Source organism: Cydia strobilella, chromosome 8 (genome assembly GCF_947568885.1).
Source record: "Cydia strobilella chromosome 8, ilCydStro3.1, whole genome shotgun sequence".
Classification (NCBI taxonomy): Eukaryota; Metazoa; Arthropoda; class Insecta; order Lepidoptera; family Tortricidae; genus Cydia; species Cydia strobilella.
In genome coordinates, this window is record NC_086048.1 from 10,253,435 (window position 1) to 10,325,523 (window position 72,089).

Sequence of the window (72,089 nt, forward strand, 5' to 3'; positions counted from 1 at the left end):
TTGGCTGCTTCGCGTGAAAAATCTTTTGAATAATAATATGCACGAGTATTACGATATTTTAAGTCAAATGTTGATGTATTATGAAGTTAGTAAGCATGTTTTTACAATTTTTTTCAAGCTAAACACCGTTAAGAAAGATCAAATATTTACATTAGGCACTGTTAATAACCTCCACAGCTTTAGGTTAGAAATGCTTAGTATTATTATAAAAAAATATCGTTGGGGCAAAACGGTGGGGTAGATGAGTACGACGAGGACGAGGATGCGCATACGCGTGAGTATTGTAAGCGCGACTAAAATATGTGCTCTTTTTGTCCTGTGCGATTTTCCATTATACCCCGAGCTATGGGACAAGATGGAATTTTAATGTTCTGTATGGTTTTTCCTAATTAAAACTAAATGATAATAATTTTTTCCTTTTTTTTATTGTGGGACGTACCACATTATTACAATCTATAAATTGTATATACAGATGTGAATCACAATGAAAAAATCAACGATGATCAACTCTCGTCAACGTAGGACTCGAACCCACATCCTTGGATTGCCGGTCCAATGCGTTACCAATTGCGCAAGCTGACCATCCGTCAATCAACGCGAATTTAATCATTGCAACTGTGACGACGTCACTAGCGACATCTGCATATTAAGGTTCACAACCTTGACCACCTCTGAGGACATGCGTTAGCGCATGACTTACCTCCCGACCACACAACATGGTTGTATTAAGCCGGCGCGAGAGATGGCCTTGTTATCAACTTAAATGTTAATAAATTTTTCGTTTTTTTTTATTGTGGGACGTACCACATTATTACAATCTAAAATTGTATATACAGATGTGAATCACAATGAAAAAATCAATGCGTTACCAATTGCGCAATTGGTAACGCATTGGACCGGCAATCCAAGGATGTGGGTTCGAGTCCCACGTTGACCAGAGTTGATCATCGTTGATTTTTTCATTGTGATTCACATCTCTATATACAACTAAATGATTTAGATAGTCGAACAAGTTGATTATATACAGTTAACTTACTGATGTTGCGATACATGTAAAAGGTATTTCATTAAACAATTTAATTTTCCTTATATGTAAGTTTTTTCCTCAGGTATCCCGTCTTGACCCGGTCTCCCCTACTATTACCGTAGGACCGGGGACCCCTAAGCCCGTCGTCAGCAAATATTTTTGGACTGTCTGCATCCAGTAGGGCTAAGATGGTTGGCTCTTTATCATTTGTCACCATGCCTGTCACGTTCTAACAAATATGTAAGTGCGAAAGTGACGCATGGCATGACAGGTGATAAAAATGTGACCATGATACCCCTGCAGGTGGTTGGTGGGCGGCCTCTGCCTCTTTTGCCTTCTGCTATGACCAAAACCTCTCGAGTAATGTACTTAAAAATATATAAATGAAAATTAAATGTACAAAACAATCTGTGAATTAAAAACTAATAAGGGTTAAAAAAAAACACTTAGTTTTATACAGGGTGGCTAAAAAAATAAGTGCATAACGGTTGCCAGGGAGGTTTTGGTATTATACTGAGCAATTTTTACTATGGGACCAACCACGAAATCGCGAAAAAAAATTACCCTCCCATAGAAAATGGACCATAGACCATACAAAATGTATGAAACAGCCAAATCTTTTTTCGCGATTTCCCGATTGTACCCATTATAAAAGTTGCTCAGTATAATCCCAAAACCTCCCTGGCAACGGGAATAAACTTATTTTTTAGCCACCGTGTATATAGGATTTTTATTAAATAAATCATAAATAATAATAGGTTTAGAAATTAAAACTATATGAAATAATGGTAAACTTATAGTACTATGAATAAAACAAAACCTAGTTTCAGAATTTTACAATCCAAATCTTTAAAAATAGTGCAAGCAGACATTAACAGTCGAAAATGACATTGCTAACATTAAACTCATTAGGGTGCCAGTGTTTCGTAAAACAGACGAACTAATGAAAAAACTTTGGGAGTTAAGCTAACCGCCAATTACATAGCTCTGTAGCTTTGTATATCCAAAAGTTTGTAGCCGTTGTGATATTGGATGATCGCAGGAGCTTTCATTTAGTCAGAGAAAGTTAGCTAATGTTTCTCTTTGGGGAGTTCACAACTTTTTCAGAATTGTTAACTTTATTGAAAAATCTTTATTAGGGTGAAAGTTTGTTATTAGTATTTTGAAAAGTATTTGGAATGCTCCAATTATGTAAAGTGTATTCTAGGCATAAAAAGAAAATATTTATTGTAAAAAAATCAAATAAAATAAAAATCATCATCTTCCTCGCGTAATCCCGGCATTTTGCCACGGCTCACGGGAACCTGGGGTCCGCTTGGCAATTAATCCTAAGAATTGGCATAGGCCCTAGTTTTTACGAAAGCGACTGCCATCTGACCTTTCAACCCAGGGGGTAAACTAGGCCTTATTGGGATTAGTCCGGTTTCCTCACAATGTTTTCCTTCACCGAAAAGCGACTTGTAAATATCAAATGATATTTCGTACATAAGTTCCGAAAAACTCATTGGTACGAGCCGGGGTTTGAACCCGCGACCTCCAGATTGCAAGTCGCACGCTCTTACCGTTAGGACACCAGCGCTTTTTTTTAAATAATATATAAAAGAAAATACAAAAACCAAAATGTTTATTGTTGAGTAATCACTTGATCAAAAAAACATGATTAGTTTTTAGGGTTCCGTACCCAAAGGGTAAAAACGGGACCCTATTACTAAGACTTCGCTGTCCGTCAGTCCGTCTGTCTGTCTGTCCGTCTGTCCGTCTATCCGTCTGTCCTTCTGTCTGTCACCAGGCTGTATCTCATGAACCGTAATAGCTAGACAGTTGAAATTTTCACAAATGATGTATTTTTGTTGCCGCTATAACAACAAAATAAATACTAAAAAGTACGGAACCCTCGGTGCGCGAGTCCGACTCGCACTTGGCCGGTTTTTTTTAAATGTTTAGTTTAGAATATTGGTTTAACAAACATTATATTTTAGACAATTTTCCTGTATATTCCTAATTGGCCGAAAAAAAGGTAAAGTTTACTAAGTAAGAGTACTTTAGGCAAATGTCTAAAAGAACAGTTTGTAGTATAAATGTATTGTCATTGTGATTACACTAAACAGCATGATGAAATTATTTATTGTGGGAGGTTTTTAAAAAAGGGCTTGATTTATTTTGTTATGCAACAGTGTCCATTGCAGTCCGTCCATTAACTCGATTGCAGAGGTGGACACAAAGTAGTTTCTGATAAGGGTCTACGACAAAAGTGTTAGTGATTTAATTACTTACTGAACTTTTTTATGGGGCACTAAAATAAACAAAATGTTGCGACAAATGTTTTCCGGCATTTATTGGTTTCGTCTTTTTAGGTTACCCGTACCTCAAAAGTAAAAACTGGCCAAGTGTGAGTCGGACTCGAGTTCCACAGGTTCCGTACATTACACAATTTTAACCATGTATTTTTTTATGTAAAAACCCGTAGGGTTGGAACAAACTAAGTAATTAAGTCCGACTCACGCTTGACTGCACATTTCTAATATTAATAGGTTTTCAGTATTCAATATTAGGTTAGCACTTGTCCGGTTTTTCTTTTAGTTTTCCATATGAATTTTATTCTAACATTGTATTTGCTTGTAACTTAAAACGGAAATGCATTTTATCAATGCAAAGAAATAAAATATTCTTCTGGGCCTTTTTATAAGTTTTCGAAACCATAAATCGTCCATACGTTAATATGGGTATTCAATAAGAAACCGACTGCTGCTGCGAACAGATGCCGATGGTCGTAAAATGATCCGATACTAAAACACTTTAGGACAGTTTCCCTAATTCAATCCGGATAGTGATACCTATTATTTTTACAGACTTATTTCAGTTCACGATTACTCAAGAAAAACCCTCCGCCGCCGCCGCCGCCGTAGCGAGGTGGCCTAGGGGTTCATGGCGTTAGCCGCGATAGCTAAAGACGCTGCTTCGAATCCGGCCTTCACCACGGGAGGGCTTCGTCACTTTTTCTTTAATATACCTATATGACATCTATTACAGTTTATAAAAAAAAAACGATATTAAATTTAAGAAAACAATTTTTACGGCCTTTGTGCGGTGCTGCGGTGCTATTACATTATACATAGTACTCTTACTCTTATGGGTACCTGGGTACCTTACTTTAAACTATAAATATTGTCGCGTATATTATTTAAAGGAACATCGAAAATAAATTGTGTCCACTAAAACCAAAGAGTTTCAAAAGAGAAAGTAAAAGAAAAGAGTTGAGTAAACTCGCTAAGCATTTCTCGAGGTTTAGTTAACTAATACTAATCCCATATACTAAATAAATTTCTATGAATTACAGAGCTGTCTCTGAACACTTATTTGATTAAGTACACCACACAGTTAAAAGAAGTTTGTACAATTACAGCTGAGAGTAAACGTCACCGACCGTTCCATCAAATAAGGCTAAATTAAAATCCCAACCGCATCCAACGTAAATAAAAATAAGTATTTTTGTCCTAAAAATTAAATCCTTTGTGATACGGATTTAGACGATAAAGGAAATTGCTTACTGAAATTTAAATCAAGATTCTTAGGTCCGGCATGAAATTTAATTTCACTTCATTACGCGAATATAAAGGATTTGGAGCATTTATTGATGTGAACAGAGATAAGAAATGACTACGTTCTTCCTCTTATGCGCGCCGATTGCAAATATTTATTTGATATATGTATAGAGATTGCGAACATCTTTGTAATAAGAGTTTTGAATGATTCACGGTTTAAAATCATGCATGGCAAAGTGTATTTTAAAGATATAAAGTATTTTATATTTGTATTTTGTATTTTAATATTTAAGGACATCTTGCTTTCTTTTACATTATGTTTAAATCATGGCCATGTGTATTTAAAAAAAATAAAGAATTTTGTATTTGTATTTTTATATTAGAAGGACATTTCAGACTTTCTTTTTCACATAATAATGAAAGCGCGACGATATTTAACTACAAAATCAATCTGTAATAATATTTCCATAACGGCTGAACAAAAAGATACCGAATATTTATCTTCCGTCATATGCTGATGAAATTATCCTCTATAGAACACTCATAATCGTATTAAGCTCACATACCATAAACGACACGCGGCACAAAGGGCGAACTAGATAAGAGGCACTTTGCTCGGATTTAAGCGTTATCGGCAGAATTTTATGGTTCATAAATAGTTAAAGAAGTTCTTCCGAGACCCCCGACCAAAAGTTGCACGCAGTTTTTTCCCCCATACTCCCCATAGATATAAAATGGTGCTACAATCCATTGGAACATCGATCAATCACCCCAGTCTGTAACAGGGTATTATGTCGCAATAGCTCTTTGAGGTAAACCTTTTGTAAATAAGTTTTACCTATCATCAGTCATCAGTAGTTTCTTCCTTCAGCAAGAATAATCTGCCCATGTCATAAAGCATTACTCTTAATATGAAGTTTCATTCAACGTTTTTCAGTACATTCGTTAAGTAATATGTATAGTAGAAAACTGCAGAACCATTGATATTACTAATCAATGATAATATAAAAACTTATTTTGTGAATGTATTACTTATTCATATTTGGTTCCCCGAGTAGGTAATATGAAAACTACAATAATCAAGAATTTCAAAAGTAAGAATAGGTTCATATAACGCCGAGAGAACATGCGCATCAACGAAACAATTTTCTGGTCCACTTCGTAGTGTCCGTACTAACACGGACTTAATAAGACTAAATAAATCTTTACTAGGTATAAGTCAATGAAAATAATATGTTGTTCATCATTTAGCGTTGACAAGTTTTGACGACATAGTTTTATGCAAAACTAATTCTTCATTCAGAATTTGGCGAACTAAATTGAAAAGAGATTGACAGATAAAATGATACCAGAAATAACAAATAAAAAAAAGTCACGAGTATATGTCGATAAAATGATATCGATAAGTAAAATATTGCAATTACTACCCATGTGATAATTATAAAGGGGTCACAAACGATTTCGATTAATGAATGTCTCAAGAAAAGTGGTTGATTCGATTGTAAAATTGTGACGTTACCGAAGAATTTAGGAGGATTAGGAGGTGCGGACGCGAAAATGCCAAATCTCAATGTTAGCAACCAGGTTTGGGGGCAAGTTGTTTATTTCGAGAGTTGGGTTGTCGCCATAAATCTAAAATTGGTGATTTTATTTTGTACTTGTGGCCGGTAGATGAGATTGACGCATATTTAATTTCTGACCAAATTGTCCAGTTTGGGGACTGGTCTTTACAATCGAAGCAATAGGGATCACCGAGACGATTTAATTTTTGCTTTCACAACACACAATGTAATTGAGAAAGTAATCAGATTGTGCGAAAAATTGCTCGTCTGGGCTGGCCTTATTTGTATTTTGAGCCAAAACATTTGTTTATTACAATATATTCATCCAATATCCTTGTCTTATAAAATTGCACAATTTTCAAATACCAACGAACATTTGTAAAATAACAAAATTGAATTGACCGCGCAACATTTGTAGCGCCCCTAGCAGTAAATTCTCGCGCTATTCAAACTTTTTTGAAAACATCGATATGAACAGCACTAGCCAAACTGTGGTATCATTTATGCATATTGATTTGTCAATTTAGTTCGCCTTATTCTGGAGGCAACAATAGTCAATAGTAGATTGTTAACCAAGGGTTGAAAGGCACCCATTTCTGTCGAGGTAGTTTAGCCAATAGTCCGAGACGGAAATGGTGCCTTTCACCAGAGTTAAACACTACTTTTTATATCGAATGCGAGGAAACCAAACAAGACAAGGCAATTTTGCAAAATCAGTAATTAAGGTACTCATACTCATACTCATTTATTTATAATAATATTTCATATTACACGTCATAATTGGATTTACATAATATATTCAATTCATTCAAATAATCATTAATTAAATTAAAGTAAAATAATACAATATAAAAATAATCAACACATTTCAAATTTCCAATAATTAATAAAACCTAATATAACCTAATAATAGTACCTAATAGACCTTTTTTCCATGATTGTTTTCCTTAGGACTTACTTGTAATGCTACTTTCTCGCACTAGTGCGTAAAAGAGCACTTTTATATGTCGATAGTTTAAAAGGCCATATGTACTGTAAAACGTTGTACGATACACGTTCAAATAGGTAATTCGCAACTCGTATCGATTTAAAACACTCCCTGCGGTCGTGTTTTAATTTATCGCCACTCGTTTCGAATTTCCTCTTTTCCGCACTTGTATCGTAAATAACTATCAACAAACTGCAGTAATTTTAAAATTATTTGTTCATTATAGTATGAAAATCAGCGGGATTGCCGATCTTACTTTTAAATTTTTTACTCATTCAGCCAACATAATAAAAGTATATAGAATTTAAATATTAAATAATAATTTAATGAATAAAATAAGCAATTTCTATCTTTTATTTTATTTTCATGAATATAGTGCTTAATAACTTTAAAACCCCATTTAATATCGTACAAACGTTTAACTGTGGCTGTATAAGATTTTGCCTTTGCTCATTTACGCCAGTGAAAGGTTGAAAAAAAAATATTTTTGGTGCATTCCTTTTGGTTCCCGCCTTATGAAATCGATTAAACACAATTCGACAAAAGAAATCAAGAATATTTTATTTTAACAATTTATTTCCATAAATCATCATTCATCATCATCATTCAATTTGAATCATTTTTGGTTAAAAAAAAAAAGATTCAATGCGGGATTAGTAAAATTAGAACAATTACCAGGCGGGGAAATAAAGACACTATTTTTCCATTTTGTTTCCACCCAGTTGCTCGTGGGACCGGGGACGCAGAGGTGTACACCACTTTTCTGCACTAGAGCAGAAACGTATCATTTTCTGCGCACTTTTTTAAACAACAACGACCCACTCTTTCAGAGCATGAGATATGAAAAATACCTTTAATGTTTCTTTATAATTAATCGTCAACAACGATTGTTTCTGTACTTATTATTGGTTTAGATGTTGATAGGACCGATCTAGTATTATTTGAATTTAAGAAACTTGCTCAGCGGCCAGTCGGTTCAAGCAATTATCGTTAGCTGAAAGAAAATGGCGTTACTCGGAGATCTCATCAGTAAAGAATAGGCAGATTAGATCTCGTTTGTTCACTCCAGCCCAGCCTCGTAATCTTAATTAGCCTATTAAACTGGTTCTTTCATGGACTTGAACTGGAACGTGATTTTTAATGATCAAATTTTATTCAAACGTTTTATTTTAATTTAAGACCGGCAGATGAAATAAATTATGCAATTACCTGAAGTTTTTCTTAACAATTCACTGTGCCATCAATTTACAGACAATATCGTATGAGAACAGCTAGTAGAGAATTTAACCAAGTTGACAAGTATGGTTGCATAATTGCATAGACACAATTATCAGGCAGCTCGATATAATAATAAATTAGTTTATTAAAGACCACATAGGGCCTAGTTGGACTGTTCAACACATAATTACATTACAAAACAAAATATCAGTAAGTACAGCGAGTTATATCAGAATCAGAATCAGAATAGCCATTTATTAAATTGACACATACATTGTTTCATTATTTACATTCATTGCTTATTATTTATTTAGCGAATTAATTCAAATTTGAAATGGCCTCTCCTTCAGGTCAGGGAAAAGAAGGAGGCGTGGTAATAAACTCCATGGGTTACCAGCCCTGCTAGGAGTTTTAGAAACTTACAATTATAGTTATTATTATTTTTATATTTTATTCAGATAAACGCATTATTATTACTACTCTAAAAACAAATTAAATTATTTTCTATGAATATATTTTAACGTATATGACATTTATTTCAGTTTATAGCATTATTATTATTATTATTGTTATAAATATATAAATTAGCTCGTTCCATGCTTCTCGATCCCGGGCCACGCGCCGCCAGAGCGGAAAGCGCGCGCGTAGTTCGTCGTCCCAGCGCGCGCGCGGATGGCCCTGTCCGCGATCACCATCTCTTGGTCTCCAGCGAGTTATAAATGTTTGCTATACTTACATGACAGATTTTTTTACCATTCCTACCTACCCGTAGCCGTATGTAACTTACAACGCGGTTGCAAATGTGACATCACCGCTAGGGGTTGCAATCCGGATATCCGGATAACCGGATAATACGAATACCAACTATGTCAAAATTTTCATTACTAATTTTAAGATAATTATTTAAATACGTTTGTAGTTATAATGTAAACGATGTTGTCTTTTCGTTATTTTTATTAGAATTCATATTTAAGTTACAAATTGTTAAATACAATTTTTCTCCTTGATTTTCAACTGCTCCTTGTTTTATATTTGGGGATATTCATTATACAGATCTGTCTAGCTAGTCTAGTTCCATGCTCCGAGTGTACTCGTATCATGTTCCTGTCACACGCCTTGCGCTACTATTAAAGCCTGTCCACGAAAAAAAGTGGTCGTGGATGATCTGGCATATCTTTTTACCGAATGTACATTTTTAAGATTGTTTTTATTTTAATAATCTGTATACATATACCTATATTATACTATACAATAAAAATAAAATCGTATTTTAATGTATAGGTTTGTGTAAGCTTTCGCCAAATAAAGTCCATCATACCTTTCATTGCTTGTACAACGATTTTTGACAATCTTCACTCGCTTCCCGCTACAAGTCACAACTGCATTTGTATTTTTACAAGCTGTTTTCGGCAGATTACAATGTCATCTTACCAAAAAAATACTTCTTGAAACTCATTTCTATTTGTGGTAGTCAGGAAGACTTTCTACTACAAGCACTGAAAGTAGTTTTTATATGGGAGGCATTCTTTGTCAAAAAGTCAAATTCACCAAAGATAAAGAACCGCAGAACTATCTCAATCTGAATACAATTAGAAAAAATACTTGTGAAAAGAGGACGTCATAACATAAGGTATAATTTGGATTATCTAATAAAAAATAAACAATATATTTTGCAGGAAAACTTGGAAAAGACTGCCAGAAGACGCTGTACAAGAAAACATTGGTACCATGGGATATAATTGCTAAAATTCATAGAAAATCTAACGATATAAGCATGTTTGTATTCTTTATATGTAGTTTTATATCCACAAATTACGTACAAAATGCGCTGCTTGAAAATTCACATTCATATAAAAGATTTACACTATTATGCATAACCACTTTTTATCGTGGACCCGAACAGAACTAAAATTGTTCAAAATTTCCGGCAAGAGCAGAATTCAGAGAGGAGAGTTTTGGTTAATATTGGATATTGGGCTACCGAACGAGATCATGTGGTTAACAAATATGATTACACAGTTTTAGCATTTCGTATTTGAATAAGTCTGGAATGAAAGCCACAATTGACTTTAAAAGCAATATAATATCTCAACAAGAAGAGACTGTCTCGACAGTTAAAAGATATATCCGGTTCTAGTAGTATCATCGAAGCCACGGTCGAAACGCATATGTCAATAATTGATGAAGAAACTGAATAGTATTAAAATTCACGGTCGTAAAATTTACATGAAATAAAGCTACATATCGTAATCATCTGAAGTTACTAAAGAAAAAAAAAGCAGCGCAGCAGGCTACCAATATTTAACGCAGGGTTAAAGTATCTCCATAACTCATAAATTGGTACAAAGCAAGTTTCTGTCACCCGTTCAAAAAACTATTTAGTCCAGCAATTAAAGGTTACTTAAAACATTGCCGAGAGTTTTTATATTTTCACATAATCAGGCCTATGGAACTCTCCGCGCGGGCTCGGATTTATTCCTACGAATCGTCTCCCGTTCACGGTAGAAATTGTAGAAAAGCAAACCAGTTGGTTGCCACACGCGCTCACGCACGCACGTAACCGCGCGCCGCACTGGCATCTTTTACGATAGGTAGTTACAATTACAAGCTACGTAGGTACTATTGAATTTCTTTAATTAAACATGTAAATAGTGTTTATTACAACAAATTTATAGTTAGATAGTAATATCTACCTATTTGAAATAGGTAGCAAACTTTTAAGTTCTTTTGGTAAATGTTTATTTTAAAGACAGTTCTTAAATTTACAAAAGTACCTACTCATTTATGTTCTGGTTATCTTATAATTAATTATCTATATTCATGGGTTCTCTATAATTTTATGTTTATATTGTAACATTAATCTTATCTGGTTTAAAATTACACGAAGTTTAAAAACTAATTATTGCTAGGTTCATTGCGCGGTTTATAAAACGGCGTAAATACTGCGGTTACTGCAGGGAGATATGACCTTTTAAGATGAGTATTTCGCAAACACTAACGCATAAACGGAATATTATAATTATTGGAACTTAACTTGCTTATATGTAGCTATGTTACGCTATGCTGTAGGTATACCTTATGGCAAGTTCTAATGTTAGTTAATTTGATCAATCGATTTAGAGGACCGGTCTTCACACGAATAAAAATTTATACTTGTACCTACGTAGGTAGGTATCTTCTATCTATAGAATCTATAGTCGCTAAACCCTAATACCTACTGTCGCAATAACAGATCACTTAGAAAAGGAAAAAAATCACACATAAAAGTGAAATAGTTGTAAATGAATGATTAAAATACATAATTTAAGATTTAGATTCCATTTTATTTCACTCCGCTGTTTAAGTAGGTAGGTATTTATCATTTCTAAGCGTCGGCAACCTTAGCGTTGTGCCGGTGCGCGCGGCGCGGGGAGAGGCGCGCTGAAGGTCACCCCATTGTATTTTTGTGTAGGTATCAAAACGGTAGGTATTTGCGTTTTCTTTGAGAGATAAGTATCTGTTCGTAAGAACTATTATATAATCTGTGACATAATTTAATTTTGCCGAAGGATCACATAATGGCAACTCAACACAACAATTCGTATAAGTAATTTTTCAACCTAACGGTTACACGTAAGTTTTGGAGTTCACCTTAAAAGGATACTTTTTACCGAAAATATTTTATAGAAATTCGTCTATGCAGTCAAATGTACAGGAGGTATAGTAACACTACTAATGTTGGTAGAAAATATGTTCCATTTATAACAACACTATGTAATACATAAGAGCTTTACTTAGGAATGTTCAGATTTTACTTAGAAAACCGTGCTTGTTTCGAAAAATAAGCGGGCCAAGTTTGAGGAAAAACATTCGGTGAAAAGTTTTCTGCCAAGTGAAATTCCTAGTTCCGCTTCCGACAATAAAACTTCGGCAAAAAGATAGAACGCACAAAAAACCGTAATAATTATTTACGTAGCCTTTTGAAGGCGAAAACTCAGTTAGAATCAAAGAGGATATAATAAGATAGAGCGGTACTGTCATAGTTGATTTTCTTACTACTGTAAATTCACTGCCATCTATCGACGTGCTTTAAAACTAAAAATGAAGATTTATAAAAATACGTTAAAATGTATTTAAATATGGATAAATGATTTTTTTATTTGCATTAATTATTTTTATATGATTTTGACCCATGTTCTTTCACTGTTATGCGTTAAAATTATAAATAACAAACGAAACCGTCAACGCCCTCTATACGAGTGTAGGCCAAAGCTAGGGGCGTATTCTGATCGAGAATCAAATTTTCGTGATTTTCGAGGCACGTTTTTTCCTTAGACTGTATCCATCTATTACGGAGTTATATCTATCTTTGGTTAGAACGATTTATTTAGAAACTCAAATCAACGTAAAAATGATTATTTTCGATAGCCGTGAAAAAAGAGCCTATCGGCTCATTTGTACTCAGTTACTGATCATTCCTTTTTATTTTTATAAACTACGCGTAAGATTTATGAAGAAAAAAAGAGAAATTTCGATTTTTATTCGTTTTATCAGAAACTTTTTTACTACCTATCCGGATAATATCTGGATAATAAAAATGTATTCGAAATACTTTTAATACAAAAACTGGGCGGATATTGCAAGCCCTAATCACCGCCCCGCTCCGCGACCGCTCCGTAACTATGCCGTAACGCTTCCACGTCAATGCGACGGAGCCTTTAGTAACAGTCAACAAGTTTATTAAGAGGGGACGCTTCTTATCTGTTTACGCAAGACTTTGAATAAAGACTTAGGCAAACTAATACGCAGAAATGATTACTTACAAATCGTTCAATATGACGGATATGGCAAAAAAACGTAACTGAAACTAGTAACGTTATTATTATTACGTTAGGTACTTACTAATATTTAGTCAACCCACGACCTCCAATTTGCGAGGCGCAAATAAGTCGCAATGAGCTGCACAGCGTAAAACTTTTATTTTCTGCGTATAAAATACAGACTGCAGTAATTCTTCATTGATAAAAAGCTACAAACTAGCACCGCCATAATGTGCTACAAGTGAGGTAAACGCTTGTAAAAACAGTTCCCCGACACGTAGACAAATTAGGTGACCTACTTGGGTGATTCCTACATTCTACATTATTAACTGTAAATCTGCCAGGAACGTTGCTTGTCTTAATTATTTCGGGTTACATTAGGGCCTTTTGTTTGTATCTAAGTTGATTTAAATAAAGCTGCCTTACTTCCCGAGGCGGATTACAGTATCAAGTGAGAAGAAACGCTATCGCTTTTACGCTTTATTAACGCGTTTGGGAATATTAAAATTAAAATGTACACATATTCGAAATTCGTTCATCAGTAGAATGGAACATAAATAAACACCTGTTATCGGATTTCATGAGCATACTGATTAGTGATTAGGATTATATGGCGAAAGCAATATTTTTTGAATCCTAAATCCTAAGCCATATAATATATAAAATGAGTAGGGACTATAATAAATTAGAACATACCTAAGTACCTACATATTTCTATATTCTAATTAAGAGTTGAAAATATTTTAGACAATGAGGGCTACCGCGTTTAATTTCGCCGCTAGGGGCGCTAGTGTAAATGGAGGTCTTTCAAAATGTCAAATGCATAGAAGTTTTGAAGGTTTCAAGCTTTTTTATAGGGAATTAATTTTCACTACTTATTCATAATTCTGGTAAATCTTTGTCCATCTTTTATTAATCATGGTAAACAATAGATATATTTAGCTCAATAAATGTTAGTGGTTTAAAAAAATAAATGCAAAATTAAACAGGTTGAAACGAATTAACGATCTTTAAAAACTATTCTATTTTATTATTTAATATTTTAAAGGTATTCCTTTGTGTATATTAGAACGTATTGATTTTATAAAAATAAGCAGAATAAGAGTTTTGAGATCTGTTTTTCTGGACCTACATCTACAGTGGCGCCAACTGGTGAGCTATGCCTAAATAATGTGCGTCAATATTCCTATGGATTTTAACCAGTTATTTCCGATGGTCAGGTTCAGAGAACCCTTGGTGTTGATCATTTAAAATGGACGTTACTGGAACTCTGCATGTAAGTAGGTACCTATATGCAGAGTTACAGTAACGTCCATTTTACATGAGTTTTATTGTATTTATTAACAATGAATCATTTATTTTATAATGTATTTTCAGAAAGTACGAGTATATAGCTAAAATGGCAAGATCGGTACACTTATTTTTAGTTGCCACGTAAAATTTTTATGTCATTGGTTCAACTAAGCGATTAAAAACGGGACCCTATTACTAAGACTCCGCTGTCCGTCTGTCCGTCTGTCTGTCTGTCACCAGGCTGTATCTCATGAACCGTGATAGTTAGACAGTTGAAATTTTCACAGATGATGTATATCTGTTGCCGCTATAAGTAACAACAAATACTAAGGCCGACTCGCACTTGGCCGGTTTTTTTTTTTAATTATGTGGTTGATTTTGTTGTGATTTCACCTAGTAGTTGATCGTAAACAGGGGTCGCTCTACAATAATTTAATTATTGACAACTGATAGCAAAGGGCTTAGCCTAAAGGCCTGTGCACACCGAATGCATGTGCGTAGACGTGCACGTGCGCGTCGTAATATACAGGGGGTCTACCGCGAAAACAGAAATTCGCAAATTGCGGGGATCTTCTTTACTTTTACTCTCGTTAAGACGTAATTAGAGTGACAGAGAAAAATGCCCGCAAATCCCGCAATTGACGAACTTCGATTTTCGCGGTTATAGCTCAGATCCGCGTGCAGTGCAGTCGGCAGTTTCAAACAACAGGTAAGTTAGAGTGATACCATGCTAGCTCAGCAGCAATTTGGATAGCACAAACTGTGCAAGTGTTATTTTAAACGTCATAATTTAAATTGAATTCTGACGTTTAAAATAACACTTCCACAAATGCACAGTTTATGCTATCAAAATCGCTGCCGAGTTAGCTAGGTCTAAGTATGTACTATGTACCTACAATTGTAACTTATAGCTTCATAAAATAGGGCCATAACATGTGAAACGAAATAAAACAATAACAATACGAATCTGATAGCGATTGTATTTACGTATTAACGTTTCCGGGGGTAAGTGATTAGCTTCAAAAGGCGGAATTACTTGCAAATTCTTGCCGGTAGATTGTAATTGTATTAGACGACTGCTCAGTGCCATTCCCTACATTCGACGTACAAAACCTTGTCAAATATTGGGTTAAGTGAACTTTAAGATACAAGTACATACAAACAAACTTTTCTTTTTCTTGTTACGTCTTTTGAGTGGTTTATTTCCGCATTGCTGAGATTGTGTAAATCAAGTTTTTTTTTTTAACCATAACCCTAATGCACTAATAACGTTATTTAGCGCCACTTGCACCATCCCTCTAACCCGGGGTTAACCGGTTAAACCGTTAACCTAGTGTCAAATTGTACCGGTAACCATGATAACTCCAGGTCGGTTAATCCCGGGTTAGTGGGATGGTGCAAGTGCCGCTTAGAAGTTTAATGATTAAGGGGCTTGGATTGGAAGTTCTTTAAGAGCCAACAGGAGTGGTCATTTCTCCATACAAACGTACTCGACTGTTTCCTCCGTGGTTTTTGAAGCTAGAGCAATGATTTTTTCAACACAGATTAATATTGTCAATATCTGTGTCGGTGTGTTTTGCTTTTTTTGATATTTTTGTTTTTTAAGGCGCTAGAGCCCTTCACACATGGCCAAAAATGGCCTCACTGACTATGCCGCAATGAGAGGCGTGGTATTCAAAACTGGTATCAATTAGCCAAAAAATCGAAACAGTCCGACACAGACAATTTCATAATCATTTAGATTTCCAAATTTGGTTACGATTGGTTAAGTTTTGGAGGAGGAAACAGTCGAGTACAAAACCTCGATTTTTGAGATTTTTACGCAGGATTTTTCGCCTAAGCTGCAGTTGTTCTTATCGCACTAATTTTAGGGGCGGGGTCAAGTTTCTAAATACGTACACAGACAGAATAGTGATGGGCAATAGTCGACATTAAATGTCGATAATCTAGTGATGTGATAAGATCGATAAACCTTTTCAAAGTCGCGATTTGCCTCTTAGTAGGCGAAGTAAGTAAAGTGAGTATGCACTTTGGCCTCAGGGGATATCGTTTAACACTATTTATTATTCCTTGGTTCATACAAAGCTGAGCTGACGCACTAGCTACGAGATTAAGTCCTGGTAACCCGCGAAAAAGGGAGGGGAAAAGTCGGCTTCTGCGGTCCAGTTTGCCTCTATTTCTACATATCTGTTGCTATGAGATCAAATTTGGTATAATTATTGTGTAAATTAGGGACGAATAATTTATTTTAGAAATAATAGTTTCACATTTTCATACACAAATCTGAATATATGAACGAAACATTAAAATCATATATAATTTTTGGTCACTGATTTGCTCTTTAGAAGCAAATTGTGGTGATTTGCACTAAAAATTAATTACACAATTTAGTCCATTTATTCGTTATTTAGAAAAGTATCAGTTCTAAGTACGTATTCATACATTTGATTGTAAAAAGAATTAGTAATACTTTGGTTAACATATTGTTTTATATTTTACAATTTTCACTATTATTCTAAAATTTATTTTAAATAAAGTATTACTTTTATTAAATCGTTTATGACGTGATCTTATTAAGTATGTATATGAAAAGGGCTCCACGAGGCGAAATACTTTTTACGACAATTATTTTTTTTTTTTTTTTATTTACAACAAAGACGAAAGTTCGAGAAAAATGTGGTTACTTAATAATTGCCTAACTTGTTGAAAAAATAACTTTACATACTATCAACTTATAACCGTAGTATATTCCATGATATGTTTTAAATGCACCATATTTTTTTCTAATTTTTAAAAGAATATTTAATACCTTTAAAATAATATCTGTCTGTCTGTCTGACTGTCTGTCAATCTATCTGTCAGTCTGTCACCACGTCACCAGGCTGTATCTCATGAACCGTGATAGCTAGACAGTTGCAATTTTTACAGAAATACTAAAAACAGAATAAAATAAATATTTAAGTGGGGCTCCCCAAACAACAAACGTGATTTTTTGCTGTTTTTTGCGTAATGGTACGTTTGCGTTTTTTGTTAATAGCTTTTGAACTTTTTTTATGTGGGAATGCTTCGAATGCATTTTTCTAGACATCATTCCGAATCTAATGAGGTATCATACGTATTTTTAGGAGTTAGTATCTCTATTAGTGGCAGCCGTACAAGCCCAATTTCAAAGAAAAACCGCAAATGGATGTACAAGTTAGCCGTTTGGCACACGCATACTGAGGTCAAAACAAAATTTTTGACCCGCAGTTCCTAAAAAAATCCCTTAGGAAGGGTGTGCTACAACATTTTTTTTTTGTATGGAAAAAAACATTTTTTTTCAAAAACCTATCGTGTGTGGTATCATACGAAAGGGCTTTTTGAGGCGATTCTAAAAGTATACCAAATCATTACATTTTTGCCATTTTTTTTTGTAAATTAAAACAAATAGAATTTTCAAAACATACCAAGTTTGGGGTCAAGTTAAAGGGTTAAAGAGGTATTTCCCGTTGGATATATGGATATTACGTATCCTTGTATGATTAATATGTACCGTATCTGCAGTACAGTTCCATAAGTCTCGTAAAATAGGTATTGAAGTAGAACGGCCGGTCCGGGCCGTAGCAACTACGCTCGCATTCCATTGCTAATTGTTCTGTTTATAAGTTATTGATATACCCGACAAAAAAAAAAACAAAAAAAAGTGTTTTTTGTTTAATTTAGTTTAATTTGTATACTTTTAGTTTAAGTCATATATGTTAATACCTACAGTATTAAGTTATTTGTTATAGGTTAAGTGTGCGCTCACCGATAAAATGTATTTTGCGTGAAAAAACAATTAATTCTCGTGTAAGTGAATATTATGTATTCTTATGAGAAAATAAAGATCTTTAAACCTAACTGTGTCACTTTGTATTTAAAAAAAAACTAAATAAAATTATTTTTAAAATTCCTTTTTTTGGGTTAGATATGAGGAAATCACGTATCATTTTTGGTATATTGTACAAAAAAAAATCAGCCATATCGTATCTGGAGGAGCCCAAACTTGGTATGTTTTGAAAATTCTTTTTGTTTCAATTTAAGAAAAATGGCTAAAATGTAATGATGTGATATATTTTCAGAATCGCTTCAAAAAGCCCTTTCGTATGATAGATAAGAGAAGAATACGATAGGTTTAAAAAAAAAGTTTTTTTATACAAAAAAAAAAAGATTTTTTATACAAAAAAAAGTTTCAGCACTTCCCTCCCAAGGGATTTTTTTTTAGGAACTGCGGGTCGATAATTTTGTTTTGACCTCTAGTATACGTGTACCAAACGGCTAACCTGTACATCGATTTGCGGTTTTTTAATGCGAACAGCTTACACTATATTTTTAACCACATTGAACGTTTTGTAGACTAGACTATTGTCCCAAATTGGGGTTTCTTATTCATTCCGACCAGGATTAGGAGCTCTTCAAACATACCTATTTTAATCAAAATCTGACTCATAAATAAAAAACGGACCATTAATAAAACTGTATAATTACATCAACGTAAGAAATATCTCATGTCACATGTTTCTTTGTTATGATAATTTTATCTAACCTGAGGCTTTCTTTTTTTCTAATCAACGAAGCCGGAGAGCGACAAATTTGTTTTTCATCACACTTGCTCGAAAAGATCTTATTTCATGCAGGTGTACTGAAGGGAAAACAAAAGGCCTATATTGTTCCCGCGGGAGTTATAGCTTTCTTTTTTTAATTAGATATGTCACTAATTCATACGAAGTACGAACCAAGTAAGTTATAAGTAAAATACTTTGTTTAAAGTATAAGGGTGTGTAAGGGAGTTTTACTTCTAAAATACTGACAATTATAATTTAGTATTTTTGTTTATAATATTTAATTGGATTAATTTAATAGCCGTTTAAAATATTTTTACACAAAATTTTAAATCGTGGCTGAATGCCGAAGGTCTGTGCCTTAGATGCCTAACCTGTCAAGAAATGACAATATGGCGGACGAATATTTGAAATGTCACCGTATTTTATAATTATTTCCCTGAAAATTTAGTTTTTCATCACAAGTGTAACGAAAACCATTGTGTGTAACTCCGGGGGTAAGAATATTGTAAACTCCTCCTTTACAAAATCTCACTTACCCCCCTCGTTGCACAATGTAGGTACTAATAGCACAGCGTGTCGAAAGTTGATACTTTCCGCACGGAAACGAGAAAAGAAATGATTGTTTTTTTACTCTCCTGTAAAAGTCAAAATGTTATTTGGATTGCAGGTTGTAGAAGGATATTGAATTCAGCTACCTAAAATCAAGAAGTTAAATCACAATAACAGGAAATAAGTAAACGCTCAGTGGTGGTAGCGAGCTAAGCTAACAGAAAAAGTTTGTAAGAACTAGCTATAGCCCATGATATGCCTATATAGCGGGCCGCGACCGCGACGCGACTTGCAGGCATAAGGTCCGTGAGCGCAAATGACGTGCGCGTCTGTGTGCGTGCACCACACACACGGGCATATGGCGGCGCCGCCCCCGTCAGCGCGACGGAGATAATCAGTTTGAAATCTCAAAATTGAGAATTCGCTCAGCTCCTGTTGGCTCTTAAGTATGTCTTATATTAATAAAAACAAATAAATCGACGACAACAACGTATATGATTCTAATTGAAAAATGACAACTTTACAGGAGAGCAAATCAGAAGTAGAATCCTTATAAATTTTTTTGTGTTAAAGATAATAAACTGAAATTTGGCACACATGATTATAATTTTATTTTATTGCTTATTTTATTTTTATATAACTCAATTTAATAGTATTTTTCGAGAAAATGCAGATAGCCCACTAGATTAAGTTATAACGATTTGCTCACCGTTGTGTATACCGTTCTATCTACCACTTAGAATATTATACTTGGTTTCAATTTTCTTTAAGAACTACGTAAGCAGGTCTATCTGGGACTTAGAACATTATACTTGGTTGTAATTTTCTATCAAATCTTCGTATGTAGGTCTATCTGGAACTTAGAATATTATACTTGGTAAAAAAAGTGTCCGACTCACTGTAAAAGATTCTATGTGTGAAGTAAGTCATCAAATTTAAGTCATTTGTTTCGATTATTTTTTTAAATTATATAACATAGTTTTAACGCACTATTTTTTTTTTTTTTTTGGTTGCATAATTATTTTATATAAATCTGAATAATTATAATTTTGACACATTTTGCAGATAGAATCATATTCGACATTAGTTTTATAACTTAATAATTATGTAGAAAGTACTAAATAAAATTAAAAGTTTATTAGTTGTTATTAAAATTTATTAGATGTGTTGTTTATTCAATATTATGTAATAAAAATGTAAACCTGTTACTAACACCTTACATATCAGTCTACATCACGGAATTAGTCAGGAAAAAAGGAGCACCTTTAAACATTGTTCTTACTTATTTACCTTAGGGTTTACTATCACATTGATAAATCTTCTTTAATATTACGTGAATTATCAGTCTTTCTGACAAAATTACGTATTCAAACAAGTCTTTGAATCAATCAATTGTGAGACATAATTCAATCAAATGAATAATGTCTTACAATAAAAATAAAAACAAACGTCAGGATCAAGATATTTTCGCGAAGAACCTGGGGGCACGGTGCCCCCGCCAAGACGAGCAAAGCGAAGCGCACTACCTACCTTTTCTCGAAGCGCTTTGTCGTTTTTTTGAACCCTCATTACTTGGGTTTAGATTATACCAGATAAACAAAATTCTCGGCATATGATGGCATTAGTAGACTTAGTAAGCATAAACACTTTCAATTACATAACTCTTATTTACTATAGATTTTATTCATATCTAAAAAAAAAAACAATTTCGTCACTCACTCACTCACTGATGATCATCAAAACATTTAGGGTCCTTCCCGAAATCCTAGGAAGCTGAAATTTGGTATATAACATAGTCTTAGTACACAAACAACAGAAAAATTCAAAAACTTGAAATTTTTAGCCCCTAAGGGGGTGAAAAGGGGGGTAGCATTTTGTAGTAATAGTTTTCAACCCTCAAATCACCCCGTAAGGGGGTGGAAAAGAGCGTTAGGGGAAAAAAGGGGGCTTAAGTTTGTATGGGGAATCAGTAAAAAGCAGATTGTGGAAAATATGCCTTCAGATACGTATTTCAGGATTTTTAATAGTAAATTACTCCCAATCCTTTAAATTAGGCGATGGAAAATTGTCATACGCAACTTACAAATAGAAGTGAAATCCCACCAAAAACATTTTCATGTAAAATGTTGCCAAGATGAAAGAAACCATTAGGCTCGCACTGTCAAAAACTTAATATCAGATCTCTTGTAGAGCCAAGCTTCTAACTACTTGTGGGTAGACCTACTTGTAGTTAGGGCTCTACATCTTAGTCAAATTTTTCGTTTCGTTACTACAAGAACTATTGTATAATAAAGAATAATGAATAAATTTTTCACCTTCCGTCCATGTGACGGTAGCGAAACGGCCAAGCCACAATACATAATTCGTGACATTCAAAGAAGGATCTCTAATATTTTCAAAATTATTCATAAAATCAAAGTTTTGGTTGTCTTGCCTGTCTGGAACTGTATTTGCTAACTGGGGTGACAATGTTTTTTGTTTTTTTCTTAAATATAATTCCTCGCATGATGCTTCGTCCATCCTTAGTGGTGACTCTGAAAGTCAAATACCTACCATGCATATTAAAAGCAACATAGATTAAGCTTTAACATTATGTGCATATATTCATACGTAAAGCTATATTAGTGGTGCAATGTAAACAGTGATCAAAATAAGGATTAGCTATAGGTACAACAAAACTGCCCGTATAAAACCTTCATCTAGGATAGTTATTTTATTACACATAGCATAGCATTATAACATAATATTACGCTTAAGCTTTTTATTATTTAAATTAGCACTTGCAATGAAAGATATGACTATTTTGAGTGTGTTCAAAAACAAATAAAAAAAAGGTAAATAGTTCTAAGTGACTGATTAAATGGCGTAAACAGTTCTAAGTGGCAGATAGTCCTGCGTGCGTAGTTCTCTTAAATAATACTTTTCGCGTATGTAGTTCTATATGTCACATCGAACACTTTACACATTTTTAAACGTATAAACATAAAAATATAAAGAAAATGTAAATAAATATTGCATACCTCCATTTTATTGTGGTCGATTTATTTAGTTCTGTTTTGATGTAATCCGTACCCGATCTTTTTGCTCCTGATTTTAATGATTCCAACCATCTCGCACGTTTCTCCGTCATGATTAACAAACTTTATATTTGTAGTAAATTGATCGATCGAATGAATTCAACAAAATTCTTACAAAAACTCAAAATTAGGACAAAATTAACGTAATAACATGTTAATATTCTCTAGAAAACGATCGAAGCATTCACAACCGTTGAATAGCCGGTCCGCCGCGAACTGAGTGCGATGTGGTAAATAGCGCTCCGTACGCGCGAGTGAGTGAGATGGCATTCATCGCGTATGATTCGATGTGGCACTTGGAATGGTGTTCGTGTTAGTATACAGATTTTCGACTCAGATGGCACTGTATGCGTCATTTAAAAATCTATACTAAGTGACATTTTAAGAAAATTATTATACCAGGCGATAGGTTTCGACTTCTAGATCATTATGCTACAGCTGACGTAGTTCGAACCTTTTAGCACTTTGCACCTTGTACGTTGTTGTCGTCGAAATTATAAGTTTATACAGTTAAGTCTAAGCTTCGATTCGATACTTAAATTAAAATCGATAAAAGTTCCAACAGGAAACCAAGCTAGAACGGTGCTGCGTGACCCGAAAGCAGCGACCGGTAAACCCCTTCATTTGGTTAATCATTTCGATAGGGTGACCCTGGTTACCCAGATGATATTGTTACCCTATCATGGCTATCATTGTATTATCCTATCGATATGGCAACACTTATAATTTTGGTTTCCGTGTCGAGCTTTAATATTTCCCACTTACCCTTTAAAAGTGTTACTTCTTCTCCCGTCTCTTTTTCGAGCCATGTTTTGACCACAGAGTTTAAAATAACTTGATCGCGTTCTAAAACACTTGATAGGGTTTCCCTATCAAGTGTTTTGGATATGGTAAGCGGTTACCCAAAATTAACTCTACTGACTTGGTTACCATTTCGTTCGAGTAAGTTTAAAATACAATATGATTATCGAACAAATAGGGTTTGTAAAAACAATTATATTAAATATCCTAACCAATACCCCTTTGTATTGGTAACCCGTTTCGGTCCCTGCCCGCAAGACTTCATAATATATTTAAATCTATATGTCTATATAAAGTTCGCCAGCCTGTCCTTGTCCCACAAGTTATAAAATCCAGACGTGAATGAGCTCTAATAAGATATAGTATCCGGATTAGGTATAACAAGTACATTTCTAGGAACACGACTATCATTATCTTTTCTTTTGTATCTTATCTTTTGTGAATTGTGTAACTTCCTTAAAAAGGTAGCAAACTTACCGTGATCATCCGCCACTTCTGCCAGTATCCTACAACAAGGTAGAAAAACACGTATGTAGTGCTAATGTAAATTTTATCAATAACTAATTGAAATTGAACAGCTAAAACTAGGATTAGGTATGTCTCACTTCAGTGAATAACAATTAACAATTAAAAAGTTAATAATAATGAAATTGAGGAGGTTAACGAATTTAAATTGCTAGGAATCACAATAGACTCCAGTTTAAACTGGAAAACCCACATTCAAAATACCAAAACAAAAATAGCTATACATACGCGCTAAGCGTACTTAAATCGAACACGAACCTTGAATCTGCGTTGTCTGTGTATTACGCGTATATCTACTCGAGTCTCCGTTATGGTGTGGTCCTATGGGGAGCTAGCGTAGACTCTTGCCAACTTTTCATCATGCAGAAGAAGTGTATCCGCATATTAGCAAATATTCACATTCCTAATAGCTGCCGCCCCCACTTTATTAAACTTAATTTGTTAACGCTGCCTTCAATATTTATAAAGGAAGCGGCCCTCTTTGTTCGAAAACACCCAGATCTATTCCCGATAAAACCGGAAACATCAAAAACTAGAAGCCAATATAAAAACAAATTACTCCTACCAAATTCTAACTTGGCTATCTTCAAAAATGGGCCACAATATAATTGTATTTCAATTTTCAATAAAATTCCGGACACTATTAAACTTGAACCAAGTGACAAATTATTTAAAACGAAATTAAAAGACATGTTAATTCACAAATGCTATTACTCAATTGAGGAATTTTTAAATGATGAAAAGCTGACGAAGTAAAATAGCGCAAATACTTATAATAAGAATTTAAAATACTTTAATTTATTTATTGTGACATTGAATTCAAATTATGATTAATTTTTTTTATTTTTTTTATTTTACTTTTACTTTTACAATTGCCAAAATCGGAATGTATGGAATGTTATTAAATTTTTTATCTTTTATCACTTTTACAATGTTATTATTTGATGATTATAATTATCTTATTTTATTTCTTTACACAAATTACGGTAGATATATTATAATGAAATGTTTTAATAGGTATTAGATAGTAAGTTAAACATTGTTGTTGTGCCCTAACAGGGTGTCATGAATTTACTTACTTTATTTGTAACACCTTATTTTATGTATCATGACTGTGCAATAAATGAAATATGAAATATGAACTAAGATTTATTGCAAGAATATCGTTGTAAAGAGGCAAGGTTCTATTTGCCTCTCTATCGCTTGAATACGCAAGAGCAATAGAGAGGCAGATAACGAAATTTCGATATCTCACATGTTAATAGGCCCTCTTGAGTTCTTGACCCAACTTAAACCGTTTGGTTCCCCTTCTTCTCGAGGCTGAGGACTTTCTTTACTACTTATGCGATTTGGACTTTCACATTTGAACTTTGCCTGTTCACGTAGTAAGTGTAGTATGTAAGGTCAGGTAGGGAACGGTGGCTCATGGGGGTACATTGGCTCGCGGCAATATTTCCTATTATAATTATTTGATTGTAAAATGAATAGGAAAGAAACTCCTTAAATGATCAGCCGCTTTTAAAACTGATCTTCGAAAAAAAGTAGCCATTAAATCATTTGGACAGCATACAGTAAAATTTTTGCTGGCTATAAATAAAAATCGAGCTACAAGTGCTACAACTCATCACAAACGGTCAACGTTGAGCTGCAAAATTATTATTTGGTCAGCAAGATTTAAAAATTGGTTGGTAGAAGAAACATGTCTCTAAGCAGTTTAACTGAGACGTATGCATATTGAAGGAATGGTAATCTAATATAACATGGTGGACTACATTTGATTTGCAAAATCGGCAGTTGCAGGCGGAACGAAAACAGTCCACGTGACACGAGCAGCCAAACGTGTGCGTGCATTTCATTCGATGATTACTTGTTTGACACCAACTGCCACTAGAAAAGTGGGTTAGGTTAGGATAGAACTGCGACCTTCACAGAAACCAACTGCTACTAGAAAAGTAGGTTAGGTTAAAACACTTAGAACTGGACCTTTACAGAAACCAACTGCTACTACAAAATTTAAGTGGGTTAGGTTAGAACTGCTACTAGAAAAGTGGGTTAGGTTAGTTAAGAACTGTGACCTTCACAGATACCAACTGCTACTAGAAAAGTTGCTTAGGTTATATATAACTGCGAATTTTGGCTTTTCCATAGAAAATGTCGACATCTCATCAGCCAAAATGTATGGCTGAAATGAAAAATTTTTTTTCGCGATTTCGGGGTTGGTCAGTTTATCGAGTAGAATCGAGCCCTAAATTTAAAGCCCCATGATCAGAGACACCCTATATATAGGAATCGTAAAAAACTTAGAAAAAATTCTATCAAAACGCTATAATAAGCATGTTTTGTAGGAAAAACTTTTCTCTAAAATCAACAATGGCCGAGCAATTGGCGTCCACTTTTTGCTGTATAACAACTTTTGTGGGCTGCTGAAAAAAAATAACCTCGAAGACAGGCGCCTTAGTCTTCTAACCTAACCATGTCCAAGTCGGCTCTGCCCAGCAAGGTTTTGCTCGCTCGCTCGCTGATTGCTGAGATTTTTCCCATCTTTCGGGTTAAATATGTCGGCCATTTTTTTTTAGAGAAAAGTTTTTCCTACAAAACATGCTTATTTAAGCGTATTCTCTACGATTACATCATGAAAAATAGGTGTCATAATAACATCACGGATGAAATTTTTTCTAAGTGTCGGCAACCTATAAATATACTTAGATCAACGTATAATACTATTATTTATTACCATATTCATACAGCCGCGCACGATGCCGTCTTGCATTGTAGGTAGTTAAACACGTAGCGTAGCTACAACTTGCACTCACTTCCGAAACTATGTCTGTAACACTGTAGTAGTTCACTTTAATACAAACACACTTTTGAACTGCACGAGTCACGAGATCACTAGATTTTGCCATTATAAAAGACTTCTGTTTTCCAAGTGCCTCAGAAGTTTTACAATCCGCCATTATGGAAACATTGGAAACCAAGCCTGTCATTAGTAGATTTTGGATTTCAAATATTTTAAACGGATAAGCTCACGGTTAAGGGCTCTACGGACTATTGCCACCGAATAAATAATAGTACTATAGTTTGTCAAAGGACTGTCTCATTTCAAACATAGACAGAGAGAATCATACTATCTTTGTCTTACACTAGTACTAGCACCCAAAAGAAAAGGATGAGTATAGTTTTTTTTGTTCTTATTTACTGACAAGATTTGCTTGACCAACTATACCTAGGAGGATATAATTTGCTGTACAAACAATTTTTGCGAGGGAGGGGAACGTCAAATGTATATGTAACGTCAAATTAGCCATGTCAGATAAACGGCACTCCAGACATTGTTTATGACCATTGGTTATATCCTCCTAGAGTACTATCGTGCAGGACACTTCCTGCAAAACCGAAGTTTGACAGCGATTCAGGGACGAATCGTGCTGCTCTTTCTAATGTATGGCACTATCCCTTTCGGCTATTTAGGGTTGTCAAAATTCAAGTCATTAGCTTATCTGTGGTCGTGCACGCAAAGGGACGTCACGTTGTGCCAATTCCAACCCTAAAGGCCCCAGTACACACTACACAGTGGTGTAGGATGGTCCATGACAAGCCACTGCCATGGGCGACTGTGTGAACACCTCAGGTCAGGCCACGCTACGCCACGAGTCCCATACGATTCCTTTCAAATGTCAAAAAAACCGACAAGTTCGCCTGACCTTGGTCTGGTCCGATGCCTGTTCGATTGTGTGGAAGGTAGTCCGCCGTACGTCCGTAAAGGACGCAGTTATGAGTGACAGCGAGAAAGATATATGTTGGCCACAAGTGTCATGATTTTTAAATATTTATTTGATTATGTAGGTAATTGATAAGTTTAATGTGGTAACACTGGTATCGTGCTTCCTTCTTTATGGTTAAAAATAAAGAAATAAAAGGAGGGTACTTAAGAATAATGTAAAACGGCTGGGTTGGAACTAGTGAGTATTATATTCTTTGGTTGGAACAGACAGAAAGAAGTTAATGGTGGACTGACGAGGTTGTGGTGGGATTGTGAAGTGTAGTTATAAGAAGGTATTATTGTTGATAAGTTAATGTTGGAGAAATAAATTATTATAGCAAAATAACTGGTGTTTCGTTTCATCTCAGAAGTGGTGCATCCCACGTAAAAGGGATAAAGAGGTATGTGCAATGAATTTTTATTTAATTATGAATTATTTTATTACACAATTAAGCATTTTAATTTTGATTGATATCGAAAAGACAGCAAATACGCCACCCACGCGTATGAATACAATAATCAGAAGTTACCAATTTGAAATGATCATGATGGACGTAAGAAACATTTTTTTTTACAAAGTATTAATTGAACAAGACTGAACTAATTTTTGTCGTCACAATGCAACTACTAACGGTATTTTTAAATTGGTTATGTTTTTGTGATGTAGATTTGTTTTAATTATTAGTAAAGTATCGTTTGATTATGTCTGATGTATATATATGATGGATGTGGATGGATGGTATGGGTATATAGATACGAATACGGATAAGGGAAAGAATATGGATATAGTTGGTCAAACCAAATTGTCAGTAAATAAGAAAAAAATATATATAATATTTTCTTTTGGGTGCTAGTGCTAGTACTAGTGTAAGACAAAGATAGTATGATTGTCTATGTTTGAAATGAGACAGCCCTTTCACAAACTATATGTGAATGTACGAGCACACTAGCGACACTAACAGAGTTGACAGCAGTCGCCGTTGCCGAATCCAGCCTTATAGTAAAATAACTGGTAAATTTCGTTTCACAAGGGCCTGACACTCGTTGATAGAGAAAGATAGTCTTACTGCGATTCCTATACGGGAAAAGAGAAAATAGTGCCATTCTTTGTCCTTATCACCGACCGGGTGGCATCATAGGTAGGAGGCGATGACGAAATACCGAAATTTATAAGAGTGAAAGAGAAAATATCCTATGCTGCCCAAATTTTAAATGAATAATATTCTTTCTCTTACCCCCGGTCGCTCGATGGCGCGTCTATAACTTGGTTGGCCAACACCATTGAAGACAAATTGTCACATTTATAGAGCCCTTAACGTTGTCTCTGCATTTCGCTGACATGTTTGTCTCTGCCACCGTTGCACCTATCACAGTTGTCATCTGTCAACTATCAACCTAACCTGTCATCTCATCTGCCTCTGCGCCCTCTGCATAGACCTATGGCCCTCTGCCTAGTTATTATTCTGAGCCTCCTGCCTGTCCTCTCCTGTCATTTTAGTGTATTAGTTTAGAACGTAGTGATTATATGCTCTTTGAGTTTAGTCAGTTTAGTGTACATTGATTGAATCACACTGATTGACAAAGACTGATTGTTTTCAATTTCATTTTTCCTTTTTGAACACATAAGATAACATTTTTAGACAAATATTATCTTAAAACAATGTGGTATAACATACAAGAGGACCCGCCATACCTGCTATTAGCCAGAGAAGTAAAAAGCTATGAAGTTTACGTTACGGATTACATTTCTATATGGTTTGTTTACTTCAAGAAAAATGACTTTTTGGAGTGTTTAAAGGTACTTAACCAATTACTAAATACTTAACTAATACCAGTTTTTTAGATAGAGATATGTATTTGCAACCAAATAAATCACTTAGGCATATGGATCCCTCAGATTCCTGGTAGACCGCAGCTTAAATACAGAATATAAGTATGTACTTTGAAACATTTTTAGCAGACTGGTTTCCCCTTTGTTGTGTTTCATATGGATTTATTTTTGAACAAAAATCATGCTTAAGGTCAATGTAAAAGAGCGGCATATATTTTTTATTTGTTGGGAAGACCGTCATAGGACAAAAACTCTTGTAATTGTATATGTACTTACATTTCTTTTATATCATGTCCTTTACTACAGCACTTTATTTACATACAAGATATATACTGTGGTACTATGTAAACAAAATTAATAAGGAGGTTAAATCTCAAATAGGCCCTTGAGGCATTGTACCAAGGATGCTGGCGGCATTCCTCGGTATCGTAATGCTGATACGTTGCGAGGAAGCCGCCAGATCTTCGATCATTAGCTACGTCAACCAGACTCTTCACGATTTCTGCAAACAACTTGTGGGCGCTGGGACCCCATGGACCTAGAGTTTCAACTCCAGTTTTAATCTGCTCAGACATATATCTAAGGACGGTCCAGAGGTAACAGATAATAAGAATGGGGCCAGTACAGCGGTGTCACACACACAAATTCGAGCATCATGCAGTCTAACACCACAACAATAAGGCCCGTCCTTAGATATATGTCAATGGCTCAGGCACAGCCATAATGGAAGAGCTACGCTCCTTGTGCTCTACGAACCTTATGTAAGTGGATTATGTTTTTTTTTAAAATAATGTAAGAGGCAAATGAGCAGACATATCGCAAGGGTTTTACCTGATGGAATTGATAGATGGTCGTCACCACATTGACCTTATATTATTTTATGATGATTTCAAAAAGTGTAATGTAATTTAATCAAGGTTGTTACTATTTGCAGGACAGCAATTTTGGTCTTGAAGTGGAACCAGAGGAGTTACTTCAGAAAGGTGCTAAGCTCTTAAAACAGCCAACTAACCTCAGAAAGGTAGAAATAAAAAAAAGTGTCTCTACTTTAGAGATCTCAGTGACCAAGTTATTTGAATACTCTCTGCAGTTGCAACTGAAACTTTCAGAAGGATCAAAAGAAATGGTAAGTGAATGAACTTATAGTATTAGATAGGTATAGTTGCATAAGGCTATTTTAAACCTGTGAGGCTTGCTCCCTGAGGCTATCTATTTGGAACTAAGGAAATCATTAGCATCCCTACTAATATTGTTAATGTGAATGTAACTCTGACTGTCTTACCTCTTCACGCTTAAACCGCTAACCCAATGTAAATTAAATATGGTATGGAGATAGTTTGAGGCCGGGGACAAGACATCATCAATCATCATCATTCCTCACAGACAGAGTTACAGGTAGTAGCTAGTATTTATGTAAATTTAAAATAATTAGTACTTATAGTCTCCAGTTGTACTTAAAACTGACTGAAGTCAATTTTTATCAAATAACTAACAAGTGAGTAAAACCGAATTTAAACTGTTGTGAGACATACTAACATTAAATAATTTTACGGTTTAGACTCACTTGTGCGCGAGTGACTAAACCAAGTGAGTCTAAACCGTAAAATTATTTAAAGTGAGTTAAAGTTTTATGTTGTTATTCATAAACGCGTTACTGGCCTGAATTAGCTATGAATCGTTTGTAGTTATCTGTCATTTTGACTTATGTATTTGTAAGAAAGGAATAAAACATCTTTTAACTAAATCAGGCCCGTAAAGTTTTATGAAGTCTTTGTTAGGCTAAACTACTGTACATTTTCTGCTGATACAAGTCTCATAACACTGCAGAATACCATACATGAATAGTGACAGTTTTGTATAATTTTATTTTACATACAGACTTGTGGAAAGTTTCCAAAAAGTTGAAAAGGTTCTTGGAAATTTCACAGGAAACAGGATATTTTAATTTTGGAAATGAAAAATGTCAATATTCATACAAAAATATGAGAAGTTTCAGAAACTTTTCCATGTGGAAATGTCACAATTTTGGAAACTTTCCTATGTCACTTGTATGAATTATCTCAATAGAGTCATTTAAATTGATATCAAATTTTATACACATACAAGTTTGGGTACTTGTGGGTTTAACAATGCTAAATACTAGTATTTTTTTGTGAGCCAACATGTTAGTCAACCACATACTAGTTTTATGACTGTGTGTTCCTGAAGGGCTTAAGGTTCCCTATTGCACCAGCCGTTAAGTGATGAGGCAGTGGAAGCTAAAATCTTAAACTTTAACAGAAAACTTTTTTACATTTTCAGTTTTTTCAAAATGTGACTTATATGCTACTAAAAACTGTAGCAGATTTAAAAACTAGTCAGCAAGAGCTTAGAGATCTATTAAAAAAGAAAGATGATGAGATAGAAGAATACAAAAGTGAAGGAAAGGAGATAGCATTAAGTAAGTACCAATAAGAAACAGAGAACATCGGGGAAAGGTTACTAATGTTTTATCTACTTTAAAATATTTGAAGTTTTACTGACTTGTGGGTTGGGTTCTGCCTATCTAAATTATTAATTATGTCAGTTCCGACAGAAATATATACTTTGCATACTTTCTGTACTTAATTGTTGTTTCTTTGTTAATTTGGCTTAGCATTGGCTAAATTGGCTTAATCAAAAAGGTTCCCCACAAACTCTGACCACCACAATTGACAACAAATTTCTCTGTTATGGTGCTTATTGCAGTTTATTTCTTTCAATTATTAATTAGGGACAAAAACATATAAACATAGTTGTGTAACTCTACAGTTATTACAAAGCTTCCCAATTCATACTAACAGAGATTTTGTCAATTGTAATTATTAATATAATCTTCTTCTTCTCCTGAGCCTATTTCCCATGTCTCTTGGGGTCGACCCTCCTAGTCCGTAAACGCCACTCTGGGCGTTTTTGTGTCATCTCTGGTTTTAAATCCGTCGTCTTCATGTCTTTGGTAATGAAATGATTCCCATCCAGGTAGTCGGTCGGCGTCCTGGGCCATTCTTAGGTTGTTCTATTTCCATGACGCCTCTTGTCATATGCTCTTTGTTTCGCCTCATGACTCGACCGTACCACCGTAAGCGATTTTCTTGAAGCGTGTCAGTAATACACGCAACTTTAAATGTTCCCGTTATGTATTCGTTTAGTTCTAATTATTAATATAATGATCCAATTGAATTAATTTATTTTCAAAATTTAAATTTTTATTTAAAAAAATTACTAACATTGCATTTGAATGTTACAGGATATTTAAAAACCAAACAATTCAATGATGAAGAACATATGAGACAGCATCAAGTAGATAAGGAATGTGCTGACCTGTTAAACATTCCGAATACATTATTAGACAAAATTGTTGCTGCCACTCATAGAAATGAAGCTATGTAAGTAATTTTATTTGATATTTCATATATTATTTGCTACACTACAGTATGGGGCCAAATTAACATGTAGGTGCAATAAAATCTGGCACCTTTTTGTTTGTAGAGCCATATGTGTGTGTTGTATAGGTACCCTTGCGTGTTTAGCGTGCAATATTATATAGCAGGTGAATTTTCTCGCAGTCTAGTGTTATGTCTAAGCATAATCACTTGATTTTTAGTAACTTACTTCTACCTATAAGTACAGTAGCGGCACATAATCTATTATGTTTCATGATTCATAATTTTTCAAAAACAGCTCGAGCGAATTCGATGAAATTAGCAATATGGGGGCGTATGAACACGACAATTCGATCAAACTAGGGTTCATTTTAGAAATAACTAGTGTGTCCGAGTTTTCGCGGTAATCCCAGTGGATCCTAAATTGTGAAGTAACGATGCGATTTAATTTTTAAACCAGAGGCTAATGAGGGCGAAAAATTGATCCATCTAGGTTTTATTGTAGGTAAGATTCGCTTTTGAGTGTTTTCAAATAATAAATTCAATATTTTATAACACAAATTAAGTGGAGCGTGTGAAGTCCCCAATCCGCATTGTGCTAACGTGGCTCCCACGTTGCCACGTGCCACTTCACCCCCACTGCACGCCCCGCCCACTGTAAGTATATACATATATGTATAGTCGTGATGACGATACAATCATTATTTACATGATATAATGTCTAATTACACGAATTTTCAAATGAATGCCTGCAAAGAACAGCAGTACGAGTAGGTATGATAGATTTTTTTCCGCTACTGTAGATAGGTATTGTAGTGCCCTATTTCTTATATTTCCGAACCTACTAATTTTAGTGTGCTATGTATTAATACCCCCCTTACTACTTAAAACCCCTCTGGTGTTGCGGGTGACCATGGGCGACGCTAATCGCTTCCCATCAGGCGATTTGTCTGCTCGTTTGCCTCCTATTACATAAAAAATACAATAAACTGTGTAAAATTATTTTCCATAATGTCTATATCCTGGGAGGAAAATGGGGACTACGTTTGCATGGAGAAGCGGTCACGTGACGTCGTCCCCTTTCCACTTCAGAGATAAACGCTAAAACCCATTGCGTGTGCTACATAGAAATGATACGTATACCGTATATATAATGTATAACGTGTTCGCATGCCCCTGTGGAAGCTACGGTCTAAATTACACAAACAATTAAATTTGTTAAATAACTACTTAAGATAATTACTTAAACTTCTTTATTTCGACCAACGACGGCAACGACTAGTTATCGTATAAGGCAGTAGGCTTCTATATTAATACTGTGACACGTAACACATAAATATTCTGCCCAATGTGTGTGTGTGTGTGTGTCGTAGGATATTTGGTTGTTGTTTTAATCAGCTAAATCGACGTTGGTATTTCAAATTAAATATAAAGGATCCTGAACATTATTATTGCGGTTAGATTATGAGTACTGTCAACGAGGTCATTGAAACTAAACATGAACCTGTTTGGTTTCAGGTCTAGGCTCTGCGCAGACGCAGTACTGTGCCTGAAGCAAACTGTCCGCCATTACACCGATAGACGGACTGCAATATATGCGTGTTTCCTTGACTTTAAGAAAACCTTCAACCAAATACCCTACGACAAACTTTGGCAAAAAATGAGATCTGAACCCGTCGTTCCGGACGAAATCGTTGTGATGTTGGAATATTTTTACAAAAACCAATTAAACACGAGACCACGACCTCGGCTCTTTAATCCGTACCTTTACTGCCTCTTCGAGCAGCTCAGCAACGCCAGAGTCGGTTGCTGCATACAAGGAAAAATTATAAACCATATCAGCTTCAAAGACAATTTGGTTTTGCTGGGTCCTTGGCCTAGTGCAATAATAAAACTTCTACAGAAATGTGAAGATTATGCTAAGGAAAATGGGTTTAGGTTTAATGTAAATAAGAGTAAACTGTTAGTCTTCCAAAGCCCGCGTGGCCGCAAGATAACGATGGTCCCACGCGTGTATCTACACGGTACGATATTAGGAAAAGTGTCGCGTTACAAGTACCTTGATCACTGGCTGTCTGAGTATCTTTCTGATAGTGATGATTTTTCCGATATGGACAGTGATGAGTTTTCTAATAGCGACAACTTTTCGGACAGTGAGGACTGATAATATTGAGCATGAACATAGAATGTGTAATATGTGTATATCTAAAACAGCTCGTGTATGTATAAACTTTGACTTCTAGGCTAGTAAGTTTTCACTTTTGTAAATATTTATACCTGTAAGTTTTCAGCTAGGCATCCTACTCGCATTTGAATATTTTTTTTGTTTAAATAAAAATAAGGCTTTTGTAATCATGTCAATATGCTAACGATTATGATCTCGTACTCAAGTAACTAACATAGTTAAGTGGGTACATGAAGGCTGATGCCTTCTTGTATGAAATGAGAATTATGATTATGACAATTAATATATACTGGTCTCATGTACAGTGATATCGGTTCAAAGCGTACGCACTACGCAGTAAGCAACGCGGAACTTAAAAAACACACACAAATGGCTCACTGCGGTTGTGCTTGACATTCATTTTAATATTTTTTAATACTCTATTTTTATATTGTTTTCAAATTTTGAATTTCCCACAAAGAATAAAACCAAGGTACGTTTATGTTATATGCATCCAGTTTTTCACTAATGCCAATAAGTAAAATAAGTTACAGATTTGTATTATTAATTTTCAGAGAGCGGAAAAACTTGGAAAATATCAACATTAAGCAGGAGCCTATTACGCCGTCTGAGAGCCAAAGCGCACCCTGCCTTTCTTCCAGTGACGTAAAGATAGAGCCAAAGGTAGAACTCAAGAACAACTCATTCAGTCCGAGAAAGAAACGAAAGCAATTGCTAAATTATTAATTTTTGTAGAATTAGTTGAGTTGGGTATCGTCGTCTTATATAATCTTGTTTCTTTCTTGTCACGTATATAAAAGCCAATAGATGTTTTATATAGGTAATAAATAGTAACACAGGTAACAGTATCAATGTTGCCTAGTAACAAAGAGTTTGTGATTGTAGTAGAGATAAAGTCTAACCCCCTTAAGTCGCTTTCCCACTGACGTCCAGTTTTTTGCGGGTACGGTTTTCTGCAGGATCCCGTTTTCTGTTGTATGCGTGCAGTATCCCGCAAACAGAATGCTCGTGTGTACGTTACTATATAAGCACGTATACTACTAAAACGAAATCCTGGAGAAAACCGTATCCCGCAAAACACTGGACGTCAGTGGGCAAGAGCTCTTAGTCATAAAGGCGCTGCAAATCTCAGTTACCTAGTTAATTTTTAGGGTTCCGTACCCAAAGGGTAAAAACGGGACCCTATTACTAAGACTCCGCTGTCCGTCTGTCACCAGGCTGTATCTCATGAACCGTGATAGCTAGACAGTTGAAAATTTCACAGATGATGTATTTCTGTTGCCGCTATAACAACAAATACTAAAAAGTATGGAACCCTCGGTGCGCGAGTCCGACTCGCACTTGGCCGTTTTGTTTTATCCTTTCCTACAAATGCAGAAGTCAAAATGACAGATTAAGACAAAGACCATAGAGTCACTTAACTTCAAACTCTGGTAAATCCAACTGTCAGATTATGCGATTCTGGTATTAAGTAAAGGTAGATATTTCCTATGAGGTTCGAATGGATTTATCCGAGTTTGAAGTTAAGCGACACTATTAACAATAGTAGGTAATTGAGGTTTGTAGCGCGTTTATTAAAAACCGGACAAGTGCGAGTCGGACTCGCCCACCGAGGGTTTTGTACTTTTTAGTATTTGTTGTTATAGCGGCAACAGAAATACACCATGTGTAAAAATTTCAACTGTCTAGCTATCACCGTTCATGAGATATAGCGTGGTGACAGACAGACAGACGGACAGAGGAATCTTAGTAATAGGGTCCCGTTTTTACCTATTGGGTACGGAACCCTAATAAGGGGGTCAGATAAACTCGCCCTCCGAGTTTGACGGCTGAAGTAGAAGGCGCTGTACAGCGCCGTATGTGATGTGATGTCAAACGGCAATTCTTGATAACCAGTTATCGCATAATGTACGGGGCAGAACAGTGTAATCTACATTAGCTGTCAAAGTCGTGTTTCGAATAGAGTTTGGACATCTTATACAATCAATCTATATTTGCTATTAATAAGTAACTACTGTTTGACTGAGGTGGTTGGTAAGAAGTTATTATGGTCAGCTCGAACTGGTTGAAGGCTTGAATGCATGAAGCTGATTTGTATTATGTTAAGTAGGTAAGTAAAAATATAATAAATATTAACTACTAAATTTACTCAAAAACCACCGCGCGACTTCCTTCTTTACCAACTGCCTGAGATATAATAATTATATATATATCTCAATATGCCTATAGTTTAGTAATTAAAAAGGTAATTAGCTTATTACATAGTTATCGATTGTATTATGTGTATTAAGTCTAAAAAAATCGTGTCCTTAAGTGAAGTAGATGACGCTACACGGCGCCTTGCATTTAGTTGTAACTAAATTGTCAATTGTCGGCTTTTCATTATCAGAGTTACCGCGCAATGTACCGTACAACGCCACCTACATTATGTATCTGTCAAATTCGAAGCATAAATACTTTCACTTAACACAATTTATACCAACGAAACTTTGTTTAGGTTTTGCTTCTCATATATATGTAGTCTTCTTTTTAGGCTTTGTACGATTAAAATTGAGAGCATCAGCAATTTTTCTGGACCTGTTGAAATATGCAGTTGTCACATTCTTGTATGGAGTAAATAAAAGACAAATTGTTGTTTATAATAAAACTTTACTAGGTATATAGAACTGTATTAAACTAATGATTTAGTTGTGCTAGTGTAAAATTGTTATTATGAATGAAATTCATTGGAGATACCTAGGCTTTAACTCGTTGACTAAGTACCTATACCTGTTATAAAACTTACCTGATAAAATATCGATAAGCAAGAAAACTATACGTAAGGCGGCTCATTGGATGCATGACGATGCGGTGTTGAAATCGTAGGACCGTGGGCCTTACGGGGATGTACTTGCATAGAGATGTAGAGGTACGAGTAAATTTAACCGCGTAAAGCAATGAGGTCTGGTAATTATTTGTGGTCAATTGTGGTATGTACTTACTTATTTGAGTTCATAAAATGAATTTATGTTAAAATTTATTTTGGATGAAAGTGACTTAACAAACGTAACAAATTATTATCAACAAGTAATTTTTATTAGAATGTATAAGTAAGTACTATTAATGTATTCTTTTGTAATACTTATTTTATATTGTTACCAAGTGTTCTATATTAAATACCCAGTTGATTTTTAATGCCAATAAAGGAGCTATTGGCTATTTTAATAACAAAACTTCCGTGAGTCACAGACATAAAACACATTAAAAACGGGTCACTCACGTATCACCAACCATTACCAACCACGAACCATTAGCGAATGACGTACTTATTGAGTGTTGTGTGCAACCCGTCATTTGTCAATAATGCCGTAAACGAGGGTAGTTTCTCGCCCCCCCCCTGCCGCCACCGGCGCCCGCGCCGAGTCATCGGGCGCGGAGGGCTGCGGCCCGCAGTCTGCGCCGGTCCGTCACATCCGACGCAAGCTCCTGATGACGCTACTCGGTACGGAGTGAAACATGTCGAGCGTTTTCGACTTAAAATACGTGAGTGACCCGTTTTTAATGCAGCTATTGGCTATCTAATGTTTTATACGTATAGCTAATCTTTGCCATGCATCGAACACTCGTCGATTTTCTAATAACAATGATTCGTAACATTATCCCGAATAAATAGGCCTAAATAACTACTAATTTCAAGGTGTTTCTGACTGTCCAGCAGCCGTGGGGCCAGCCCGTTTTGGTTAGGCACCAAAATTAATTTTGTGTTTTTTTGGTTACCAATTACTGTGTGTTCCACCCTAGATATGTACTTATGTGTTTAATTATAGCTTTATGCATATACTAACAACATCAAAACTTGAATAATTTATCTCCAATGTAATTACATTAATTGCAACTTGTGATCGTTGATGAATATGAAATTTTATAATAAATACATTATTATTAGTACCATTTTATTATTAAATTCGTACTTATGTGCATGTAATGAGATTGAGCGGGTTACGTACTTTCTATAAATATTCATTTAACATTACAGCCATGGTGGAAATGGCCATAACCTTTTAACCCTTTATTTGCCAAAGACGACAACTGACGCAGGCGGTTACAGCCCAATATCAAACTTCGTGATATCCGACAAGGTTCACCACGACGCGCCGCACACGATAGGCGTGGCATTCAAAGGACATTCAAAACTTAAAAACCCTCATGTAGGCTTGTATTTCCAGGAAGGCTTTCTTGACCTAGTGCTCTTTCAGTACCCGCTCTCTGTACAATGTAGATAGATTATGTTCTGAGCAAGTCAAGTAGTAAGGTATTATCTATTTAATACATGGTAACACTAGCTTTCATCAAAAAGGTGAAAATTAATAGTTTAAAAAAACTAGAGCAGTGTGGATTACAAACATATTATTGATTCTATGTAATGTATTTATCTGCCGCTCCAAGCATTATACCTATGCGGTAAAGAGTAAACAGTTAAACACTCATTTAAACTTAAACGAATTTTATATTATTATATTTATTATTTACTTACACGGGATTTAATCGCGTATAAAAAAGCTTAATACTACGTGATTAAGTTAGCAGAGCCATTAAGTCCACCCCATACTAACGTCTTTTGAGCGTCGGCCAAATAGAGTTGACTCGACGCCGACGCCCGGGAGGACGCTAGTGTGTGGTGTGGTGGCTCTTAGCTTCGGCACCCCTGCACCCATTTGTATGCAGGGGTGCCGAGCAAATAGTTTTGCTTACTGTATATTCGAATTGGTACCAACCATATGGTTATAATCCACCCTTCACATGATATAAATGTCATTATTTTGAACTGTTATTCCTATATCGTCTATGATTCATTTTTTAAGTTTATGAAAGTCAACAATACAAAATTATACTTTTTAACCGACAACATAACTACGAATAAGAAACACCAATATATAAGCCATCTTACATTTTTATTCCTTGGTTGGCAATTGCTCCCTACTTGTTTTTATTTTTCTTACATTTAAACAACAGTCGCCGTTAGTCTCTTAAGTACCAAATAAATTCGAGGAGTCATCTAATCCCCCATAAATCGAGATAACTTCTACGTCACGTGTAGTACAGTCAGCTGAGCGTCAAAATTTGCATATGAACAACGCACCATTGTAGTGTAGGTATCTTCCGCCATAACAAAAGCCGCCGCGTTCAAAAGTAACTGCCACAGTAATATTATTGTATTTACATATAGAGACTTATCTATTTTTGTAAGGCTATTAGAGAATTGATGGTGGCTATACTTATTTCAAAAATCTATATATCTAATTATCTACTCGACTTATCGGGTTTGACCGCTCCGACTTTGTGACAAATTCTTGAAGTAGTAACCTAAGTAGTAGGTAGTTAGTAGTAACCTACGTGTGCGTGTATGATTCTTTAAGACATCTAATTTCACCGCTGAAGATAGCTATGTATACCTTTGTAACTAAGGTCCTTAAAAACAATAGAAAAAAAATTGTATTTCAAAAAAACAACTTCATTAGGTTCGTCATATTAGCAACTAAGTACAATAGTACTGGTTGTTTCGGAACCTAAATTGTGTTATTATCTACGTACCTTTAACCTAAGGAGCCATCTTGCTAACGAAATAACAAACACTTACGAAAATAAGAACGTAAAAAGCTCTACCTGTTATCATGAGTATGATAACCTAACTGCATTTCACCTTAGAGAATTATACCTACAGCAATGTAAACTATTAAACCACACGCAAAACGTTGTAATGTATAGACATTACGGTAGTTTATTTATTTAATAATACTGACCTCCTTCACTAGACGGTGCATGCAATCATGCATACGCGTGCGAAGGGTGTCACTCGCAACTCTCGCAAGGTAGCACAGCTAGTAGAAGATAATACGCGCTAAGCGAACACTAAACTCTTTACCTATTATCATTAGAATGTAAACTGCGAGTCTTGCCATAGTTTACTTTGAAAGTACCTTAATTATGCCGGCATCATCAAGCGTATTCTCGCGCCATCACATTGTCTCTTCATCTTGTCATCATCCGTGGCGTTTTCCGGCACGTGATTGTCATTCTAAAACTTTAGTTGTCACGATCATTTTACCAGCAACGTGAGTCGGGTCTGGTTCTGCTGTGGATCACTAAGACCCCCTTAGGAACGTATTGCCTAGACCTACTAATCTCCTACGTAACTATTATCTTACGCAGAAGCTCTGACCATCTGCACTGTCCGCCCTTGCCTTTTATATTTTCCAGATCACCAGGAATTATTTCGGGAACTTTCAATGATTACCTTCTTAGGTATACTTACATATATTTCTTTTTAATTTCCTTTCCTACATAGTATAATTTTATTCGCAATAGACTATTATTTAATCGTATGGCATGCATTTAGGCAATCAGAGTACAGCTTTGAAGTTGTTGAGCCAGGTAACTATGACGGGTGTAAGGGGATCCAGGTCCTCAGTTGGGCCAGGATAGGAGTGAAGCGGGCAGCGCCGAAATATGTGCTCAGTGGTTTGATCTTCTTCGCCGCACTCGCAGAGGGGAGACTGCTTCCAACCCCACATATGTTGAAAATAATTACAGCGGCCATGACCGGTTCTCAACCTATTCAGACGACACCAGATCTTACGAGGTAGATGAAACCCTTTTGGTTTTCTCGTCGGGTCTGTGAGATACGGAGCGTCTTTTTCAGCTGTGGCAGTAGACCATTCAGGTTTCCACCTGCCCGAGATGTTAAAAGTATTTAGGCTTGGCGCTACAGCATAGGGTGGGTTTCGAGATACTGATGTGCGTAAGCTGGTGCCACAGAGTTTATGGAGAAGATTATTTCTCGTTGCGAGACTTGTACAGATGTTTCTTGTAGGTCAGGGACCTATCCAGCGCAATAGACTTTGTCAAGTCGCACAATAATGTTGGCAATATTAAATACAGACTGTATTATCACCATCCCCTGGTTTTGCCTAATGGAGTGAAACAAAAAGTCAGTACTTAAGTTAAAGCATACATAACTCGAACGTGATTGCAACCGAGCAAGATCTAAATAGAGTTCCGTTTCTGTTTACATTCACTAACATAATAATATATTGATATTCTTCTGTTTGGAGTAAATATGGTTAACTAAATGTGACGTTTCCAACCAAAAGGTACCACATTGTCGGTTGTCAATGAGGTCGATTTCAAATTGCAGCTATATGAAAATAGCGCCCTCTTGACAACCGACAATAACCGACAATATTTGGTTGAAAAATGGCACAAAGCGCTACTTGCACCATCCCACTAATCCTAGGTTAACCGGTTAAACCGTTAACCCCGGGTTAGTGGGATGGTGCAAGTGGGCCTTAGAATATCGTAGAATAGTATCTTGAACTTGGTCGCTGCAATTTGCAGTTCTTTTAAAGAAATATGTATTTAAACTAGATTAACAAGAACATTTTGATACGTCTGTCTCGGAATCTGATGGTTTTATCACACTGTCTCTTTCCTTCAGCTCGAAGGCATCCGCCTGAAAAAGACAAAAACATAGCCATATAAACCATAATTCTAATAACGCTGTTAGGCCGCTTGTAGATTTCCGGTGTTTCTGCCGGATGACGGACCATATGTTACGCGACTACGTCGAGTTTTGTATGTGGCTACCATAGTGGCTACCGACAACTACCTACATCGGACAATTATACAAGCGGCCTTAGGGAATATATGCTCCTGGGACTGAATTTATTGGTATGGCGAGAATCGGGAATGCCCGGTAGAAAACCAGTACCAGGACCACACCCTAAACGCTATTATTAGGTTGATATTTGGTTTTACATAATGCCTTATGTGAAACGTGTAGGTAACCCACGGCAAATATAACAGTTGTTATTGCCAATTCAAATAGTACCTAAGTACCTACCTAAACCTCATTTGTAAGTAGGTAAAAACTGTTTAGGTATAGCCTATAGCCAGTTTATGGCGTATTACCTACAGTTGGCATTTACGAAGTATCATGTGTGGTATCAAGTATGTTTGTTTACCTTGTTGTCTCTATATTCCCTAATTTTTCTTGCTAAAGTCAAAAACGCTTCCTCAATATTGATGTCATTCTTACAGGAGACCTCGAAGAACGGCATGTCGAAATCGTCAGCAATCTGAAATGTAAAAAATAACTGTTAATTCTACTGATCTATAGAGAAGGTAAGTACTTACCAATGAGTTCGGAATGTAATTTAGATTATGTATATACCTATTTAGTACCTACAGACGAGGAAGTACCTAGCACAAATACCTAAATAACAAAACTGCTTACCATCAGGCGGGCCGTATGCTTCATTGCTACCAACGTGGTATAAAAAAAAACTTGGCGCGCCTCAAAGCCGCTTCTAGGGTTGAGTCGGGAGCGTGGGATTTGGGTCGGCGGCTGAGGCACAGAGGGTGCGACTCGGTCCGGATCGTACCTGGTCCAACAGATTTCATTGGCCATTCAGCGCGATAACGCTGCCAGCCAGGTACGATTCGTGACGGTTATTTAATTTATTTAGCTTAGATTATTATTTAAAAATATGACGAATCCTGTTGCGGATATGTTTGGGATGAAGCATGTTGCTGATTTGCATTTGTAGCCACCGCAGGCTTCGGTGCGGATTTCTTACATATAACTAGATTATTTTTTAATAACGAAATATGTAAAAAAAAATATTTTCGTTAAAAAAATCAAGGTGCAATCGCTCCTTATTGACTAACGGTGATCTCTTAATTGATGATCGGCGACTTTGTCTGATTTGGATGATGATGATTGATAAAAACTATCCTATGTCTATCCCCGGGCTTCAAAGCCCTCAAACTATCTCTATTTCAAGTTTAAGCGTGAAGAGGAAACAGATAGAACAGAGCATTATTTATAAATTATAATTCTCATAACAAAAACATACCTGCGCCTGTAAAAATTATAAGGACAAGGAGCACGGTGAAATTTGGTATGGTGTGTTTAAAGGCGTTAGTGTAGGTACCTATACCTAAAATCTAAATATCGCCCTGCATTCGCAATACTTATTTCCTTGACATTCTTAAATAGTATTCAGATAAAAACAGAGACAGTGGATACGTTACAGATCTCTGGTTTAAGGCATCTAAGTTTGAAACTCCAAGCCACTAAGTATGAGTTAGATGTGGAAACACCAATGCATTCTTGGAATAGATAATAAACCCTAGAAGGGAAGTACCTAAGTACTTGCTACAATATAACAATAGTGAAACATTTGTAACTGTGTCATTCTAACATTGATACAGTGTTTAAATATGTACCTATATGACACTTTTTTACTCGGTTATTGTAATAGCGATAGTGATGCGAGATGGGAGACAAGACACTCTTATTTTGGATACACGTTTTAATAGGTCAGCTTTACAAATATTTAGGTTAACTTTTATGTTCATAAAATGCATAAGCAGGTAGATAATTACTAATTAGGTTGCTACTGATAATTTACCTTTTGACCCCGTTCTTTGGGTACTGCTCGATGGTTTTCGTGCACGTCGCATTTGTTGCCAACTAACACTTTTATAACATCCGGCGAAGCATACTGTAAAGTTTGAATTAAGTACATACCTACTCAATTGAGTAATAAGTACCTACATAAATTATGTAACATAAATAGTGGGGATCCGTTTATGGGCAAATTCAGTATCGTGTTTTGATTAGGAAAAAGAAGAAGAAACAACCAAATATGCACTTAAACGGATCGCCACTGTTATTGTTTCCTGTGCAGTTGAACTGTACATGCAAAACTGCGCAGGCGTACCCTAGTGTAGTGATGTGTATGGCCAACTTAACAAGCCTTTAAGTGAAGAATTTTTTTAAAGATAAGATAAATGAGAGGATGGCAGGATGACATTATCATTCACCGCCAAACAGTCTCATTGAGTAAAACAAAAAAAAAACTATATTTTACAATTTCAATATTGCCCGTGTCCACATAGTCCACCATTTTGTTAATTTTAAGGACCTTGTAGAGCAACGACCAATGCGCCATGCGGCTACATTCATTGAACATAGTGTAAGATATCTCACGCCGCTATTAAATACTTTAACAGTTTATGATCTACACTCTACTGACTTTGCAGCAACAAAGTGTAGATTAGAACTGTCATATTTTCATAGGCGTTGGTGTTTATGTGGCACCTCCACATCTATCGCTTGGACAGATTTTACTTTTATTTGCTAACAGAAGTAAGTATATAGTTAAATAAAAGAAGTATAAACATATACCTAACATTACTTTTACAAATAAACGTGTACATTAAGGTATGCTACAATGTAAGGCAAATTAACAAGTATTTCAAGTATCACAAGTAAAATTATCTCACCTCTTGAATATTCCTCAGCCAATACGATAAATGGTTAAATGATTCAAGATTGGTGACGTCATACATGAGTATTATGCCCATGGCGCCCCGATAGTAGGCTGTGGTCAACGTCCGGAATCTCTCCTGTCCGGCAGTGTCCCATATCTGAAGCTTTATGGGCACCCCGTCCAAATTTATAATCTTTTGTTTGAAATCTATACCTGAAAAATTGATAAAACGTTAGATATTATTCACTTTTACGTCTCAAGTCGAAAGCAGTTTATAAAATAGTCACAAGTACCGTGATAATTCCTTTGGTTTTTTAAATCCTGTGACGTCGCAAATGTGACATTAGGCAACATTCGATAATTTGCTGCATTTGAAATGGTAAAACTTGAGAAGTTAGGTGACATTAACTGGCTCTTATCAAAATATTCGTTACATGGTCGTCATTATAAGAGTAAATTAAATAAAATGTATCTCCAACTCTTGAAAAAGTGCACCAACTAAATATTGGGATTCATTGAAATTGAAAGTATAGGTATCATCAAAAAAGTATCGGTATGATGAGAACCATGGAAAGGCAAAAAGCTTAAAAAGCGTTATATATCTATCTGCCTCCTACTAACTACCTATCCCAAAATAGAATAGACAGCTCGATTGAGAAGAAGTTGTATCGATCTTACTTTAAAAATGTATAACTGCTGAGAAACAGCTAGAAATGCAGATACCATGTGGAACGAGTTGATGCTTATTTAAATGCAAGAATATTCTATTAGATGGTGTAGGACCCAATAATTATTTATTAAACAAAGGCGATACAAGGCCTATAATTATTTTACTTTACATGGTTAACTACATGGTTTGGCCTCATTCTTTCCGCAGTATAAAACGTAATCTCATCCGTTGCTCCAAAAGCACTAAACACAGCATCACCTCAAAGGCTCGTAAAACTAAGTAAATATTTTACTTACCTATCGTGGATATGTAAATATCGTAGTATCTCTCGTCACAATATCTGTGCACAATACAAGTCTTGCCTACATTAGAATCCCCTAAGACTAGAAGCTTATATGTGGCTGAAAAGTCTAAAGCCATTTCTGTTTATTTTGCTAATACACGAGCGTTCGCCCAAAACATCGGCCCAACTGTCAAAGTTAGAAAAATCGATGAGGGTAAGAGCGCATGTGCGGAGACATCCCCGTCTCGCAACAAGTAACTATAATTTTGCGCCCCCAAGCCAAATTGACCCCTATCCTCAAGCGCCGCTTTGTGTCAGCGCGACGGTACTACATGCATAAACGTCTACCACGATAAGGTTGCAATTTGGGTGCACGGCATCTATTATGACTGGACAGCTGTGTTTCTGAACCCACTGGGTTCCAATTCAAGGTGTATTGACACTTAATTGCGGTACAGTGTACTCAGTACCTAGATATAGTACTCTATAATAGAAACATTGTTGGAAATGACTAATAGTAATCGGGCCATGTTTTTACTGTTTTATTAGGGTTCCGTACCCAGGGGTAAAAACGGGACCCTATTACTAAGACTCAGCTGTCCGTCCGTCCGTCTGTCCGTCTGTCTGTCTGTCACCAGGCTGTATCTCATGAACCGTGATAGCTAGACAGTTGAAATTTTCACAGATGATGTATTTCTGTTGCCGCTATAACAACAAATACTAAAAAGTACGGAACCCTCGGTGCGCGAGTCCGACTCGCACTTGGCCGGTTTTTTTAGGTTAAGTAACCTATATGTTTGAACTAAACATAAGTAAGTCATCTTATTAAATCTATAAAGTTCATCGGTAGGAACTTAACCTTTACGACGCCGTGTCAAACACAAAAGCAGTCATCCAGACGCCACGTCACCGAAGTGTCAAAACTGAAATTGAACTTTATGCATATGCATGTAGGTCTATGTTGCTCTGTGGTCTATGACCGATTAATCGGTCTTTGGCGTTTAACCTACGGTGCGTATATATCCGTAATTGGCGTCCAAAAGGTTAAAGCATTATATAAAATTAGTTTTAAATTAACACACATTAAGGCTACACCTAAAAAGTGAGAATCAAAATGCGTCCCATATGGCCAATTGATCATAGCTGTACTATATGTTGGTAGTGTTGGTACCTACTACTTGTAACCTGGGCGGCGCACTACAGTCCTTCACGCAAAAGTTACTAGATTAGACAAATTCAATAGACGGTAAAATGAAACTTAATTCACTTAGCGCCACTTGCACCATCTCACGGGTTACAGTTTGTAGTGCATAATTATTATTCACATCACCTATTCGGAAACTGGATTTTTCTTCCCTGCTAGGAGGGATCAAAGTGGCACTTTTCTGTTCAAGGACATTTTGTTGCCAGTATGAAATATTGACACAAAGATATGAAATTAGTATGCATATAATCGATTATAATTTCTTTATAATCGATTACCTACGTTCATACAATTTTTCTAACTTAAATAATATTTTGTTGTAATTGTAAACAATAAATGTAAGTATCGTATTTTAAATTAATTAATAGCATATTTAAATTAAGTAAACTAATTAATTAGCGTAATATTAACAAAGAAACGTAAAAAAACATTAGTTTAATAATTTAATTATTATTTTGACATTTTAGGTCTCCTTAACGCAGCCATACTTGTCTATGCAATTTAAAAAGTTTTGTACAAATATTTCACAAAGCATAATTATGCGGTTCTGTATTGTGTATAAATTTGTAAATACTTAGTTTACATCAATAACTTTATAATAATAAATATAAGTGATATCAGTCTTCATAGTGTTCTTCCGAAGATTTGGTTCAAAGGGGTACTTAGAGCTAATTTGTTACCAGAAAAATCTACAAAAATAATGTACTTGATTTTCATTGTATCATTTTAGGTGTTTGCTGCTGTCTTTGAAAAGATATTAGGTACATAATTATGAGCTGTAGGTACTTTTAATTTGTCAGTACAGTCACGTCTAAAAATATCGATACGGACAAAGTGCCAGAAGTATGTACCTATACTAAGGTCGTGTATACACATTTTTAGCACTTTGACCGTATCGATCTTTGCTTAAAATAATAATGTTTTGAAACCTAATATATGTATGTAATTTCCTCATAGGTGATGTAAAAAGCAGTATGTGTCACATGGTAGCAAAATTATTGTCACCTTGGGCGTTAACACTTGACTCCCTCACTACGCTCAGAATTCTATGTTAGAATCCCTCGCTACGCTCAGGATTCTATTATAGAATCCTTCGCTTCGTTTAGGATTCTATTGTACGCCCTCGCCGTAAATATGTCATTTTGCTCCCTTGTGACACAATCTACTAATTTCCTTCGTATTTTCACTGAAACGTTCGAACGTGTCTTACTATTTTAGTCAGTCTCGGTACAAAAAGTACTGAGGTTGACAGAAGTAGCATGACAAATGCGATCGTTTCCGTTCGTATCATTTATTCATATTCATGGAAAACAATTATGCACTACATCAGGAAGCGCCACTTGCACCATCCTGCTAAACCGGGGTTAACCGGTTAAACCGTTAACCCAGCGTCAAATTTTTCTGGTAAGTATGGTAACTCCAGGTTTAACCGGTTAACCCAGTGTCAAATTGTCCTGGTAACTATGGTAACTCTGGGTTTAACCGGTTAACCCCGGGTTAGTGAATGGTGCAAGTGGCCCTTACATGTTTATAAATCCGATCTCGTTCTGTTATTTTTGTTTATAAAGTACTATTAGTTATTCTGTGATAATAGCTAATAATTAAATCCACATGCCCAAAAAAAAAACAGATGTAAGTATGGGAAAATAAATTAAATAAATTAATACATTATTTTTAATACCTAGATTACCTAGTAATGGATCAAAAGGATTCGAAATAAATACATAATTGAATTGAATTGAATGCAACGAATACGAATAAAGTATTCCTGTTCCCAACCAACATTTGGTGCTCTTTTATTTGTCATAGCCCATCTTTTGACATACTTATATATATTTTTGACATTAATACCTATTTTTAATTCTGGTTCATGCAGAATTAAATAAGCATCATTAAATCGTCCCATTTGCTTTGACGTGTAGCATCCCAAAGGCCACCAAACTATCAGACAGACAAATAGCTAATATGTTCGGCTCTGGAGGCGTTATAATATTGCCAATTTTATTATTTTATCCGAAGCCGTCTGCCGTTTCATTAAGGAAATAAAAATATTTACTGCCGCCGCCTTATTTCGGTTTATTTAGTTACCAGACTTGAGAATTAAAGGGCAGGAACACGGCGTCGTCTTTTAAACGGGTGTTTATTAAAAAAATATTGTATTTAACATCCAAACCAAATTTGTCAATAAATATTAACAACAACAAAAACTATATCTCTTTCTTTTGGGTAAGACAAATATAGTATGGTTTGTAGGAAGACAAAGATACGATGTTTGAAATGAAACAGTCCCTGGCCAAACTATAATTTCTTTACGTTTATTGTTAACAACAATGTCATAAGTCGAATTTAAACTATCGTGAGACATACTAACTAAGCTATTTTTACGGCGAGTGACTAAAAAAACGTGAGTGAAACCTTGCAAAGTAATGAAACAGTGTATAGCGCTCCTGTACACTCGCCATTAAAAATATTCGAGTAGTTGTGAGTATTTGGTAAGCTTTGTCACGATTTTTCCATAAATTATGAAAGTATTGCTTTATATCGTCTGGTGACAAGCAAAAGTCACTAAGTACCACCACAAGTAATTTTGTATGTATTTATATCCTTTATCTTTCTGGTACCTTGTTGTACATTTTGCTACATTTGTCACCCTCTTTTCACTTTCTCCTCTCATCTACTCAAAGGTTAACTGGAAGAGATCCCTCAAAGGGATAAGTTCGCCTTTGTACATCTTATTATTTGTACCATGTAATTTTTAATGTGTATATTTGTACAATAAAGAGTTTACTACTACTACTACTACTACAAGTTCATAGCCATAGTGAACCGTATTATTATCTGAATAAGGTTGATTTTGTTTAATTATTTTTCAGTAATTAGTGACTTTTGCTTGTCACCTGACGATATGACTGTCTTTTAAATAATTTTGTTTCCAGACAGATTTCAGATAAAAATTCTAACTGTAAAACATTACAAATTAAATGCAAATGAATACTATTAAATACCTATTTATCATTCATAATATAATCACTTAAAAGTCAAGTTCACCAGCCACCCTGAGGTACCGTTACTATTGTCACTATCTCAAAAATTACATCAAGTTACTTTGCCACTCTTGTGGATAATGGATCTTTCTCATCAAGTTTTGAATAATAAAGAGAGCCTTTATGAGCTTGTGTGGTAAAAAATAATACTTATATGCCTAAACAAAAATGATGAAATCATCTTTGCCCGGTTTACCCCAAAGGTACCACAAAAGCCATTGGGTTGTGCATTAAGAGCTCCATTTATATCGTCTAGTGAGCGTTTAGTGCACGATAGCGGGTATCTCGTCGATGCATCTCCACACGCGTCGTGTCGTATTTAAATGCTTTATGTTTTTGTATGAATGCCTGCAGATCTGTTATCATGGCCACAGTACAATAATACTACCAGTATACTCGTACTTACTTTATTTTGATTCCTGACCTATCCTAATAGCCCTGTCGATATGGTTAAAAAGATAACAGCTAAATTACTATTAGTTAGTAGTTACTGTTACTGCTAAATATGTAGGCGAGAAAATTATTTATGGTATGGATTAATTTTCTCACCTATTAACATCTTCGAATGAAGCTTAGGTACTCAGTACTAGTACTTCCAAATACCGGACCTTTCGCAATACCGATATTAATACCGGTATTTGCAACTTCAATACCGGAATCCCGGGATTTTTTGAAAAAAATAGGAACAACGTAAATTTGAAGTAAAAATACCAAATTTTAATCAATTTCTTTTTTATTTTGCATGCGTGTTACAATATTTAAAAATAAAATTAAAAATAAAAATGATTTAAATATTCAGTAACTTATTAACTTAACAGTATGCAGGTTGGTGTCTCTTTTTAAGTATACAGGATACTTGTGTTAAGATACACCGCTCGTCCTTACTGGTTTGCGTAGTAACAGTATCAAAACAACAGTTAAAACAAACAAAACAACACTAAAAATAAAATTAAAATTAAAATTACTTTAGCTTTGAAATTAACGTTACAGGAACAGGGATGTATATAGTATTTTTAACAATGATATTACTTAATAATAAGCCTCTTTTTCTCTCTATTGACTAGTTTCTGCACTTGCAGCTCAATCGAATACAGAAACATTTTTAGTATAAAAGGTTTAATGATTTTCTAACATAAATAAAGTAGCACTTACAGTGCATTGTATAAAAGACAACATCTTAACATTCGCTAAATCATTGTACTAAAATTTATTTAAAATATAATAATGTAATTTGTTTAAGTTAATTTGTAAGGTAATTGTACAAAATAAAATGCAAAATAAAATAAATTTAAAAATCTATAAATAATTACCAATTTCCCCACTTGTAATGTAATACAAATCGAAACACGCGCACATTTAACAAAAGTTCAAAATTCAAGTTCTAAGACCCATAACGGTTATGTGTTTTTTTTATATTCAAACATTAAACAGTCTTACAAATCTTACAATACAATTTAAAATCAAACGTTTTTATGCGTCAATGTCATTGAAATTAGTACTCATATAATACTGATCGAACTTCACTTTGAAGTTGGCTTGATCATGTAATATACCATACTTGCTCGGTCATATTGAATCTAGGAAGCAAAGTCCGTTTTATGATGTCCCTAATGTCCCTATCGAGGAAATATTATATGGATCTATTCATTAAGCCGTACCATTAATTGGTAAGTCATACCATACCTTCTCTCTCTCGTGCTCACCACGTGCACATCACCTTTTTTAATGGGTAGGTGCCTATTTTAGTTACAGTACTGATTATAATAAATACCTACTGTTTTCACTGGCTGGCTTTGTTTGTTTCTCCTTGTATTTTAATCCTCTTGTAGTTCAAGGCTACACGTGACTGTTGTTTTTTACATTTCCTGCTAGGTGCTTATTATTCTGCACGTTTTCACTGAATTATAAAATTCTTATTGTTCCTGTTATCTCTTAATCAAGGAGAAAAAAAAACAATCGAAATCATTTCCTATTGAACTTTCTTTAAAAGTTGAGGGCAAAAATCGTAAAACACAAGTAAACCCTAAATTGATACTTTTCCCCTTTTATTGTAATAAATTGGTAACTGAACTTAATAAATACTGATTTAGATTGAAGCGGACAAGCAAAATTCGCGGAAAAGCTTGACGTGACGTAAAAGCAAGAGCATGACGAACCAAGCAGGATTATGTAGGATCCGTAGTTGCCCGTTAGCCGCAGGAGTTTTTTGGGATTTCCATACGGTGTAAAAGTTATAGATTGCGGCGACACAGTGTTCTAACTTTTGGAGCGATTCTTTCAGAAACTATTTGCTTTGTCAAAAAATGATATTCAGTTTGAAAGAATTAACGGGTTCAATTGAAAAAAAAAAATCTCAATTTACTACTTACCCAAAAAAGCTAGACTAGGACCACGCTAAGTTTGCACTGACTTTTGGCAGTGACAATGGATGAATACGTCATTAGTCATAATCCAGACAATTCACAGAGTGGACGGACTCTAGCTTTATTAGCTATTTTAGTCTGAATACTTATGTGACAATGCGAAAGGCCAAAGCTCCATCTATTTCAAATCTGTCAAGCTTTGTTAGTAAACAAACAAATTATAATTCATCACGGTAAAAATACCTTGGCAAATTACCCGTCATTAAAATGTCACCTTACCTGTGTTGACAAAGTAATTACGTCATTAATTTAACTTGGCGAGATTCACAGAAAGCTGTCCTTAATACCTTGTTTCAACACTTTCAACAGCCTTTTGAAATCGAAAGGGTGACTGTTGGAACTACAGATTATAAATCAAATTTGCATTGCAGTAACCCCCTGTCTCATTCAAGGCCAATTGGAAAGAATATTCGGATGATGATGCAGATAGAATGATTTCAGAGGTAATTCTCCTTCTACCTTTATCCTTTTTGGGTCACGCGCACTGGGACAGGCAAAGATCCTCTAGAATTGTTCTTACCTACGTCGATCCTGGCTAAAGCTCGACACAAGAAAATATAATTCTTCCTATTTTTAACCGATTTCAAGATTTCAAAAGGAGGAGGTTCTCAATTCGGTTGTTTTTTTTTTATATTTGTTACTCCATAACTCCGTCATTTCTGGACCGAATTTGAAAATTATTTTTTTGATTGTAAGTATATATAGGGATCCATGATGAATCGAGGGAACTCCTCAAATGTGAAAGGCATAGGTACATATAGTGATTTTTGTATTTTCATTAACAAATCCAGCATTTCCATTTAATAAAAGTGACATTTGATGAAGTGGAGCTGCTGATGATGATCAGAAATATCAGAATGGAACTCTTTAATGACGCATAGTTCACGTTTGGCGATTTGTCTTCTTTTTTATGTTTGTTAAGCAAGTTAAGTTTTAAAGGCACATTTTCGTCAAGCTCGAGTTCTGATAATGGGATTCATAAGGAACCGAGGAACTCCTCAAATGTGAAAGGCATACATATAGTGATTTTTGTATTTTCATCAACAAATCCAGCATTTACATAAAAAAGTGACATTTGATGAAGTGGAACTTTTTTGAACTGCGATCCTCACAGAACCGAACTGCTATCAGAAAAGTGGGTTAGGTTAGGTTAGAACTGTGACCCTCACAGAAACGAAATGCTATCAAAATATTGGGTTAGGTTAGGTTAGAACTGTGACCCTTACAGCAACGAAATGCTACTAGAAAAGTGGGTGGTTTTACCTCCTTATAGTTAGGCAAACGGTGCTGTCTTTTTCATTTCATTGTCTGGAGTGCACCATCAACAATAAGTAACCTCTCAACGGCACCCCCCATTGAAGTCGGTTTTTTTTTCTTAAAAATTATTTGTCACCACCCCACTTTAGTTCAGTGTTGGACTTTGGGGTACGTTTTTAGACATCTGAAACAATCGTAAAGTAATGCAAATACACAAGTTAATGGTGGTATCATGGACCATTCTAGCTTTGTGATATTTTACCACGCTATGAGAAAGAAACGCTCGTTGGCATTATATAATGTTTCCTGTCTATCTAACCTGTAAGTGCTTAAACTTGTATGCTCTACAACGTATCTTAATAATAATTTACGATAATCCCAAACATTTTTGGCCTCGATAGACTTTCACCTCCGCGCAATAGAGGAACAACCATACAAACTTCCATATTTATAATATCAGTATGATAGACGTCAGTAATGTAAATCTTAAATCATTTATTTGGCTTCAAACATTGTTAAAATATCTGGTCAACAATTATAAGTGAAGCACACATTTCATCAGTAGCTGGCATGCAAAATTTACAACACTACAGTTAAGTTAAATTTACAACCTACAAGTCCTACAAAATTTTAAATTAACAATAGTTATTAATGTTTACATACATTATTTATTTCCGTATGATTTATATCTTTAATATCGTCTTTCTTGACGACTGGTGGTCAATTCTATGCAATTACTATTTTACTATAAGATTATCTTTCAAAAACCAGGGTTTGCCATGTCCAAAGGAAACATTTAAATGAAAACTGGAGTCATTAATTCAACTGTATAAATCTAGTACCCATTTAAATATTATTTTCTTAAATGCTGCCGTGGCGCCTCATGTTGGCGCCAACTGCATACAAAAACAATGCCGAACCTATTTGAGACACATGCAAGAAAGATTAGTAGACCAATGGCGCCTGATAACTATAAGAAACAGAAAGAAGGGTAATGATTCGTATTTGTCAATTATTTTCAAGTCAAGTTGGAGTCAGCATTAAAATGGAGCGATCGATAAACGTATTTAAACGTTATATAATTCATAACTTTTAATTTAACTAAATATAGTAATTTAACTGAAGTACTTAGTTATTTCTTGAGGTACCTACAGTGAAAATTAAGTAAACTAGTACATCGTAGTAGATGCAGGCGAAACTAAGTCGTCTTCCTCCCCGAAGATGTCATTAGGTAATAGTTATCTGTTTTACAAGCGGGCAAAGTAGTTGTTTAACCTCTCGTGAATTGATACCCGAGCAAGCGAAAGATTCCAAAATTGAAATCCTGAATCCGTCCTTGAGTCCGAAAAATGGAATCTTGAGCGTTGCGAGGGTTTGAAGGCACAAGGGTTAAACAAATTTTGCCACCGAGTGAGACACAAAAAAATTCGGGTGCGTATCATAACGAATACGCACTTGGTGTAATTTCAGTTTACAAACGTTCGAAAAGTATATTAATTTTATGTATAATGCACTAAATGTATATTTTCAATTAATTAATATAACATACGATATACATATCACTGTTTGGTATTACATACAAATAATTAACTAATTACATTTAATATAACTTTCATTACGCATATAAATTAAAAAAAAATAACATCTCATCCAAACTCTCAAACAAAACATCAGTAAAATTATTTGGATATCTCAGAATTCCAAAGGTCATAGAAACTAATTACTGTCAGTAAAGTAGGTTAGGTGAGAACTGTGACCCCGCAGAGAAAGAAAGTGCTACCAGAAAAGTAGGTTAGGTTAGAACTGTTCTTCTTCTTCTGCCTCGCGTTTTTCCCATTACGAGGGGTCGGCTGTCCCAATCGTGCGACGCCATTTCTTTCTTTCTTGGGCGTCTTGCTCGTGGAGTCCCAAGTCCTTTCGGACATTCGTCATCCAAATTGTTTGAGGCCTTCCACTTTCCCTCTTTTTTGTAGCGATGTCTTCTCATTATGTGGCCGTACCATATTAGCCTACTAAGGCCTAAGCCGTAGGTTAGAACTGTTACCCCCCAGAAAAAGAAACTGCTACCAGAAAAGTAGGTTTAATTAGGTGGTATTTGTTTTTTATTTTATATAATTTCAACTTTATAGCTTTTTTTACTTATCATAAACGATTCATCATCTTCCTCGCGCTGTCCTGGCATTTTTGCCACGGCTCATGGGAGCCTAGGGTTCGCTTGGCAACTAAACGATTATAATATTTCAAGTTCATTATACATTATAAAATTATAGAATTCCTTGTTATACGTACCTATCTCACGTTATACTTATTGCACGTTATGCCAACCAAAATTATACAAACTGAATTTAAATATTCTGAGCAATATATTATAGGTTAACGTATACAAATACGTTCTACTAGATACTTTCCCGAAAGTTCCATTTTATTCACATGTGAGGCAAAGTTATCATATGCAAATTTTGAGTTGTTTTCTTATGTTTGCTGGTAGAATTTACTTTTAAGTGATAAATATATTAATAACATTCATTTTGAATCTATTTGCTTTGATTTGGTTTGATATTTTACAGTTAGTATTTTCCTTGTGTTAGTGTTGTGAAAAATTTGGTTATCAGTTTTTAAGCAATCAAGAGAGCCTTTACCAGCTGGTGTGGTGAAAAATATTTTAGCCTTAGTGCCGCTGTACCCAACATTTGAAGAATATGTGTTTCTTTCAAGATCCTACGTTCAACGGTTCATGCATTAGGTGTTATACACTGAAACCTTTTGAATCTCCACACATATTTTACTATCTAAAAGGGAGTCCCAATTTTAGAAAGTACTCGTAGGTATCTATGAGGGGGCATCTACGCTCGTAGATGCAGATGTAGCATGATCCACCCTAGACTGCATCGGCACTTACTATCAGGTGAGATTGTGATCAAATGCTCGCCTTTTTGTAATATAAAAAAAGCTTAATAAGTGGGTAAAAAAGATATTTAGCTTGTACAATGGAACCCTAACAAAATGACGTATTAAATAATAAAAAGTTAATTTCTATCGCTTTTTTAAAATTCCTATTAAGTTCTCAACTGATCGAGGCTCTCTAGTTGTGTATTCACGTTTTTTATCAAAATTGCCTTTGGAATGATCGTTTTTAATACAAAACGGCCACAAGAGAAGTAGATTTCGAACCCGATTATATTATACAAATAGGCTCATCGTTGTAAAAAAGTGACAGTTCCTGAGACGATACCAATATGGACGTGATGATAATAATTTTAAAGCTTGACGCCTAAGTATTGATTCTGCATTATTTTTAATAATCGGTAATAAATCGTCGTTCACGACTGTAAGGCGACCGCTTTTTGCTAAGTCAAGCATGCCTGTTTAAACAAACTTGATAAAAATGAGAGCCATTGTGATTTTTTCCCTTTCAAATTCAATAAATAATTATTAATACAGTTGCTCAAAAACTGCTACTTTTCGTGGCTGTTTAGCGTCCGGAAAGTTGGTTTTCGCGAACTAGTGCTTTTTACTATTCCAATTTTTTTTTAATTTTTACTTGTTCCAATTCATGACTACTTATTGATGAGTGTTAATATTAGTTTCCTTTAAACGTCGTAATCAACATAAAAACCTACTGTTAATGTAAGAATACGAAAAATATGCATATTTCATATTTTATTACTTACCTCTTCATTATTAAAAGTAATATAACACGTTTATTTTTTAATGTTGAAAAACCGTTCTTAATAAGTTGTCTGAATGGAACGGAACGCCTGTCAAAGAAGATGCGTATTTTCTTACTGCAAGAATGTTTTAAGTTTCCAAAGGCAACATTCGATATTGTTTTTATAAATATACGATACAATAATAATCGTAAATAACGATATTTAGGTAATAATAGTACAATGTTTTAATATTTACAATTGTTTCTGTCTTATAGAACATGCATTTAAAAAAAACTTTCATTGAAGTGGGTTCAATAATAATAACAAAATCCATTCTAGTCGAATAAAAGCTAGAAGAAAAACACCTCTTCATAATGTCAATGTCAATGATGTCACAGAATTAATAATATAAAAGTTCCGAATTCCATTCCTTACTTGATGCTTTTCTTATTTTTTCGCAACTGTATTAAAAAACGTCGTTCGATACACGTGTCATTCTTCACTCGTCCCGAGTGCCCGAGATATCTCGGTACTCGTTAAGTAATGACATACTTTCCGCACTAGCATCGAAATGTACTATTGTCGGGCTCTAAGTCCTGTTACTAGAGTTTTGACTAATAAAATATACTTAATAAAAAATTTTTTAATAAGATTTATTTTTGGAGACATGATTTAAAAACGTGTTTTATACTGATCTAAATTAAAATATCATTAATAAAAAATCAATTCGCAAGTTTATGGAATTCCTTGTAAACTTTGATATTTATTGTAGTTTTGCGTGAACATGCTATGAAAATTACAGTGTACAGTCATACTCAAGTGAAAATCTGATTTTTAGCTGTCTATTGTCCAAGGGCAATTAGTTTTTATTTTGTAAGCTCTGGTGTAAACCTTTACATTAGAGCATTTAAATTAATTAACCAGCACTGTGTTTTGTTACAAGTTTGTCCTTTAGTCTTTCCCCTTCGAAACGTTGCAAATAAAAAACTGAAAATTGATAGAAAATGCGTAGGTAAATTCTTCTACTACCTATTATAACGAGAAAAAGTCGTTAAGCTATTTAAGTTATTATTTAGCCATCTTGTTTAGGAGACCCACGTTTAAATTAATTTATTATTTAAGAACCTATATCTAACGGTCGCGTTATACAAATCTTAAAAAGAATGAAAGCTTTTAAATCATTACCTTATCATAATACGCGGATGTTCAGTGATAATTTTTAGGGATGTAGGTACAAAAACAACTTTGGGATTGCATTTTTCTATAGGCAATGTGTTATTTTAATTTAACCCATACTCCTAATCCTAAGGTAATGGTTAGTACAGTATCACTCAAATACAGTACATCATTGTCAGTTTGTAGTCTGAAGGTCTAAAACTTCCTAAGTTCACTCGGAAGTATTTATCGTGATACCAATGTCAATTTGTGCGAGTCGGTTTTAAGAACCTATTTTTTTTAGTAACCTTTAAAAAGTATTAGTACCTAATGTCCAATCTCTGATTGCCTCCCTTGATTAGAAACTGTAACTTTATGGCTTAACGACAAATTTTAAGGAGTCTATTCGACTCAGCATCGTACATTCCCTGTACAGTCGTCACCAGATAGGTATATCGGAGCGGCCAAGGTGCTCACAAATATCTGAACACGCGGCGTGTGCGTGTTTAGATATTTTTTTAAATCTCGGCCGCCCCGATATATCTGATGGTGTCTGTACCAACCTTTAGACGCCTGGTGTAACGAACAACTTCATTTGTCGAAGAACCGCAAGCTTACCATATGTTCTCATTGCTCACCGAGCGCGGGAAGTCGGGTGATTAGGCGAATCAACAATGTTAAAAAAAGTTCAGTATCTTGGCTACATTCAGTATGAATTCGGCCAAGAGGATGTGATGACCATGCTCATTGCTCAGTGTAAGTCCATGTTCATAACTATTATAGTTGTATAATATGATATCATCATGAGTAGATAATAATTAAGTTTATTAGGTCTATACCTATCTAATTTTATTATTTTATTTTATTTTATTTTATTTAGCTCACAAAACAGGTATGGTCGAATGAAGTGTAAATTTCACTGGATAATAAAGACAAAATAAATATTTGGTAGTTTAAACTTCCGATCCTTCGGGACTTCTTTTCCGATCTATGTAGTACCTACCTATGTACTCATATGTGGTAGTAGCGCAAAGTAACGAAAGATCGTGACAATTTCAATAACTGCTCTGAGCAGTCAGCAAGAAAGCGCGCTCGAACAATTGGTTGACGTGACTATCACTTATAATATGGACCCCCTTATAATTATTATCCTTATCAGTTATTTATTCATTTAATCGAATGGCATAAAAAGTCACAAATAAATCGAAAATATAACAGGTATGTCACAGGTTTATATCCAAGGTTCTCAGCCATTAGGCTGCGTCAGGGGTAAGTGAGAACAGGTCATCGGGGCTTCCGGGGTAGGCTCTGAGGGGGCACTCCTGGACTATGTGTTGGACAGTCTTCGACTCGGTGCCACAGTCGCATCTGGGCGAGTCGATCCGTCCACAAAGATGTTTAAAATGTGCGGTACGGCCGAACCCTGTCTGCATTCTATTCAGCTTGCACCATTCATGTCGCGGCAGACTGAACCCCTTCACTTTCACACCGGGTGAGATAAGGCTACTAACAGATCGGTCTGTCTTTGACTGCCAGTCAGAAGACCACTTTTCTTTAAGGCTGAGTCTGGATTCTGTTAGAGCCTTAGCCAGCTTACAAGGTGGGTGACGTGATTTGAGTCGATGATAACAGGGGTTAAGGAACTCTTGACGCCCGGGGAGGTCCACTCTAGTTATAAGTTTTTGGGTTTCCCTTAAAAGGGCCTCTTCCCTTCTCAGTCTGGCAGGAGCAATGTTACATAGGACCGGGAGCCAGTAAGTTGGTGTGGGAAGAATGGTGCCTGAAATACATCTCATCGACTTGTTGAGTTCCACGTCGACTCGGTCCGTGTGCGCAATTTCCAGCCACACCGGTGAGCAGTAATCGGCAGTAGAGTAAACGAGGACCAGGGCTGAGGTGCGCAGGCAGTCTGCATTCGCTCCCCACGAAGTACCAGCAAGTTTATTGAGGATGTTGTTCCTGGTTTGCAGTTTTCTACCTAACTTTGTAAGATGTTCTTTAAATGTGAGTGAACGATCTAAAGTGACTCCCAAGTACTTAGGGGCAAAGTTGTGCGTCAGTCTTTTTCCCTGCCAGTGTACATTTAACTCATAGTTTGCCAGCTTGTTGTGGAGATGAAAGCAGGTGACTTCAGTTTTTGCGGGGCTAGGAGTGAGTCGCCATATTCGCAAAAAGGAGGCCATCCTCTCCAGGTCTTCAGACAAAACTAACTCGAGGGAAGCAAAGTCTTTGGCTTGAGTGGACAGCGCTATGTCGTCCGCATAGATGAACTTTCTGGCGTTTGTGATGGGAAGATCATGGACATATAAGTTAAAGAGTGTAGGACCTAAAACCGAGCCTTGGGGGAGACCGTTATTTAAGTTTCGTTGCCGGCTTGATTTGTTGCCAAGGTGGACGGTAAAGAGCCTCTGCGTTAACATGTTCGAGATGAGTTTCATGATCTTGATGTTTGGGACTACGGAGAGGAGTTTAAATAGTAACCCATCCCGCCAGACAGTATCGTAGGCGGCCGTGAGGTCGATGAAAGCAACGCCCGTTTTAAACCCCTTCTGGAAACCTGCCTCAATATTGGGACATCAGCGCTAGCACCTGGTCAGCGCAGTTTCTACCAGTCCTGAAACCAGCCTGCTCGGGTGGTAGTACATTTTCTATTAGAGGCCCGATGCGCTTTAGCAACAGGTTTTCTAGGAGCTTGTAGCAACTGCTCAGGAGTGCTATAGGTCGGTAGCTCGAGGCGTCACTCGGCGATTTTCCCGGTTTGAGGAGTGCTATGATTTTGGTCTCTTTAAAAGCTTTTGGGAGGAAATTCGACGACAAAATATCTGAGAAGAACGCAGCCAGCCAGCGGTGTGAGTTTGGGCCCAGGTTGAGTAGAAACTCGTTGTACACTCCGTCTGTACCAGCCGCCTTCCCTGGTTTCAGGTTTTTGATTGCTTCCGAAACTTCTTCTATTGAGAAAGGTATGGCTAGGCTTGGGTCCGTTGTAAGATTTCGTTTCAGGGCTCGGAACTGGTTTTGGATCGTTCTGGTGTCTGTCTTCAAACTCTTTGCTCTAGAAGTTTCCACTATCCTGTTGGCGATCAGGTTCGGATGAATGTCTGAGCTAGCAGGTGGAGTCGATATTCCTTTTCCAGTGAGTCTATTTAATGTGCGCCAGGCTTTCCTACTGGAGTGTCTGAAGTCCAATTTGGAGACAGTATCTTTCCATTTTTCCTCGCGGTTTTGATCCAGTGACTGAAGCAACTCAGCTCCGACATCACAGTCGCCCGTTTGATGAAGTTTTCATAGAGGCGTTCGGTTTCCTTGTTCCATCCCGGAATGTACTCCTTTCTATACCCACGCTTTACATGAGACTTGGCTGTTTTTAGCAACAGGCCTACGAGGCGTCCGTAGTTTTGGGCGGTGGCAGGAATAAAACGAATGCAGGAATCCACTTTCTTCCTGTAGGCTTGCCAATCAGCCTTGTTAAAGTTCCATCTCGGGAGTGGCATGGAGTTGACCACAAGGTATTTTGATGCCAACTTCCGAGAGCACAGGGCGATGTTGGCTGTTAGGAAAGTCGTGTAGGATATTCCTGGTGGTTGACAGGGGGAGACCATTGCAGTCCCGAGTGACGAAAGTTGATCCTTATCAGTGACTCGCCGACGCACGGTAAGCGGTTGGATGAACAGCTTGCGCTTGTCTTGATGTATGGTAAATAGCCGCAATTTTGACGTTTGCATTGCGTTTCCCATTCAACCGGACCGCTACTGGCTTCTGTTTCTCTATAATTTACCTTTGAATGACGAATGCTTATAAGTTGTAATGTGTTGCCCGCAGGTAGTCAGGTGCGACCGTGCTTTGTCTGTTTGTCTTGTAATTATGGCCTTATTTAATGATAGCGTATTTACTTATTGTGTGTGATGAACTATTACTTAGCCTGGATTATTATTTACTTATCGGTATTGAAAGTTCTAGCTGCTGATAAAATCTCGAATGACTGTGTGATTTGTTCCCATAAGTTTAAGCTATAAAATGCTTACAAACTTATAGTAGTCAACTCGTCATCACTTAACTAGGTATATGTACGAGTATATAGGTATTTTATATTATTGTCACTGGAGCGTTAGAGCGCTTTCACATTGTCCGATCCGATATCTGATGTAGGACCCTACATCCGCGGGGGCGCGCCCGGGCGCCGTCTTTAGCGGTCACGCACACTACAACAAGCATTATGCCTACACATACGCACACAAACAAATATTATCGGTCCGACAACTGAAGGGGGGCTCCGACATGGCTGAATTTATCGGAAGCGCCTTTCCGATATCGGATGTCGGGAGGCGCCTATGACAAAAATAGCTGCAGGAGAGTGCCATTGGGATTGTCCGCCTTTTTTGCGTTATTTATCGTGTTTTAGTAATAATTATTTATTAAATGCATAAATAAATACATACTCGTACAAGGGCAACTACTTAATAAATCAATTATACAACAATTGCCAGCCTTAATATGACTCGCATTGATTGATGGCTTAAAAGCCTGAAAACAAATGAGGAGAGTCTTCTCAAAAGGGTTTATTTCTCTATGAACACCATACAAAAATAAGCCCTTTTGAAAAGACACTCCTCAAATGGGCTCTCACAAAACCGATAATGGCTTCACACTGAGGTCATGAGCAACTTCACAGCATCAAGTTGGTAGGCCTTTCTTTCTTGAAAATAAATTAATATAGTCGTTTAGATACTTTATATTGCATTTTTCAAATTGAAGATTTTTTTGTGTAACTAGCTTTTGATATGTAACCCCGGACATTACTGTCGTCCTTAAAAAGCCCATAATTTATGGGGCAGGAGTGTCGCCTAGTGGTGCGTTGATTACGTAGAGTACTTCGCAAGATTAAAGTCGTGATCTGTTTATTTGTAGAGAAACACCTGAATCACTTCCTCAAGCATTAAATTGTTCGTACTGTTACCTCAGGACTGCTAAGTGTAGTCTAAATATTTTAGAATATTTGTAATATACCGTCTACTTAACATTGGCTCTTTAGAAATGCGAGACAAATAATATTTTGATAATTTAAATTAAATCGTAAAGCATAGTTACATGAATTTAAAGTGCAGTAGGTACCATCAATTCTTTAGTAAAATTAAATAGGTACATACATAACTGCTTAAACCGTTTGAGACTTTACGTAATTATTAATCAAAGATTACTAGCAAGCTTCAACAGCGTTTTACGATAAAATATTTGATTTTATTTTTAATAAATAACTAAAGAAATATTTCAAACTACATTAGGTATTCCGGTTTTCAGTTTTGCCAGACCAGCTTCAAAAATAATGTTCAGACATAATACCTACCTAGTTGTATTTTTAATCTACCAATTTTCGTTAATATTCGGTCTTTGATTAATCTTCTGCAAATGCCAAACTTTAGCCACATTCCATCCTGCAACAGTTCTCTGAACCGCGTGCGTCATCGGAAGGAACATTTTTAATGTCATCAGTGACTGGACCACCAATTTGCTATCGTCATCTAGCTTTAATATCTATTATACTATCACTTTCGGTCGCTGAGTGCTCTATTGTCTGCGATATTATCTTCTTTTTCTAATGAGTCCGCAGATCCGGCTGATAGTTACCTAATCTCAACGGTCCAAAAGAAAAAGGCTCTAAGATTGAATGCCATTATACAGGCTTATTCCATTTATAAATGGGCGATATGTTCAAGTGACGCACTTGTGGGAACTTACAGTTAAGCAATTACTTATGGATGAACTTTATTGCAGTGACCAAACTAGTGGGCGGTACCGGTACGCATATCGTAGGTGTAAAAACAAGTGTAATAAAATGTGTGCGTTTTTGTCTATGTTCAAAAACATTTTTACAATATGGTGTTCGTTTTGATTAAAACTTTATTTTACGCTTAACTTCTAACTGGTAAATCTAACTGTAAGATTTTGCGATTTGTAAAGGTAATGTAGTAGATATTTCCTAAAGCTGGCCATACACACTAAGGTACGCCTGCGCAGTTTTGCCTTTCGCAGTCAAAGCTTAGTTAAGTTTGAAAACTGCACAGTCGAATACCACATAATACGCTACGTTTTACCCGTGCAGTTGGCAAGACTGCGCAGGCATACCCTAGTGTGTATGGCCAGCTTAAGAGGGTCGAATGGATTTATCCGAGTTTGAAGTTAAGCGCACATTACGGTGGTCCAAATTTGAATGGAGAAAAAAAAGTAAAATAAATTTTATCTCCACACGGCTCCCTTTATTCTAATATGAAATAGTAATCTATGTGCCCAATTTGAACTCATTTGCTAATGATTTAGTGGTCGCTATGATTTTGTGATTTGAACAATTTTTTTTAAACTAACCCAAAAGTAAAAAAATCCACCGGCATATTTTTACATGCTTTTTTTTACTTATAGCTAAAACTTATAAAGAACCATTAAAAACATCTCCAAAGCAGGATTATGGATAGGTCAATTTATTTTCATAAATTTTGTACGGTAGAATTGTTTCATTTATACAGCGCTCTCTAAATGATGTTCAATTGCTCAAAATTTTGGTATGGATGATTTTAATGCAGATATGTTCGATAAAAAAGAACCTTGTGGAAATGGAATACTCATAACTTTATTTTTTTGGACCACCCTACGACACATTTTCACTACATGATTGTCATCGTAAATGTTGTATTGACTTGTGAAAGAGCTTACAGAATATTTTTTTAAGTTTGATTTCCAACCTCCCGGTAGTGACATGTCGAGTACTTATACATAAAGAGCAAGAACAGCATATTTAAGTAGGTATTTAAGAAAAAAACTGTTCAGAATATCACAAAGCACTTCCTAACAAGCTTTGATCTAACAAAAATAATCAAAAACACACGGAGCTGCCGGCAAAGGCGTATAATTTGTTACTAGCATACAACATGAGTGATTGTTTCTTTCTTCACGGTAAAATTGCCGAGTTGATTCATCAATTACAATCCTACGATAAACGGCCTCATGCGCTGAGATGTTTCAAATGCCGTCTTTAAGATAACGACCTTTGTGGAGGTTAGGTACTTTTACTGATATCACTTTATTGCTGGGTTATAGATGAAATTGGAACCTCCCACGGGAAAGTCTTTTCACTCAGTGTTAATTAACAACAATAACCATAGTTAATCAATTACGGCTACGTGTTAACCAATTAATAAAAATAAATAAATAACACATTAACCTTTTATACATGTTTTTCCTTAAATACCATGCAATAATTCAATTTACACCTCATAGGTATCGCAATATATCATAGGTGTCTCCGGTGATCATATCATTTATCTCTGTATGTAAATTTACACCTACTTGTGAAAAAATAAAATTTACATCACTGGTCCAATTTCTGAAGTAAATAGGTAGTAGGTACATACGTAATGGCTCCTCTACACGATGGACCATGATAGTGGCCCACTGACATGGGCTACTATCATGGTCCATCGTGTAGAGTAGAGGAGCCATAACGTCCTTAACAAACTTGGCAACTAGCATTTATGTATTTGTGATCCTGACAGAACGTAGAAACCGTAGTTACGTAAGTAGATGTATGATTCACACGCTGTACCTACTTAATTGAATTGTATGGATATAAAAATCGACGGCCCGGCCTCTAAATCATTTAACGGAAAAGACAATAAGTACCAAAATGTTATGCGTACCCATCGACATCTAATAAAACCAAATTGGGTTTATGGCTGTGCTCATTCAACAATTTGTATCGAGCCTTTGTTTGTTATCCTGAGGTCAAGGAGCCAGGTTCCGGGAGCTCATATGACAGCGTATTGTTCGCGCAAGGTCCCATGTTACCTAAATGTCAATTCTGCCGGCGCCCGCGCCGGCGCGCCGCAGGGCTGTCATTCCTATAGACCACGCGAGTGGTATGCTCAATGGGAACAGTACAAGTGCCCTTTTTAGGGTGCCGTACCCAAAGGGTAAAAACGGGACCCTATTACTAAGACTCCGCTGTCCGTCTGTCCATCTGTCCGTCTGTCTGTAACCAGGCTGTATCTTATGAACCGTGATAGCTTGACAGTTGCAATTTTCACAGATGATGTATTTCTGTTGCCGCTATAACAACAAATACTAAAAAGTACGGAACCCTCGGTGCACGAGTCCGACTCGCACTTGGCCGGTTTTTTTATTATATTTACGTATCAGTTTTACGAAACTCGGTCTCGATGACCGTTGGGAATAACATACGAGTAGCAGGAAACGTGCAGGCGGGACGGTAAATATTTTACTCTATATAAAAATCAAAAATGACTTAACTGAGAGCTTTCTTTTACTAAAGTCCGCCTTTTTTAGGGAAGCGGTATACTCTAAACGTAATAATTCCTTGTAAGTACAAAATAAAAGGTGTCATTTTAACATGCATTCATAAGTAGCTTTGTTTCAAGGCTTTGCTGAATTGTTTTGTAAGTAGACTAACACAATATGGATTTTAAAATCTGAAATAAACAATTTTTATTTTTATTTTATTTTGCACTGAATGATACACTTTTTATGGAAATATTTCTTATAGTCACACTTCATTTATAAGGCAATAGAATTATACTAGACCTTCTGTTGTTTTGTAATTAAGCAAGTACAATTATCACGGTATACGAGTAACTCTTCTTGTCATTTTTTGTTTCAACAAATCTGTTCAACTGTTCGTCAATTCAGCACTTAACATTTATTTTGTTTTAATCTATATAGACATTTATTTACATACAAGATATATACAGTGGTACTACGTAAACGAAATTAATATTTAGCTTAAATCTAAAATAGGCCCTTGAGGCATTGTACCAAGGATGCTGGCGGCATTTCCCCGCTGTATCGCAATTAGATGTCTTGTCATTATCATTATCACGCCGTTCTGTCGTCTAAATAGTGTATAATTTTATGTTAATAAAATTTATATATATGTTAGTCTATTAGGTATTTGTAATATGGGCTTTGTTGCCTGATTCAAAATTTAAATAAATAAAAAGTTAATCTTGGAATCGTAACTGATTTAAATGCGTTCATTTATAAAAACCAAAGATAGATATAACTCCGTAATAGATGGATACAGTCTAAGGAAAAAACGTGCCTCGAAAATCACGAAAATTTGATTCTCGATCAGATGACGCCACTACCTTTGGCCTACTCTCGGATAGAGGGCGTTGATGGTTTCGTTTGTTATTTAACAATTTTAACGCATATCAGTGAAAGAACATGGGTCAAAATCATATAAAAATAATTAATGCAAATAAAAAAAAACATTTATCCATATCATTTCATTTATACATTTTGTCGTATTTTTTTAAAGATCACTTTTAGTTTTAAAGTGTGTCGATAGATGGCAATGAATTTACTGTGGTTACAAAATTTACTATGACAGTACCGCTTTATCCTATTATATCTGTGACGGTGCGTGTAACGGAACGTTACACTACCAACTTTTGTATTATTCCTGGCACAATACAATTCCTAAATTCGCCATTCAAATTCAAATCCTTCTTCGAATCCATTTCGTTGGTAATAATTTTCAGTCCATTACAAAACTTTGCTGAGTAAAGATCTATTTCCTGCAGTGCATAGTATTCAGTTTAATATTTTATATTGTGATCTATATAGTGAATTCATACTGCAAGTGCATTGTGTTATGTGCACGTGTTATTACAATATGCCTAATGCCTAATGCCTAAGGCACATGAAATTGTAAGTTTTATAATGTGAAATGTGAAAGTGTTTTATCTCTATTTGTTAGCGCATCAGAAGTAACTCTCGCCTGTATTGTTGCAGGTGCCTTCTTATTTTAATAATAAATACCCTGATCGCCCTGGATCCTGCCTTTAATTTACCCACCCTGTTGAGGGAGGCTCCTACCGACCTACCCCCTCACAATATCCTCTTTGTAAAAACTATAAATGGCGATTGACTAGTTTTGCCATATGAGAAAAATGCTTTTCGTATTATTATATTAAGTAGCTATTAGATATATAGAGACTTAACGGTATTAGTCTATCAGTAGTTTTTTAAATTATACCAGCATTGTTGAAACCAAAGGTATAATTATCCACGTCATGTTCACTTGTCCCTTGTCCCTAATCTTTCTATTTAGTAGAGTATTTAAAGGGTTATTGAACTTATTGATCCTAATATAGGCCAGGCCAGACGTGAACAATTTTTCGCACCTGATTAAATTGTCGGATCAAATCAGGTGGTGTGGACGCAAACGCCAATTTGACTCGCCGATTTCAACCGCCGATTATGACCGATATACATTTTACCGATAAAATGGAGGTGCGACGCAAGAATACCAATTCGTGACGCTAGTATTCGCGATTGGGGGTATTCAATGAAGCTTTAATAATATTTTTTTCATGAGACGTGTAGGTACGATTGGGTCAGACTCTAATTTGTGGATCTGATTTGTTCCACTGGTATAGGTCACAGCTATACATATAAATACCTATTATAAAACTGACAGACAACAAAGAGTCTAAAATCTAATCCCCTTATTCATAAAACTTTACGGGTTAAATTATGTTTTATCCCTTTCTTATAAATATACCAGTCAAAATGACAGATAAAGACAAACGATTCATAGCTAATTCAGGCCAGTAACGCGTTTATGAATAACGCCATAAACCGCCAAAATCTCGATAATCCGGCACTTCGATGGTGCGGTATACCCACTTAAATTAAAACCGGCACTTAAATTGGGGTACAAATAATCATTATATGTCTTAATTTACTATGTGCGCTTACATTATTTATTTATTAATTTATTTAAACTTTATTGCACAAATTTACACAAAAAGAGCTTACTTAACTTAGCATTATATATCTATTACTACAATACTGACTGGACACTGCAAGTTGAACAAATACATGTTTCATATAGGAAAGAAACAAGATCCAACATGCAGGTTCTGCCAGAAGTCAGAGGAGACTGCAATGCACATTATCTGTTCCTGTGGACCACTAATGTCAAAAAGAAGTACCTAGCTTAGGGCGGCACATACTGCGACCCTATGAGGTACAGAACATTACGGTCCAAAGAATCTGGAATTTTCTGGATTCAACGGGCATTAGTAATGAGCTTTAAAGGGCCGCCACAATATATCACTGTTTAGTCGACGTGACACTCAAAGGCCCACAACGCCCCAATAATAATAATAGCATTATCGCACTTCAATCTCTTTATAAATGGCTAAGTTTCAGATATCAGTAGGATTTTCTTCGAATTTAGTATTTTAGGGAAATGTGTTTCTCCGACATTAAAAACAGATCAAAATAATATTCAGATTTGCTCTATCTTCCAGTAATCCGAATTTTCCAGTAATCCGGTTCACTTGTATCAGCATTAGTGCCGGATTAGTGAGATTGTACTGTAATTGCAAAAAAAAATAAAAAATCATCCTTGTTTTACTACTAGTATAAGGTTTATCATGCCTTATTATGCCCTTGTATAAATTTCATTCGATAGCGTGACGAGTGTTCGCGTTTGCGTTATGACAATTTTTGTATGGGATTTTGAATAGCGCGCCAAACTCAAAATCTCATACAAAATGACAACGCAAACGCGTAGGTACGTCACGTCACGCTATCGAATAAAATGTACACTTAAAAATAAAAGAAAGCCCGAATAGAACTTGATGTTTTAGAAAATTATTTCTATTTTAGTTTAAAACACGTGACTGAAATGTAATGATGTGATATATTTTTAGAACCGGTTCAGAATGCCCTTTCATATAATACCACACACGATAGGTTTCTGAACAAATTTTTTTTTTCCATACAAAGCAAGATGTCATAACTCCTCTCCTTTTTTATTTTATTTTTTGGTGCTTCGGGTCAAATTGATTAATATGGACTTAAAGATCAATTGTGCCGATTTTCATAGCTTTAACACCACTTGTAGCATTTTACTGAATTTCGGGGTGAATCGCCAGGACTATATATTTTTCACCTCAGCAGCTCGAACAAGCCTACTTTCGTCACTCCCTGGAGTGAGGAAAGTGCGACTTTCCTCACTCCAGGGAGTGAATTATTGTAGCTTTTTAATTTAGTGAAGGCCATGAACTTCATACTTTTATTACATTTTTTTATGGTATGGTATGGTATGGTATGGTATGGTATGGTATGGTGTGGTATCGTATCGTATCGTATCGTTTCGTATCGCATCGTATAGTATCGTATCGTATCGCATCGCATCGCATCGCATCGCTTCGCATCGTATCGTATCGTATCGTATCGTATCGTATCGTATCGTATCGTATCGTTTCGTATCGTATCGTATCGTATCGCATCGCATCGCATCGCATCGCATCGCATCGCATCGCATCACATCGCATCGCATCGCATCGTATCGTATCGTATCGTATGGTATGGTACATATTATAATACTTTTTTTTCTGTTTATTCTGTGTAATTCGAAATACATTTTTTAATACAGTTGCTCAAAAAGTGCTACTTTTCGTGCCTGTTTAGCGTGCGGAAAGTTGGTTTTCGCGAACTAGTGCTTTTTACTTTCCAATTTTTTAAAATTTTACTTGTTCCAATTCATGACTACTTATTGCTGAGTGTTATAGTTTCCTTTAAACGTCGTAATCAACATTAAAACCTACTGTTAATGTAAGAATACGAAAAATATGCATATTTCATATTTTATTACTTACCTCTTCATCGTTATAAGTATTATAACACGTTTATTTTTTAATGTTGAAAAACCGTTCTTAATAAGTTGTCTGAATGGAACGGAACGCCTGTCAAAGAAGAGGCGTATTTTCTTACTGCAAGAATGTTATAAGTTTCCAAAGGCAACATTCGATATTGTTTTTATAAATATACGATACACAAATAATCATAAATAACGATATTTAGGTAATAATAGTACAATGTTTTAATATTTACAATTGTTTCTGTCTTATAGAACATGCAT

General features: G+C 35.6%; 2 protein-coding genes across 4 annotated transcripts; one reads left to right on the plus strand and one right to left on the minus strand.

Moving 5' to 3' along the window:
* The first annotated feature begins 29,213 nt into the window (after positions 1 to 29,213).
* Positions 29,214 to 39,071, plus strand: LOC134743611 (uncharacterized). Of its 3 annotated transcripts, XM_063677175.1 has the most exons (6): positions 29,215 to 29,525; positions 30,493 to 30,684; positions 31,860 to 31,998; positions 32,824 to 32,962; positions 34,478 to 34,866; positions 35,699 to 35,822. In XM_063677175.1, coding segments are annotated over exons 1-6 (999 nt in total). In that variant the 5' UTR covers positions 29,215 to 29,387; the 3' UTR covers positions 35,701 to 35,822. The 3 variants fall into 3 exon arrangements, with proteins under 3 accessions (XP_063533244.1, XP_063533245.1, XP_063533246.1); XM_063677174.1 differs by lacking the exon at positions 35,699 to 35,822 and having other exon boundaries at positions 29,214 to 29,525; positions 34,478 to 35,613; XM_063677176.1 differs by lacking the exon at positions 34,478 to 34,866 and having other exon boundaries at positions 29,217 to 29,525; positions 35,699 to 39,071.
* Positions 39,072 to 40,029: 958 nt separating this feature from the next.
* LOC134743596 (ras-related protein Rab-8A) lies at positions 40,030 to 46,617 on the minus strand. Its single transcript, XM_063677154.1, has 5 exons — positions 46,427 to 46,617; positions 45,474 to 45,673; positions 44,597 to 44,689; positions 43,145 to 43,258; positions 40,030 to 42,633 (listed from the first exon to the last, which is right to left on the minus strand). Exons 1-5 carry the CDS (start codon positions 46,548 to 46,550, stop codon positions 42,550 to 42,552), a joined length of 615 nt encoding a protein of 204 aa, XP_063533224.1. The 5' UTR covers positions 46,551 to 46,617; the 3' UTR covers positions 40,030 to 42,549.
* Positions 46,618 to 72,089: the final 25,472 nt, after the last annotated feature.

What these genes read in the sequence shown, in the direction of transcription:
- LOC134743611 (XM_063677174.1), top strand. Translation starts at nt 29,388, where the DNA reads ATGTGGTATAACATACAAGAGGACCCGCCATACCTGCTATTAGCCAGA. An exon ending in AGGAAAGGAGATAGCATTAA is followed by an intron (nt 31,999 to 32,823) that starts GTAAGTACCAAT and finishes TGAATGTTACAG; the next exon opens with GATATTTAAAAACCAAACAA. An exon ending in ACTCATAGAAATGAAGCTAT is followed by an intron (nt 32,963 to 34,477) that starts GTAAGTAATTTT and finishes GTTTGGTTTCAG; the next exon opens with GTCTAGGCTCTGCGCAGACG.
- LOC134743596 (XM_063677154.1), bottom strand. Translation starts at nt 46,550, where the DNA reads ATGGCTTTAGACTTTTCAGCCACATATAAGCTTCTAGTCTTAGGGGAT. An exon ending in GGCTGAGGAATATTCAAGAG is followed by an intron (nt 44,690 to 45,473) that starts GTGAGATAATTT and finishes CAAACTTTACAG; the next exon opens with TATGCTTCGCCGGATGTTAT. An exon ending in GGGAATATAGAGACAACAAG is followed by an intron (nt 42,634 to 43,144) that starts GTAAACAAACAT and finishes TGTCTTTTTCAG; the next exon opens with GCGGATGCCTTCGAGCTGAA.